This window comes from Bombina bombina, chromosome 4 (genome assembly GCF_027579735.1).
Source record: "Bombina bombina isolate aBomBom1 chromosome 4, aBomBom1.pri, whole genome shotgun sequence".
NCBI lineage: Eukaryota > Metazoa > Chordata > Amphibia > Anura > Bombinatoridae > Bombina > Bombina bombina.
In genome coordinates this window covers 368887052-368959140 of record NC_069502.1, presented here as the reverse complement: position 1 = coordinate 368959140, position 72089 = coordinate 368887052, and the positions used below count along the sequence as shown (strand labels likewise).

The window sequence follows — 72089 nt, the reverse complement described above, 5'->3', positions numbered from 1 at the left end:
CCCTTATTGGCGATTTGCCCAAAAGTGAGACAAATGTGGGGCAAGGCAGAATTCCTATGCTCCCTAATTTTTGAGGTAAAGATCAAAATATCTATAGAAAATATAGTATTTCTAAACAGAGAGCCGGAATGGGGGCCCAAATACAAATTTATTCAATGTGAAATACTGGTGGTTAGATCTATGATCTTTAAGTTTTGGATTAAAAAGACCACCCCCTCAATTAATTTAATAAAAGAACATTTGGCCAGACAAGCCTTGATGGAGGCATGGGACACTAAGATATATAAGCCTATGGGAGTAAAAAAATTATAAAAATTTATAAAAAAAATTGGGGGAATTTGGCTGAGTATTCGGGAGAAGAATTTTTACTGAAAATGTTTAAGGATAGATGGGATAAGTTCTCTAATTTAATCTAGAATATAGGATAGAAAAGAGCTTTAGGGTTGTACATGGCCTTACAGGCTCGGCTAGTTTTAGGGAATCCCATTTTAGGTTAGTACACTTCGATTATATTATTCTTAGAAGAGCACAAAAATGGAATCCCCAGATTGATAATATATGTAAGAAATGCAAAGAATCTGATCCCGATATTATTCACTTATTGGCGATTTGCTCAAAAGTGAGACAAATGTGGGGCAAGGCAGAATTCCTATGCTCCCTAATTTTTGAGGTAAAGATCAAAATATCTATAGAAAATATACTATTTCTAAACAGAGAGCCGGAATGGGGGCCCAAATACAAATTTAATCAATGTGAAATACTGGTGGTTAGATCTATGATCTTTAAGTTTTGGATTAAAAAGACCACCCCCTCAATTAATTTAATAAAAGAACGTTTGGCCAGACAAGCCTTGATGGAGGCGTGGGACACTAAGATATATAAGCCTATGGGAGTAAAAAATTATAAAAATTTATAATAAAAATTGGGAGAATTTGGCTGAGTACTCAGGAGAAGAATTTTTACTGAAAATGAATCAAATCAAAAAAATTTTTTTTTTTGCGAGTGTGTGGAGGTTAGGAATGCTTGAGTGAATGAAAATGAAAAGAACTACTTTCCTTACTATTTCTGTTAAGTTAGTGTAGAGTCTACTCTGTATGGATCATATATAAAATAATTATTTTCAGATCTTTTTTTGGACAAGAAAAGTTGTAAATACCTGCTTAATTTCTTTTTGAGATCTCTTTCTTTGAAGGAATTGCCTCTTATGTTCTTTTTTTTTCCTTTTCTGTACTTACAAACTGGATTGTAATAAGCGTTTGTACTGTGAATTGTTTTTATACAATAAAAAGAAATTTAAAAAAATAATTAATCTAAATATCTCTATAGCCTGCTTTATATTCTAATATTGTACTGGTTGATTGATAGATATAACTGGTCATAGGTGTCAGGGAGCCAGAAATCAGACTGAGACGAGAAGTACAAAAATAATCACACCTTTATTAATAACAAAAAAGAATAAAAAGTCTGCAAGTCAGACGAGCCGAGTCAGGAGCCAAAGCGAGTAGTCAGACGAGCCGGAATCAGGAACAAGGAGAACATCAGAGTCAGGAACAAGCCAGGGATCAGAGTACGATCGGGTTGATTGACACCCCCCTGCTGGCGGCCTATTGGCCGCGAATCTGCAGGGGGCGGCGTTGCACCAGCAGCTCTTGTGAGCTGTTGGTGCAATGCTGAATACGGCGAGCGTATTGCTCGCCGTATTCAGCGAGGTCTGTCGGACCAGATCCGCACTGTCGGATCAGGTCCGACAGACCTTGATAAATTGGGGCCAATGTGTATATAAGGATTTACTGATCAACTGATCAAAATTTAGGGATATTATATACTGAGATTAAATATTCATTTTTAATAATAATTTACAGATATCTCAAATAATGTTTATTTCGGGGTACACTACAGAGATTTAACAGCTTACTGAAGTTTATTGATAAGATTCTGCTATATTAATTGGAGATATCGCTGACAATAATTTTATACTGCTATTATTTATTAATATTCATAATTACAATACGTAACACGTTGGTGGCAATTGCCGCTGATAAATACACCAACATTACTGGAGGACACTCTTGAGACGTATCAACATCTTCAAGTTCTAATATAGAGAAGTTATTTAGATTTTCAAACCAATCAAACACATATTTAACAACTGCTAACCCAAACTGGCTTTTACTGGCAGATAATCTTGAAAGGGAGATTCTAGTTTTTTGATTACGCCATGGAAATTGCCGGATATATCTACAGATAAGCTTAAGATCCTTTTTTAATAATAAAAGTGGCATAGCTTGAAAAACGTATAAAGATGTTGAAAAACAAACCATCTTAAACATTTACCCTTCCAGCCAATTAGATCGGTAACTCCTTCCAGTTTGTTAATTCCTTCTTGAGATTTTGTATTAATAGAGGAAAATTAGAACATCATCTGCATATAATGCTAATTTTGTGTTAGCATTATGAAGCATACACTTTAGAAGCCTAACTCTGCTATATAGCTTGAACAGTGATATATCTTAGTTAAAAATAAATAACATTAAGAACACTAAGGCCTAGATTACGGTGTTTTGCAGTGTTTTGCGGTACAGCTATACCGCTGAAAAATTGGCATTTGTGAGCAGAATGCTGAAAGAGATAAGCACAGCGCATTCCTTCTAAGAGTAAAAGTTTTTATTTGCACATAAAAGCGCTAGTAAAATCACACTTACAGAATAAAAGAAGATTCATGCAAATAATACAATATGTAGCCAACCGCTCTATTCTGCCATCTAACGGATCATCAGCAGGACAGGAACTGGATGGGATAAGCCACAAACGAGACTGGCGCCAGTGAGCACTCGTGGGCACTCCGTCTAGCTGAATGAATCCGGAAGTGTGCGTGGCGTCGAGCGTTGATGACCTCAACGCGTTTCGTCCTATAACGATAGGACTTTCTCAAGAGGGTAGATGTCACTTGTTGCCGGGTAAACTACTAAATAGCAGCGAAGTTGATCTGATTGGTTTAAAGGACAGGTAACCACAAATCATGTAAATAAATAGCATGTGCTATATGCGGTTATGTCAGTTGCTGTTATTTAATTAAAAAGTCTCTTTATTGAAAAATAATTAAAATATGGAGGGTGCATACCCTAAAGAAAGGAAAGATAGTCTAACATGTTTCGGCCTGCTCCGTATTCATAGTCCTAAAACACCAAACACACACTCAAGTTTAAAAACCCACCTCTGGGATTTGATTGGTGGAAATCCTAAACATCAATTAGAGTATTTAAAGAAACAGTGTATAAGTATTTATAACCATTGACAAAGTAGAAATGGATTTTACATATATTCACATTCACAGTTTACAATTTATACTGTGCACATTGGACAATATCTTGGACCAAATATATACCAAAATGTTCAGGAAAATTATTCAAAAACAATCCTTCTTTATATTATTAATTTTGTTACATTAATAGGTCCATTGATTGGTCCAAATCATATTCAAAATCTATGACCGATATTGTTCAACTTAAGTTTCATTTACATAGACTTCCTGGTATTAAAGAATATTATGTAGTATATAAAACTTTTAAAGTTTAAAGTTCCAAATGACTGCCATTAATAAACAAATATATATTCAGTTCTGAGTATATCTATATATATATATATCTCTATATATATATAATTTAGGATGCAGGTTAGTTTAGGAAATGTATGTGTCCCATTTAGTTGAAAATGTCCCATTAACTAACAACAAAATGTATCATCACTTTTATTGAGGGAGCTGTTATACATAACTGTCAAATCTCTCTTTTTTCCATCTAAATATATATTTGTTTATTAATGGCAGTCATTTGGAACTTTAAACTTTAAAAGTTTTATATACTACATAATATTCTTTAATACCAGGAAGTCTATGTATATGAAACTTAAGTTGAACAATATCGGTCATAGATTTTGAATATGATTTGGACCAATCAATGGACATATTAATGTAACAAAATTAATAATATAAAGAAGGATTGTTTTTGAATAATTTTCCTGAACATTTTGGTATATATTTGGTCCAAGATATTGTCCAATGTGCACAGTATAAATTGTAAACTGTGAATGTGAATATATGTAAAATCCATTTCTACTTTGTCAATGGTTATAAATACTTATACACTGTTCCTTTAAATACTCTAATTGATGTTTAGGATTTCCACCAATCAAATCCCAGAGGTGGGTTTTTAAACTTGAGTGTGTGTTTGGTGTTTTAGGACTATGAATACGACGCAGGCCGAAACATGTTAGTCTATCTTTCCTTTCTATAGGGTATGCACCCTCCATATTTTAATTATTTTTCAATAAAGAGACTTTTTAATTAAATAACAGCAACTGACATTTTGTTTTACTTTCTGAGCTGGAATCTTTTGCCCAGGTCAGTTTGCTGTTATAACACCTAAGCTGCACTGCGGTCCGGATTTGCCTAAACCCTCTCCTTGGATAAAGACTTTTTGGCTCCCCAAATACTACTACAACATAACAGCTTCTATAAAACATTTGGAACGCATTGTTGGATATATCGTCACACTATTTCCCATATGTATACGTACAGTGGGATTTGAATGACAGTCAGAAGGAATACGCCGATTGGTCCACGCTCCCTCAGGCTCCACGCCCAGTGTACCTATCGAATACCGCAAACAAGCAGGAGGACCCGGAAGTGACATCACGCTACACGTGGGTGAGATGAAAGACGCTGAATCCGCATGGTGTGGACGGACGAGGGTCCGGAACAGCACACAGACGACTAAGGAGCTCAGGTCAGAGGTACTGGGGCACGGAGGGAGCGGAGGTACGCATAGTGTACATGGGCAACTAAAATTGAACACGGATTACCTGACTTTGTCATATATATATGTGGGACCTTCCTTGAATGCTGTTTTGCTGATTTGGTCATGCTGGGTCATAAGTTGTGAATTGGGGATATGCTGAGCATAGTGACTTAGTTAATGAATAGCGTATCACAGAAGAAAGATAAATATACAAAATATAACGCTTACCTTTAGTCTTTACTTTTTCCATGAGAGAGGGAGGCATAATATTGCAATTGCATTTTTGATTACCACTGGGATCATAAAAAGAATATATATGTCTTTTTTATATCTGGACTTTAAGTTAAAGCAGTAAATAGTTTGTTCTGTTGCGTTGAACCATTTTTCTCTTTTTTTTTTGACTATATGCGGTTATACCTAAGCAACAATGAGATGTGAGTGTACAATTTACATAGCATATATAAACATTTCAAACACATTAATTTCATAGGATAGAGAAACGAGAGCCCAATGGCACAACTGGAAAATATAATAGGGAATATAGTTGTACTTAATAAATAAAAGGGATGAATAAGTAACAGTTTAACCCTTCTAAATAATTTTAAATTTAAATATTGTGGTAGCTAGGTGCTCTGTACGTATTGTATGAACAGCGAGAGGAGGTCTAAGCCTCCAGAGTATTGTACAGCTGAATAGCACTCTATTTCCCTATAACAAATGAGAAGAAGACAGAGTCCTATCTAACGGGATACACTGGGTAAAATAAAATATAACTTTTATTAGGACTTATTAAAATGAATGGTAAGACAATACATTTAAAAACTACAAGAACTGTATTAACTTAATTCCTGGACAGGTGAATCGCTATACCAGATGAGGGTATAAAAGACAGCAGAGGCTGAAAATTGTAGGTTGGTAATAAATATCCAAGTATACACAGAGTGCACTGGTCAGCTGACCTATTTTTACATATTTATCTTAATGGAAATGGAGCCACAAAGTGGGTATCTATACTAAAAAGTAGGTTTATCTCAATCCTATGATACTTCTAATGAATGGTATACCTACAGATAGGATATAGTGTATATATCAATTGTCCATAGACGTTAGAATAAATAAGTATCTTTTAATACTATCTTGGTGTTGAGAGGTGATTTATGATATATTGAGGTATATCATATACTCCTATTAGAATATAAGTATCTTAGTAAGAAATGTTGTGATTCACTTTATCAACAATGTGGCTGTTGATATTAGTGGTATCAAATTATACTCTTACCATGGTATTATCACAATAACTATATCAAAAACTGATTCATTTAAATCACAGTAATAGTTTCTTACTAAATCATGTCATTATCCCACTCGGTATGTAGCGTGAAAATAATGAAATTGTCTATATGTGATTAATACTCAGTTTTGTATAGAGCCTTGGAGTTAGAAATATAGTTGCAATAATAGCTATGTAGCTTAAGATTGCCCTATAGGGAACCTAAGGTTAATACCACTTCCTATATATGATTCTGTGATTCTGTGAAACTAATAAGTTACTAGGATTGACATAGATTGTCATTAAATAACTCCTTAGGGGCAACCAAGTACCAATAAAATTGGATTTAATCCATATTTTAAGTTAAAGACCAGTAGTATTTGCTAGGATAATTATCGTTTTTAGGATAAATCAACTTGATACAATAATTTGCTTATCTAGCTCCACTTGAAAATCGATATCTAGCAGCATTTACTAGAATAGCTGTCTTGGTAGACAGTGGTTAGAGTGGATTGATTAGAAAATACACCTATATCTGAGTCTTTAAACAAATAATTCGACTACCTGTCCTTAGTGAAACAACATACCAGTTAGTTAACCACAGCCATAAAAGCGTGTATCTATATGTGGTACAATACCACTTACTGGATCTAGAGTTAGCTAGTACGTTAAGTATTAAATAATTTTTAAGTTAAGTTCTTGCTACTTTAAAAACCACAAAATTAGGAGCCCATCAACTCCCCACCTCCCCTGACATGTTTCGCCGTTAACACGGCTTTATCAAAGGGTTTAACGGCGAAACATGTCAGGGGACCAATTTGTTAAAGATGCTGATATATTCCCCTTGAGCCCCTACTGGATAAAAGGATGATTTTCTTTTAAAATGTGTTTGAATAATTTTAGGGTTATCATCTTCATGGAGACTCCAATCCAGATCAGGCTCCAAACTGGTGCCTGTATCTAGGGTGGGCAGGCTGAGGGGTAGAGGTGTACTGGTTGGGCTATTACTAGAACCTGTACTTGAAATAAAATTATTAGTTTCTTTCAATTCCATTGGATTGGATGTTATATATTGTGTATTGTTATTGGTGTATGGAGGGTTTTTGATGAAATACCGTTTCAATGTTAACTTCCTTATGTACTGCTGTAGATCAATATATGTTTGAAATTTATTGGGGCCAGCTTTCGGAGCATAGTTCAGCCCTTTAGCCAGAAGATTGGTCTCATTTGTGTCCAATTTTCTATCTGATAGATTGAAAATATTATCTCTATTTATCTTATTTTGTTCCCTTCTAGTTTTAACTAGTTGTACCTTTCTTCCTGCTCTTTTCCCTCGCTTGTTCTTTTTCTCTTTTGGTTGTGGGTTGTGTTTAAAATTTCTAATGAATTTTGGTTGTCTCGTTTCTCCCTCGTTCTTTGGTAGATATGAGGGTCTATGTTGATTGAGGGTTCCCCCTCCCTCCCTAAAAAATATTTATCATTATGATTGCTCTGTGTATGTTGAGTATGATATTGTTCATTTTGATATCGATCAATTGCTCTCGGTCTAGCACCCTGTGTATCCCAATTATAGTCATCTTCCCTATAGTAGTGGGGATGTTCATATCTATTATGGGTATATGTACTCTGTTTGTTAGGTGGTTCAAAATGTTGTCTCCTTAGAGGGATGTCAGGGGCAGTGTGATCAGAATGATGGTTAGGTCTATTGTGTGGAATATATGAATTCTGGTGTATTTGTCCCCTAGGTGTACGATTGTTAACTTGTAACTCTTTTCTATAATATGATATCTTGTTGTTATCACCATTGCTTTTGAAAGGTCTTGATTTATCCTCCATATTTTTGAAATTGGAGGTAATTAGACTTGTATTTTCATAGGAGCCTATAGGTTTCTGGACTTTGTCAAAATTAGGGTTACGATTATTTTGGTTCCTATGATTATTGATTCCTGGGGTATGTGATTTTTGCATGTGGAGTTTGTTGTTATTGTTATTGGTCAGTTTTTTCTTATATGTATACACCCTATCTAAATTATAGTCCTCCATATCTCTACCTAATTTCTTATATTTGTTAATTTCAATCTCCTTATTGAATTTCTCATTTCTCCTTTGAATATTGTCATTTAGAGTTTTCCACTTTTCATCATTACTAAAGGGCTGTAACTTAGGTAGTAAAGTATCTAGTGCTGTACTGACTTTCTTGAGTTTATATTCTCTGCATCTAATCAAAATTTTAATCAGGATCATGGAGTAATCTGATAAGGCTTTGTCCCAATCAGTACTAAATTCAACTTCTTCTAGGTCAAATGCTGGATGTTTAAAAATCCTAAGGCCTCGTGGTACTATATTGTGTAATACATAATTATCTAATAAGATGAGATCTTGCCATTCTTTGGTGTCATTAGTCAGCAATTTCTCTAAATCTTTAAATAGCTCTGTCGGGTCTGTAGATTCTAATAAACATTCAGTAGATGTTGTATTGAGAAGATTATGGGATCTGTTTCTAGAGTGTCTGGAATGGGAGTCCCCGAAAAAGCTGTCAGGGTTATCCATGACTGTGTTGGAAACGGACATTATGTTATCCTAACAAATATTGCAAAAAGTAATAATATACAATATTAAAGTTCAAAAAATAACATACAGTAAAAATATGTATATATAAGCATTGAAACCAGGGATCGCTATGACTTAAAACAGGATAAAGTTATAGACTAAGAGACAAAGGAAATCAGCGCTCCCTACTTCGTGCAGTCTGTCAAGCAATGAACAATGATTGCGGTAAGGATAGTTAAAATGGAAATGGTCAAATGGTAGTTAAAATGAAAAATGTTAATGTTCAGAATGGATGATTTGATATTCAAAAGTAATGGGTGAGGAAATAAGTCAATGAAGATGATAAAAAGGAAGGAAAAAAGCGGAGGGATGAGCACAATGTGGTTGCACAGTACCGTATCTCTAGGAAATCCTATAGAGTCAGTCGATAGTCCTGGTACTCACAACCACAGAATTGTAAGGTCGATGTGAAGATCTTTGAAATCAGGTGAACTTTTCCCTCCTCTCTTTGCTGTGGCACCGTAGTTTCTGGTAATGTGTAGCTCAAATGAGACTCCAAGTACTGTGTCGCACTTAAAGTGTGCCTGTTGATGGAAGCAGCTGTGGCTTGAAGGAAACTTCCTTGTCAGAGTGTCCGAGATGACAGATGCTGAAAGAGATAAGCACAGCGCATTCCTTCTAAGAGTAAAAGTTTTTATTTGCACATAAAAGCGCTAGTAAAATCACACTTACAGAATAAAAGAAGATTCATGCAAATAATACAATATGTAGCCAACCGCTCTATTCCGCCATCTAACGGATCATCAGCAGGACAGGAACTGGATGGGATAAGCCACAAACGAGACTGGCGCCAGTGAGCACTCGTGGGCACTCCGTCTAGCTGAATGAATCCGGAAGCATGCGTGACGTCGAGCGTTGATGACCTCAACGCGTTTCGTCCTATAACGTTAGGACTTTCTCAAGAGGGTAGATGTCTGGATGTAGAAGCTATTAGAGATGTCCTACTTAAAATTGAATTAGTAGTTGAACAAATAGAATTTTTGCTATCTTGCATTAAATTTATTTTAGACCACAACTATTTTGAATTTGAAAGAAATTTCTATTTGCAAACTCAGGGGACCGCGATGGGCACCACCTTTGCACCATCTTATGCAAACATTTACATGGGTAATTTTGAAACCAATTACATCTGGCAAAATAATCCCTTTGCAGGTAATATTATACACTACCATCGCTATATCGATGATATTATCATCATTTGGAAAGGGGAAGCATCCATCATTACCAACTTCGTGGAACATATTAATAACAACATCTTTAATTTAAAATTCACTTTTCATACACATAGGGAACATATAGATTTTTTAGATCTCACACTTTTTAAGGCAACAGACAACAAGGTAGCAGTAAAGAATTTTAGGAAACTGACCGATAAAAACGGATTACTTAATGCTAATAGTGGCCATCTCAGGAGATGGAAACAGAACATACCACTAGGCCAATATCAGCGAATTAAAAGGAATTGCACTCACCAACTAGACTATGAGAAAGAAGTAAACATACTGGATAACAGATTTAAAGAAAAGGGTTATAAAATGGAACTTTTAGAGGAGGTTAAAAAGAAAGTAGAAAAAATGGATAGACAGGAAATGCTTAACCCATTACTTACTAGAGAGAGAAATAAGGTGGATAACATCAGGTTTATTACGACATATAGTCAGGGCAGCAAATATATAGAAAAAATAATGAATACCCATTGGGGCATCTTGAAAGCTGACCCAATTTTAGGAAACTCTCTACCCGACAGACCCACCATTACCTACAAGAAAAACAGGGATCTTAAAAACATTTTGGCTCCATCAAAATTAAGACCAATAAAGCGACCACCCCTGAAAAATACTATATGTGATAACTGGTTAGTTCCCTCTACAGGTACTAAGAGTTGTGGGGTAGCAAGATGTGGAATGTGTTCTCACATCTGCAAACAGGATCATTTTCATGATTCCAAGCAGGAAAAGATATATAACATCAAAAATAGGTTTACATGCAGCTCTACATACGTTGTATACATGTTAAGTTGTAGCTGTAAGCTTATTTATATCGGGCGTACAAAGAGAACCATGAGGAAGAGGTTCAGTGAACACAAGTATAACATCACACATGAACTTGATATACATAGTGTATTGTATCATTTTAAAAATAAACATAAGTCCAATCCTGACTGCCTCAAAGTAAAAATTATTGAAGAGGTACCTCCTAGCAAACATATAAATAGACTTACAACACTCCGCCAAAGAGAGACTTTTTGGCTTCACGAACTAGACACTTTGAATCCCAGGGGTCTCAATATAGATCTTGACCTAAATGCTTTCATGTAAATATCTGATCTTTCCCTTTAAGTTGGCTGCCCTGTTAATTGTTGTTACAGACTGTCCCCAGCCTGTTCTCTGTGTTCATTTGTTTATAGGTCAAATTACTCAATATGGTCCCAATATCTTTTTAAATCATATTTTACTTTATTCTATTTAACACTTAGTTTCCATTGTTTTACGTACATTTTAAAGTATTATGCTATGAAATTAATGTGTTTGAAATGTTTATATATGCTATGTAAATTGTACACTCACATCTCATTGTTGCTTAGGTATAACCGCATATAGCACATGCTATTTATTTACATGATTTGTGGTTACCTGTCCTTTGAACCAATCATATCAACTTCGCTGCTATTTAGTAGTTTACCTGGCAACAAGTGACATCTACCTCTTGAGAAAGTCCTAACGTTATAGGACGAAACGCGTTGAGGTCATCAACGCTCGACGTCACGCACGCTTCCGGATTCATTCAGCTAGACGGAGTGCCCACGAGTGCTCACTGGCGCCAGTCTCGTTTGTGGCTTATCCCATCCAGTTCCTGTCCTGCTGATGATCCGTTAGACGGCGGAATAGAGCGGTTGGCTACATATTGTATTATTTGCATGAATCTTCTTTTATTCTGTAAGTGTGATTTTACTAGCGCTTTTATGTGCAAATAAAAACTTTTACTCTTAGAAGGAATGCGCTGTGCTTATGTGATATCCCTTTAAGACTTTCTGACTATCAGCACTTCCTCCTATTTAAGGAAGTGCTTTTCCATTACTCAGTGCCTGAAAATTAAAGTGGATTCTCTCATCCTGTGCTACTGCTCATTCCAAGCAGTTTACTTTTCCCTTTCAGGTCTTAAGTATTTTTATTTTTTAAGGCTGTTTGTATCTCAAAGTTTGCTGCACTTCTTTCCTGATTCCTTTTGGACTGAGACTTCTAATCATATTCCTAAGCTACCGGAACTCAATCACACGCAGCTGAAGCCGCACTCACACAAGCTGCTACCGGAACGCCGCTCTCTAATATTCTCCGGTTTAGTTCTTACTCTGCTGTTAATTCCGCTCTCCACGCTTCATCATCGCTTCTGGCAAAATCTGATCTATTCACCACGCTGGTATTGGTATCGTATTGTATACAAAGTTTAAGGTTTCCAAATATAACGCTAAGTGTCATTACTTACCTGAGCTGTATTACAATGAATTAACCTCCTCCTTGCTGGTCAATATTGCGTGTGTGTTGGAACATTGTATATATATTTTAGAGTGTTTGTGTGAGTGCGTGAAACTTAAGGAAAGTTACTTGAACATTACTTTATCAAGAATTAATCTTTATCAACTCATTACTTATCCTGAATATAAAGGATTTTTTCTCATTTTTTCTTTGGTCATAATATTAAGGAATCATTGCTTATATATTAGAAGCTTAATAAGTTTCTCACATAAGATTTACTATTCTCATTCATAGAGGTATAATCCATACTTTTCATTTCAATTACTAAAAGTAAATGCTCACCTTGTGCATGCTAGTAGATTAAGTTATATTTACTTGCTGTTTACAAGAAAAGAGCTACATTCCATTTATTTTATTTTTTATTATAAATCTCTGAAGTTTAGTGAGACAAAATTATCACAGAATTTTCAGGCCAAAAATAAAGTTTTTTTTATTTGGAAGATGGATCCTAATGAAATTAAAAATGAATTTTCTAATATTCATCAGAAATTAGAATATCTTGCTAGAGCCTTAACAGAGGTACAAACTGAAAATAAAGCTCTCAAAATCTTAATAAAAGATTATATGTCAGGGAAAGAAGCAGGAATTGCTGAACCTCACATACAATACCCACAACCATTTTCTGGCAAACGCAGCGAATTCAGGGATTTTAAAAGTGCATGTAAACTTCTTTTCTCACTTAGACCTAAAACATACCATAGTGAAAGGATAAAGGTCTGTACCACTATATCCTTCCTACAGGGGGAGCCACGCTCCTGGGCCAATAGATTCTTTGAAAGTGAACATTCAATATTGGATTCGCTTGAAGAATTTTTTCTAGCTATGACTGCCTTGTATGAGGATTCCCACACTCAAATAACAGCTGAAAATAAATTAAGATCTATGAAACAGGGGAAAAGAAACATTGAAGAATATATTACTGAATTTCAAATGTGGATAGATGACTCTCAATGGAACGAAATCAGTTTAAAGAATCAATTCAGATTGGGTCTCTCTGAATCCCTTAAAGATGAATTGTCACGATTAGAGATGCCTGACACACTGAATGGGTTGATGAAATTAAGCACCACTTTGGACCGAAGGTTACGTGAAAGAAAGGCTGAAAAAGCTTCCTATGGAGTTGTGCCCAGACGTTCATATCCCTGTTTTACAACCATAGAAAAAGCTGTTTCAAACCAGGTTCCTATGGAAATTGGAACTATAAGGGGTCCTCTAACCCCAGAGGAAAAAACTAGACGTAGATTAGAAAATCTCTGTCTTTATTGTGGACAAAAAGACCACTCCGTCACAAATTGTCCATCTCTATTGAGACAGAAAAAGGGTAAGGGTAGTTTCAATCACAATATTTTTCACATTTCTCAAAACCCCCATCTCACTCTCACCTTTTCTTTACAGTGGGATCAGAAAAACGTGCGCTCTAACACTTTGATTGATTCTGGGGCGTCAGGAAACTATATAGATATAGCATATGTTAAGCTCAATAAAATTCCAACTGTTGTCAAGACACATCCTGTTTCAGTTAAACTTATTGATGGTTCTATTATACAACAGGGCCCCATTACTCATCAGACAATCCCTTTACTCGTAACAACTGACCAAGGACATTCCGAATATATTACTTTTGACCTCATACCTATCTACATGCATATTATTATTTTAGGTTTTAACTGGTTACAAATACATAATCCTCATATTGACTGGTCATCACCACAAGTAAAATTTGACTCTGATTATTGTATAAAGACTTGTTTTCCCTATCAGGTAATCTCTACTATAGAACATGAGCTACCTCAAATTTATCAGGACCTGGCAGAGGTATTTGACCTCAAGGAGGCAGAAAACCTCCCACCACATAGGGAATTTGACTGTCCCATTGATTTAATACCGGGATCTCAAATACCACATGGTAAGATTTACCCTCTTTCGCAAGAAGAATTGGTATATCTAAGATCATATTTAGATGAAAACTTGCGAAAAGGGTTCATCTCACACTCAACATCCCCTGCTGCTGCAGGATTGTTTTTAGTACGCAACAAAGATGGGACAATAAGACCTATTATTGACTACAGGGCATTGAATGAAATAACAATTAAAAATAGGTATCCTTTACCTCTCATACCAGAGTTACTCGAAAGATTAAATGAGGCCACGATCTACTCGAAATTAGATCTAAAGGGCGCTTATAATCTTATTCGCATAAAGGAAGGGCACGAATGGAAAACCGCTTTCAGAACCCGCTATGGTCTTTTCCAGTATAACGTAATGCCCTTTGGTTTAAGCAATGCTCCCGCAACCTTCCAACATTTTATCAACGAGATTTTTCATGATCTAATGGATATCTGTGTCATCATATATCTAGATGATATTCTGATTTATTCGAAATCTCCCATAGAACATGAAAAACATGTTAGGTGGGTTCTTACTCGTCTCAAGGAGCATAAGTTATATGCAAAGCTAGAAAAATGTGTTTTTCATGTCTCTAAAATAAAATTTTTGGGTTATATAATTACCCCAAACAAAATAGAAATGGATCCTGAAAAAGTAGCCGCAATTAAAGACTGGCCTAAACCCACTACAGTAAAAGCATTACAGCGATTTATTGGTTTCGCAAATTATTACCGTAAATTTATAAAAAACTTCTCCTCAGTGATAAAACCATTAACACAATTAACTAGTATAAAACAGCGCTTTAAGTGGTCTGAACAAGCCCAGAAGACTTTTGATAGTCTTAAGGAAATGTTCACAACAGCTCCAATACTAACACTGCCTAAATTTGATCAACAGTTCCTGTTGGAAGTTGATGCATCTAATACAGGCATAGGGGCTGTTCTTTCCCAACAAAATAAGGAGACAGGTGAAGTTCATCCCATTGCGTTCTATTCAAGAACGTTGACTTGTGCTGAAGCTAACTATAGTGTTGGAGACAAAGAACTCCTTGCTATTAAGTGTTCTCTAGAACAATGGAGACACCTACTAGAAGGATCAGTAATTCCATTCCTTATTTATACTGATCATAAAAATTTAGAATACTTAAAAAAGAATAAGACTTTAACAGCTAGACAAGCAAGGTGGTCACTCTTTTTAGATCGCTTTAACTTTCTAATAACTTATAAACCTGGGAGTCAAAACACAAAGGCAGATGCACTTTCTCGTATTTATGAGTTACTTCCTCATGAACAACCTAACTTCACTATCCCTCCAGAAAAGATAATAGGTACTTTAACACCCTTAGAAGAAGAGATTTACACTGCTCTAAAACATGATTCAATACCATTGCAAAATTGTTCCAAAGATCCTACTACAGGTCTTTTCTATCATGAAGAAAAGTTATACATACCTGAGAAAATAAGGTCTTCCATTCTCACACATACCCATGATGACACCATATCTGGTCACCCAGGGATACAGAAAACCATTGAACTTACCCGTCGTAAGTTTTGGTGGCCAGGGATGAATAAATACATTTATGATTACGTCTCTAGGTGTGAGAATTGTGCTAGAAATAAAATTGAACATAAAAAACCCATAGGGTTACTTAGACCTCTGCCCATTCCAGATAAACCATGGAGTACTATTGCCATGGATTTTATAGTGGAGTTACCTGCATCACAACAATATAACACTATCATGGTAGTAGTTGACCATTTAACAAGACTGGCTCATTTTATTCCACTTAAGGGATTACCAACTGCCATGACTACAGCCAAAGTATTTCTTGATCAGGTTGTAAGACTACACGGTTTACCCTCTAATATTATTACTGATAGGGGTACCCAATTCACCTCTTACTTCTGGAGATCTTTGTGTAAGTTACTGAAAATTGATCATCGCTACACAACTGCTTTTCATCCTCAGACAAATGGGTTGACAGAAAGACTCAACCAGACCATTGAACACTTTTTACGTTGTTATATTTCACATTTACAAGATGACTGGCTAATTTACCTTCCTATGGCTGAATTTACTCATAATAATTCATTCTGTTCCTCAACCAAAACATCCCCCTTCTACGCAACTTATGGGTACCATCCTAATACTATAACCTTGTCCCACAAAACAGTGAATTCCCCTTCAGCTTTAGATTTTTCTTCCAAGCTTCAAGATCGATTGAGAGTATTGAAAAAACATCTAGCCGAAGCTAAGGAATACCAAAAGAAATACTATGATCGGAAACATTCGATTGGACCTGAATATAAAATAGGTGACCTAGTATTACTCTCTACTAAAAACCTCAAACTTCAGGTCCCTAGCAAGAAACTGGCTAACCAATTTCTGGGACCTTACCCTGTGGAGCAGATAATAAATCCCAATGTGGTCAAGCTCACGTTACCCAAGGACTACAAGTTTCATCCCACCTTCCATATTTCATTATTGAAACCTTTTGATTCAATGACACGCACGACAGTTGATCTTCCGCCTCCTATCTCAGTGGATCTTCCAGAGGAATTTGAAGTTGAATCAATACTGGATTCTAGGATTCGACGACAAAGATTAGAATATCTCATCAGATGGAAGGGTTATGGTCCAGAGGATGATTCCTGGCATCTTCATTCAGAAGTTCATGCCCCTCGTCTGGTGAAGTCATTCCATCATCGTTACCCCCTTAAACCTGGTCTGGAATCCCCGGGGGTGATTCCCTGAGAAGGGGGGGATGTGATATCCCTTTAAGACTTTCTGACTATCAGCACTTCCTCCTATTTAAGGAAGTGCTTTTCCATTACTCAGTGCCTGAAAATTAAAGTGGATTCTCTCATCCTGTGCTACTGCTCATTCCAAGCAGTTTACTTTTCCCTTTCAGGTCTTAAGTATTTTTATTTTTTAAGGCTGTTTGTATCTCAAAGTTTGCTGCACTTCTTTCCTGATTCCTTTTGGACTGAGACTTCTAATCATATTCCTACGCTACCGGAACTCAATCACACGCAGCTGAAGCCGCACTCACACAAGCTGCTACCGGAACGCCGCTCTCTAATATTCTCCGGTTTAGTTCTTACTCTGCTGTTAATTCCGCTCTCCACGCTTCATCATCGCTTCTGGCAAAATCTGATCTATTCACCACGCTGGTATTGGTATCGTATTGTATACAAAGTTTAAGGTTTCCAAATATAACGCTAAGTGTCATTACTTACCTGAGCTGTATTACAATGAATTAACCTCCTCCTTGCTGGTCAATATTGCGTGTGTGTTGGAACATTGTATATATATTTTAGAGTGTTTGTGTGAGTGCGTGAAACTTAAGGAAAGTTACTTGAACATTACTTTATCAAGAATTAATCTTTATCAACTCATTACTTATCCTGAATATAAAGGATTTTTTCTCATTTTTTCTTTGGTCATAATATTAAGGAATCATTGCTTATATATTAGAAGCTTAATAAGTTTCTCACATAAGATTTACTATTATCATGCATAGAGGTATAATCCATACTTTTCATTTCAATTACTAAAAGTAAATGCTCACCTTGTGCATGCTAGTAGATTAAGTTATATTTACTTGCTGTTTACAAGAAAAGAGCTACATTCCATTTATTTTATTTTTTATTATAAATCTCTGAAGTTTAGTGAGACAAAATTATCACAGCTTATCTCTTTCAGCATTTCTCATCTCGGACACTGTGACAAGGAAGTTTCCTTCAAGCCACAGCTGCTTCCATCAACAGGCACACTTTAAGAGCGACACAATACTTGGAGTCTCATTTGAGCTACACATTACCAGAAACTACGGTGCCACAGCAAAGAGAGGAGGGAAAAGTTCACCTGATTTCAAAGATCTTCACATCGACCTTACAATTCTGTGGTTGTGAGTACCAGGACTATCGACTGACTCTATAGGATTTCCTAGAGATACGGTACTGTGCAACCACATTGTGCTCATCCCTCCGCTTTTTTCCTTCCTTTTTATCATCTTCATTGACTTATTTCCTCACCCATTACTTTTGAATATCATATCATTCATTCTGAACATTAACATTTTTCATTTTAACTACCATTTGACCATTTCCATTTTAACTATCCTTACTGGAATCATTGCTCATTGCTTGACAGACTGCACGAAGTAGGGAGCGCTGATTTCCTTTGTCTCTTAGTCTATTTGTGAGCGGAATATTCAGCTCACCGGTATTAGAAGTCCTGGCGATACGGCTATACCGCTAGCATTTTAGCCTATACCGCAACTCTCGATTTCACACTCAAAATATGGCCTTTGAGTGTGGAATTTTCAGGTCACCCATATTACAGGTTGTGCGGTCCGGCTATTACACTTTTTATAGCTTATACCTCCACGATCCATTCCACTATCAAAGACCAGTAGTTATGGATTTTGCAAAACAAAAATGTTTCACAAAACTCATAACAAAAATGTCACAAAGTACACTAACACCCATAAACTACCTATTAACCCCTAAACCGCCACATCCGCATCGCAAATACTATAATAAACCTATTAACCTATAATCCGCCATCCACCCACATTGCTAACACTAAATTAAAGTATTAACCCCTATCTACTGCCCCCGCATCGCCAACACTAAATAAACCTAATTACCCCTAAACCGCCAACCCCCCACATTGCTAACACCTAAATAAAACTATTAACCCCCTAATCCACCGCCCGCATCACAAATACTAACCGAAACCTATTAACCCCTAAACCACCAAACACCCACATTGCGACTGCCTAAATAAACCTATTAACCCCTAAACTGCCGGCCCCCCACATTGCGACAAACTAAATTAAACTATTAACCCCTAAACCTAACACACCCTAACTTACAGTATAACTACCTTCAAATAAATAAAAATTTACCTGTGAAATAAAAAAAAAACTAAGCTTAAACTATAAATAAACCTAACATAACTATTAAAAAAAAATATATATAGGGGGGGCGGAGCCATCTACCAAAGCGAGTGGACGTGTTTTGAGAGAGCTCCAGGCTCATAGTCCTAATAGTTGGGGGAAATTGCCTAATTTAAGTCTGGAATTTGCACAATAGTGCTCATGATCCCCAATTTGCCTCTAAACATGCCACAAGAGACAAAAGAAACTTCCTGAGCCTGTGCAAATAGACGAAGCTGCTGGATAATGCCATGTGGTGAGCGTCGCCATTTACGGAACTTCAGTTGCACATGCTGTTTACAAGCCTACACTCACACCTAATACCTTGCTTTGGATAACCGATTGGAAGGACAGGCTGAGGTTGCATACAGCTTCTACTGTAAATTTGCCCGTGAGTGAGTATACGGCAGACAAGATGGAGGATTTCCAAGTAATGCTACAGACCCTGCTAACTGACTTTGTGATGGACATAAGAGGCGACTTGAATAGCCTTATGCAGCGCACTGACGCTAGGAGGCCGCGCAAAGGGCTGAGATTGACAGAAATCCAGGAGGTGAATAGCCTGCTAACGAGTCAGAAATTTCCGTTGCGCTGCACTAATTCGGAGGATAAAACCAAACATGGCTTGCGACCCTTACCTGAGCTATGTGGGAGAGGAGATCCTGAGTCCTTGCAGTTGGATGTTGCTCTGGAGGTTGCGGCTGAAAAGTTGGGGCGCGGCGATGATCGGGAGGTGTGGGGCCTCCTTGGCGACAGCCTTTCTGCTCCGTGCCGCAGGGGTGCTGTGCAGTTCGAAGGGTACAGGATCCGTTTTCTGCAGTGGGATGAAGACAATTTCGCCTCCATTGACTTGGCCTTGTTCCCATCCTTGAAGCGTGGCACCCCAGTTAGATTGATCCGGAGGGATATTTTCATGAACCAGAACCCTAGACTCGGAGACTTTCATTTTTGCGCTGGGATTGTACTTGAGCCTACAGGGACTGACTTAATCTGGCGATCTGGGGTAGGCTGAGGTTGAATATAGGACATTGGCGCAGGCTGCAGAATTTAGGTTTACCGCAGCTCAATATCTTTGTGCTCATTCCTAAAGGTTGCTTTTATCCCGGTTCAGTTCACTTGTTATCCTGTATGTTGTTTTTTTTTTTTTTTTTTTTTATATGTACATGCCTAAAGTTCTAGCTATGTTGCAAGGAATTACCAAGTATGATCTAGTGGTTAATATGGAATATGCTTACCCTGTACTAGACTAAATATATTGTGGGTTGGAATTTTACTTCAATTGTACTTGTATCTATGAATATATATAGCCTAAGATAGTTTACTGGGTAATATTTTAGTTCCTGGTAATTTATTACTGAGATTCAACTCTAGTTTGGAGCACTCTACTATAGTAATCCTTAGATATGTGTTGTACTGTTCTAATTTGTATATAACACTTATAACATAGCTAGTTCAATAGAGGTTGATTAACGATTTAGTTTGACACCTATTATAAATCTCACTTTTTACCACTGGATGGAGGATGGACAAAGATCAGTTGTTATAAATGTTTTTACTCTCTATTCATGAAAATGCTGTCCTGGGACTTTCAGTGCTAAGATAGTTCTGTCATATTTATTTTGCTAATATCTATGTGCCTAATACTGGGGAGTTTATTGTTTCTATATGTCTAATATGATCCCTGACTTACATATCTAGCTATAGTATAGTCTAACATTTCAGTACAAGTACCTCTGGGTACTACAGACCAATGCTAAGTGTTAATGCTTTGCTATGCCCCATGTCTTGTGTCTTATGTTCTCATCAAGAGTATACTGTTTAATTGCTTTGCATTTTCAATGTTTGGGGGGAACTATTTGACATGCCTGTGGGGCTACAATTATATAGGTTTAGGGCTCTTAGTTCGCTTAAAGTATTTGCAACATTTTATGCACCTGTATACTATCATGGCACCAGAAAAGGAGAACTTGCAGGTTTATGTTAGGTCCGGCAGGATTTTGTATACAGTATATTAAGAGAGATCATCTAGGGAATTTGAAGTACTACTGCGTTGTCAGCGGCCGAGATGACGCAGTTTGGGGTCTATTCTGACCTAGTGTTAAGAATCTCTATAAAGTGTAGTCTTCTAACCTGCCTTGGACTATACCACTATATATACTAACCATTAAGCTAATCCTGATAGTCCCGATGGCGAACCGATCATAAGGCCTAATGTGATAGGGTGTACAATTTACATAAATACGTTGGTTGTAATTAGCTGCAGTCCCATGATAGTACTTAATCTGTGGTATCCACTGTCCACCACAGGAGACCAGATATTGGGCAATTTATATGGGGTTATGGAACCTTAGTTCATTCTGTAGCCCACCCTATGTACTTCTCTAGAGGTAAAATCACAGAATTAATCTTTACATATCTCTCTTAGGAGTTTTGTGAAAACCTTTCCACATTAATCCCCATTTAGTCTCATCACTCATTCCCTCCTGCAAAAAAATATTTCATTACTTTTATACTTAAAGATATAGCTTGTACGTATATAGTGTTTGTAGGCTTTATCTGCAAGTCTGATATGTTAAGAATCTATTATTTGAGCCACCAGTACTCAAGGCTAGAAATGTATTATTGTAAACCTGGAAATAGGACAAGGTTCCATATTATACACTGTATTAAGGGTATAGCATATCTACATACGCTACTTTTCCTTCAGGCTACTAGATAAAAGCCCAGGACTTAACCTGTATCTGATGATTGAACAAGAATCCTATATTATACTCTTGTCTTATAGCTATCTTGTAATACTTGTTCCTTCATGCTATTTGATAAAAACCCAAGATTCAATCTGTATATATCAAAATATTACAGCAAGGATGATTTTCAGTTTAGAGGAAGCTGGACAACCCTATTAACACTCCTAGTACTAGCTCATGTCCAATTCTACTATTTTCTGCTTTATGTTTCTAGATTGTTCCTACCTTAATGGGCTCTGCCCCCCCCCCCCCCCCCGTGGGGCTTATGTCTTAAGCTACGGGACACAGATCCCACCTAAAAACCCCTATAAATCATACAAGAGTCCTTTAATATAGTTATGGTTGATAAACCTTTCCCTCATATATGTTTTCAATTATAGTCCTGATGGCCCAAAAATGGCTATATATGTTCTATAGTTAAAAAATCTGAGGCCAGTTTTTATGTCCTTTGACCACATAGGAGTACTTCAATTTCAGAATTATTCTTGACTATTAGTTCTCTAATATGTATTGTTTTTGAAATGTAAGATCTCATTTATGACTTTGATTATGATTTGTCATGCTTCATGTACCGACAGTGATATATATGTTTGATAATTGCCCTTACAGGCTAAGGGCCTATGTTTGTGGTTGCTATGTGCTATACTGTTATATTATTTGCCTCAATAAAAATATTTAAAAAAAAAAAAAATATATATATATATATATATATATATATATATATATATATATATATATATACCAAAAACAAAAAACCTAAATTACTTTTTCTGAGGCGCGGAGCAGTCTTCCGGTGGTGGCAGTCTTCGGCGACATGGAGGTCCTCTTCATGCAATCGTCCGCCGCACACTGAATATTTGAATGAAGATTCAAATCAGCCAATAGGATGAGAACTGCTTAAATCCTATTGGCTTATTTGAACAGTCAATAGGATTTCAGTAGCTCTGATCCTATTGGCTGATTTGAAAATTTCAGCCAATAGGAATGCAAGGTACCCCAATATAAAAGGGGTACCTTGCATTCAATCTTCAGTGTGCGGCCGACGATCACATGAAGAGGACCTCCACGTCGCCGAAGACCGCTCCGCACCTCCGGGAAGAAGATAGAAGCTGGCCCTGCAATGGATGAAGATGGTTCAACCTGGATGAAGACTGTGCTCTGTCTGGAAGAAGATGGATGTCTGGACTTTAGAAACGGTGAGTACATTTTTGGGGGTTATTGTTAGGTTTGTTTTTTGTTTGTTTTTTATTTTTTTAAATTAGGGCTTTTTTTATTTTTTAATGGGACGCAAAAGAGCTGATTGCAATGCCCATACAAATGCCCCTTTGGGGGCAATTGGTAGCTTAGGTTTATTTTAGTTAGGTCTTTTTTATTTTGGGGGTTTGGGTGGGTGGGGGTTGTATTGTTAGGGGGGACTTTGTCATTTTTTTGCAAAAAAAGTGTTGATTGCTTCAGGGCAATGCCCTACAAAAGGCCCTTTAAGGGCTATTGGTAGTTTATTGTTAGATTAGGGGTTTTTTATTTTGGGGTGGGTTTTTTGTTTTTATAGGGGTATTAGATTAGGTTTCATTTTTTTTATTTTGGATAATTTTGTTTATTATTTTTGTAATATTAGATTTTTGTTATTTTTCGTAAAAAAATTTTTTAGTAGTGTTAGGATTTTTTAATTTAGTAATTTAGGTTTTTTATTTTTGGTATATACAGTTGCAAGAAAAAGTATGTGAACCCTTTGGAATGATATGGATTTCTGAACAAATTGGTCATAAAATGTGATCTAATCATCATCTAAGTCACAACAATAGACAATCACAGTCTTCTTAAACTAAAAACACACAAAGAATGAAATGTTGCAATGTTTTTATTGAACACACCATGTAAACATTCACAGTGCAGGTGGAAAAAGTATATGAAACCCTAGACTAATGACATCTCCAAGAGCTAATTGGAGTGAGATGTCAGCCAACTGGAGTCCAATCAATGAGATGAGATTGGAGGTGTTGGTTACAGCTGCAATGCCCTATAAAAAACACACACCAGTTCTGGGTTTGCTTTTCACAAGAAGCATTGCCTGATGTGAATGATGCCTCGCACAAAAGAGCTCTCAGAAGACCTACGATTAAGAATTGTTGACTTGCATAAAGCTGGAAAGGGTTATTAAAGTATCTCCAAAAGCCTTGCTGTTCATCAGTCCACGGTAAGACAAATTGTCTATAGAAAGTTCAGCACTGCTGCTACTCTCCCTAGAAGTGGCCGTCCTGTAAAGTTGACTGCAAGAGCACAGCGCAGACTGCTCAATGAGGTGAAGAAGAATCCTAGAGTGTCAGGTAAAGACTTACAAAAGTCACTGGCAAATGCTAACATCCCTGTTAGCGAATCTACAATACGTAAAACACTAAACAAGAATGGATTTCATGGGAGGATACCACAGAGGAAGCCACTGCTGTCCAAACAAAACATTGCTGCATGTTTACAGTTTGCACAAGAGCACCTGGATGTTCCACAGCAGTACTGGCAAAATATTCTGTGGACAGATGAAACCAAAGTTGAGTTGTTTGAAAGAAACACACAACACTATGTGTGGCGAGAAAGAGGCACAGCACACCAACATCAAAACCTCATCCCAACTGTGAAGTATGGTGGTGGGGGCATCATGGTTTGGGGCTGCTTTGCTGCGTCAGGGCCTGGACGGATTGCTATCATCGAAGGAAAAATGAATTCCCAAGTTTATCAAGACATTTTGCAGGAGAACTTAAGGCCATCTGTCTACCAGCTGAAGCTCAACAGAAGATGGGTGTTGCAACAGGACAATGACCCAAAGCATAGAAGTAAATCAACAACAGAATGGCTTAAACAGAAGAAAATACGCCTTCTGAAGTGGCCAAGTCAGAGTCCTGACCTCAACCCGATTGAGATGCTGGGGCATGACCTCAAGAAACGGATTCACACCAGACATCCAAAGAATATTGCTGAACTGAAACAGTTCTGTAAAGAGGAATGGTCAAGAATTACTCCTGACCGTTGTGCACGTCTGATCTGCAACTACAGGAAACCTTTGGTTGAAGTTATTGCTGCCAAAGGAGGTTCAACCAGTTATTAAATCCAAGGGTTCACATACTTTTTCCACCTGCACTGTGAATGTTTACATGGTGTGTTCAATAAAAACATGGCAACATTTCATTCTTTGTGTGTTATTAGTTTAAGCAGACTGTGATTGTCTATTGTTGTGACTTAGATGATGATCAGATCACATTTTATGACCAATCTGTGCAGAAATCCATATCATTCCAAAGGGTTCACATACTTTTTCTTGCAACTGTATATTTTTTTTAAATAGTTATGTTAGATTTATTTATAGTTTAAGCTTAGTTTTTTTTTATTTCACAGGTTTTTATTTATTTGAAGGTAGTTATATTGTAAGTTTAATTTAAAGTTAGGGGGTGTTAAGTTTAGGGGTTAATAGTTTAATTTAGTTTGTCGCGATGTGGGGGGCCAGCAGTTTAGGGGTTAATAGTTTTATTTAGGTGTTAGCGATGCAGGTGGGCAGCGGATTAGGGGTTAATAGTTTTATTGTAGTGTTGGCGATGCGGGTGGGCGGCAGATTAGGGGTATTTAGACTAGAGGTTTATGTTATGTTTATACAGTGGGGCAAAAAAGTATTTAGTCAGCCACTAATTGTGCAAGTTCTCCCACTTAAGAGGATGAGAGAGGCCTGTAATTTTCATCATAGGTATACCTCAACTATGAGAGACCAAATGTGGAAACAAATCCAGACAATCACATTGTCTGATTTGGAAAGAATTTATTTGCATATTATGGTGGAAAACAAGTATTTGGTCAATATCAAAAGTTCATCTCAATACTTTGTTATATATCCTTTGATAGCAATGACAGAGGTCAAACGTTTTCTGTAAGTCTTCACAAGGTTGTCACACACTGTTGCTGTTATGTTGGCCCATTCCTGCATGCAGATCTCCTCTAGAGCAGTGATGTTTTGGTGCTGTTGCTGGGCAACATGGACTTTCAACTCCCTCCAAAGGTTTTCTATGGGGTTGAGATCTGCAGACTAGGCCACTCCAGGACCTTGAAATGCTTCTTATGAAGCCACTCCTTCATTGCCCGGGCGGTGTGTTTGGGATCATTGTCATGCTGAAAGACCCAACCACGTTTCATCTTCAATGCCCTTGCTGATGGAAGGAGGTTTGCACTCAAAATCTCACGATACATGGCCCCATTCATTCTTTCATGTACACGGATCAGTCGTCCTGTTCCCTTTGCAGAGAAACAGCCCCAAAGTATGATGTTGCCACCCCCATGCTTCACAGTAGGTATGGTGTTCTTTGGTTGCAACTCAGCATTCTCTCTTCTCCAAACATGACGAGTTGTGTTTCTACCAAACAGTTCTACTTTGGTTTCATCTGACCATATGACATTCTCCCAATCCGCTTCTGGATCATCCAAATGCTCTCTAGCATACTTCAGACGGGCCCAGACATGTACTGGCTTAAGCAGGGGGACACGTCTGGCACTGCAGGATCTGAGTCCCTGGCGGCGTAGTGTGTTACTGATGGTAGCCTTTGTTACGTTAGTCCCAGCTCTCTGCAGGTCATTCACTAGGTCCCCCCGTGTGGTTCTGGGATGTTTGCTCACCGTTCTTGTGATCATTTAGACCCCATGGGGTGAGATTTTGCGTGGAGCCCCAGATCGAGGGAGATTATCAGTGGTCTTGTATGTCTTCCATTTTCTAATTATTGTTCCCACAGTTGATTTCTTCACACCAAGCTGCTTGCCTATTGCAGATTCAGTCTTCCCAGCCTGGTGCAGGTCTACAATTTTGTTTCTGGTGTCCTTCGACAGCTCTTTGGTCTTCACCATAGTGGAGTTTGGAGTGTGACAGTTTGAGGTTCTGGACAGGTGTCTTTTATACTGATAACAAGTTCAAACAGGTGCCATTAATACAGGTAATGAGTGGAGGACAGAGGAGCCTCTTAAAGAAGAAGATACATAATATGCAAATAAATTCTTTCCAAATCAGACAATGTGATTGTCTGGATTTGTTTCCACATTTTGTCTCTTATAGTTGAGGTATACCTATGATGAAAATTACAGGCCTCTCTCATCTTCTTAAGTGGGAGAACTTGCACAATCGGTGGCTGACTAAATACTTTTTTGCCCCACTGTACATAACTTTCTTGTCTCCATAGACATCAATGGGGAATGCGTTATAGCGATCGCCATTCTGCAATCGCAGGTGTTAGTTTTTTCTAACACTTTTTCTCTATTGATGTCTATGGGGGAAAACGTGCACGAGCATGGCTTTTGTGCGGTATGGAGCTTATCGCACCATATCGCACAACAAAAGTTTTTTTGTAACTTGTAATGGCAGCGCTATGGAAAGTGCGATACCACTAAATTTTTAGCGTTATTTACGCACCGGGTGTAGCGTAAAACTTGTTATTTAGGTGTAAATTAAGTATATCACTTGACTGCAAAATAATGCAACAGAAAATTACAAAAAAAAATTTTATTAACATTTATTAGATATTAAATAAATAAAATAAATAGTACTTTGAAACCCAAAAAATGTATTTCAAGAATAAGACAGAGCATATGATTTTAAACAACATTCCAATACACTTCTATTACCAAATTTGCATCATTCTCTTGGCATCCTTTGATGAAAAGTATTCATAGGTATGTTCGTGAAGAGCTACAAACTACTGTAGACTGGGACCTCTCCTCCTCCTAGGGTAGGAGAACCATGAATTGTGACTTAATAGTGATGTGCATTTGGATCCTTTATGAGAATCTGAATGCAGAAGTAAGCAGTAGCTCGAGCACTTTGAATATGTTCGTAGCTGGATTGATTCCTGTAAAAGATCCCCACAATAAGAACTATGCAAATCCATATCTTAGAGTAGAGATCTTTTACAAGAATCAATCCGGCTATGAAAACATCCGAAGGGTACAAGCCGTTGCTTTAGGGTTGCCATCCGCCCCGGTTTCACCGGGACAGTCCCGGTCTGAGGCTCTGTGTCCCATTTCCCGGAACTAGCCTCAAATGCCCCGGGCTAAGCGCTCCCCTGGCGCAGCAGTGAGCAGACTTTACAAAATTTTAGCTGGCCAGAGGAGCGCTTAGCCTGGGGTTTCAAAACGGGTGAGTCAGAGTCTGCTGCCTGCAGGAGAGAGACGGAGATTGGTGTGGGAGGGACATTGGGAGGGGGGGAAGAGGGTCGAGGAGAGGAGTCGTCGCATCCGATTCCGGCTGCAGGTGAGAGCGGCAGAGAGAGTTGAGAGATTAGGTATGTTGTTTAATTGTAGTATTACCAAGTGGCATAGACTGCTGAAACGTTATTTACTTATTCCCGTGGGGTTTACCCGTACGACACGGGACACTTCCTTAGCCTAAATATTACAGAGAGATATTAGACCATACTCTGCACGTATAACCCTCCTCACGCCAGGCTTACAGCTTATGTGCTCTTTATATATGCTCGACTCATAAGAGGTTACAGGGCAAGACGTGAGGTCGCATATCCTTGCCAGCCATAATCCCTACTCTCCTTTATTTTTGTGTTAGGTACTGTACTGTGAGACTGAGGCAGGTGTTGTATATATATATATTATATAATATATATATATTATATAATATATATATTATATAATATATATAATATATATATATTATATAATATATATAATATATATATATATTATATATATATATATATGTATTATATATATATTTATATATATATATATATATATATATATAAATAAATAAATAACAATTGATTTCATAATGAATTTGAGGCCGCGAAAAGCAATGCCCCAAGCCACACCCTCTCCACGCCCACTTAAAAAGTGTCCAGGAATTTTCTGGGCAAAAGGTGGCAACCCTACGCTCCTTACTTCCACATGCAGACCCTCATGAAGGATCCAAATGCACATCCCTACTTTAACCTTTTAACGCCGTTATATTCCGTCATATTTACACTGGGCTTTAAAGCCGTTATGACGGAATAGAACGTCATATCAAACGGCTGTCCTGAAGCCTTCTGCGCTTCAAGGACTTGATCGCGGTCTGGAGGGCGTTCCTAGGGTTGTAGGGACGCCCCCCAGATGCGATCCAATAATTGAAATCTCGCGATCGTATGCACGATCGCGTAGTTTCAATTTGTCTACATCGGAACAGGTGTTCCGATGTAGACACTTTTACACTGTCACGAAAGGGTTAAGCTGCATGTGAATAGTGCTGCTGGACAGTACTATTCAGTACACCCTGCAAACCCATCTCATCTTGGTATTTTGTTTAGTCTGTTATATATTTGTATATTATCACAAATATCTGTCATTGTATTATTCTCCTATTTTTGTACCTAGCAATACAGAATTAGTCAGCACTAAAAAATAAGCAATAATACTAGGAGCTAGTTGTTTATTGTTTGCTGCACATATATGCCTTTTGCCATCATCTGATGTATTAAGCTAGGTCCCAGTGGTGCATTGCTGCTCCTGTGTCTTCCTATGTTTACTGTTTTTTTCACTATGCATAATAAGGCATTATATGAGGAATTACATTTTGAGTACAATGTGTTCCTCTTAGTTTAGAAACAACCCACAATATATGTGTTCGGCAAACTTAGAAGAAGGCAATGGCAAGGCATGTGTCATTCCGCGCCGGATCTTCATGTAGTGATCCCACCCCCTCAAGCTGCCTCTCCATGAGCCAGACCTGAACCAACCCACTTCTAAGCCGGAAGCGGAGGGGCTGGTCTTGCTGAAGCCTCCGTTGGCCCCGCCTATCCCGGGCTGCCGCAGTGAAATTGGGCGCGTTTGCGCAGTGACGTTCCTTTTTTTGTTGGAAGGTAAGGAAGGGCTAGCATGGCGCCCGTCTTCTCTTGTATTCCCTGTACATTTTGACAAGCGATCTTCATGCTGTAGTAGGAGAGAGAGAGCTGCAAGCGTGTGGGGTGTGCGGCAGACAGTAAGGCCGGGTAGGGTGGGTACTTGGTGCTTCGATATGGCGGTTGCGGCCTTGCCATGCCGCGTCGCTGGCTATCATGAGGAGGGCTGCCAGTCTGGGCGGAGTGTTATCCTAGATAAACTGCAATTGCTAGTGTTGTGCCATTGGGTCGCGTAACCGAGCTCTGGCAGTTTTCTCAAGGAAGAGCAACGTCTTGCGCCATACCATGGATTTCTGGGCGGGTGAAAAACCTTGTCCCGCCAAGCATGGGTGACGGCTGTCAGGGCCCCGGGTCTAGTGGTTGCAGGGAGCGCGGTTTCTTTTGCTTAGGAGTGGCGGGTCTGAGACACGTGGCTGTCCTGCCAATGCTGCAAATATGCATTTACGTTGTTCTAACTCACCACCGGCAATGTAGTGTATAATAATTTTGTCATGCCTCCTCTTTCAAAGTAGTGGTATCGAAACCATTGCACTAGACTGATGTATCTAACATTTTTGGTAATATATTGATTTCTATGATCTAATTACTGTAGACGAGTCCTTGCCTAATGTTGCATTTTTACCTGATGCTGCATTTTGTTTAAAGCTACCAACACCCTTCTTCATAAAGTCCCTTAGGGTATATTGAAATGCTGTTGAGATGTAGCTATAAAATAGATTTGCATGTAAGGATTGTCTTGTCATTAATAACTTCATTTATGCTATACTTGATATTATAAATTTGTCCATATATTTTTGGGTGGAAACTCCTTACACTTGTGATTCCTGGTTGCAGATTAAACTGTATCAAATATTCATGTACACTTGTTTTGGTTCATAATACTAATATGTAACTTTCTCAGTACTCTTAGACACCCAGCAACATGGCAGATGATATAGATTTCACCACTGGAGATGCTGGGGCATCTGCCACTTTCCCCATGCAGTGCTCTGCCCTGCGCAAGAACGGGTTTGTGGTCCTAAAAGGACGTCCCTGTAAGATTGTTGAAATGTCAACTTCCAAGACTGGAAAGCATGGTCATGCCAAGGTAAATACAAGGAGCCTGTAAATCATTTACTTATTGGTACCAATGTGCGTTTGTGGTTTTTGTCTTTTTTTTTGCCAACTACAGATACTTTGTTTACTGTGAGTAGGTAACTTGCAATGTGCAGAGATGGTTATGTTGGCTAACAATCTGGCAAGCTAAACAATATTCTTCACTATCCTTTTGAGTTTTGTGCAGTTTGCATTTGGTTAACCTTATCGTTTTTACTTAACTTTTTTTTTTTTCTCCTTAGGTTCACATGGTTGGTATTGATATCTTTTCTGGGAAGAAGTATGAAGATATTTGTCCTTCTACCCATAACATGGATGTCCCCAATATTAAAAGAAATGATTATCAAGTAAGTTTGTACACTGAAGCCTGAGTGTATTTTTGATCTTAACCCTTTTGAGTGCCAAGCACTTTCCCACCTGGGTGCTAAGCTGATTTAAGTATTTTTTTTTTTTTTTTTTTAAATTAACTTTTTTTTTTTCTTTCAGATCCCCAAGACTTATACATTGGAAAGGTTAGGAGATTAACTTTCCAACGGTAGGTCTTGGGGGTCTGTAGCTGCTTAGATGCCTGAGGTACAGGCTTCTAAGCAGCATGCTCCCTTTCTCTATACTTATTGTATTTTGTTAAAGTTGAGCAGTGATGTCATTGCGTGTGAAGTCACCACGCAAAACATGAAGCCCCTGTGATGCCTGTCACTATACAGGCCCGATCGCCAGGGTAGGAGCAGCTGGGAGCCCCAGATCTTCCTCAAGGTGGGAGTGCTAGCAACGGCTCTGAGCCTTCGTTAGTACCAGTGTGGGAAACTGCAACGGCTCAGACCCGTCGTTATCACTCAAGGGATTAAAATAACTAAAAAATTAAAATAAATTTCTATCACAATTGCTTTCATGCTTTGTAAAGGGCACTTTTGATGGAACTGCTACATTCTTTAATTTGTTATGTGTAATTAGATCACTAGCAATACTGCAACTGACTAATCCTTGCAAAAAAGGGTTAAACACAGTAAGGAGGGTACCACTTGGGAGTTGATGCTGAACTTATCAGCGGCTGCAGAAATCTCTGCTAGGAAACTACCAAGATAATTAAACTTGTTTGATAATAGAAGTAAATTAGAAAATGCAATTGTAAACTATTTTCAATCAAAATCATGAGTAATTTTCACTTAAGTCCCTTTTACACCCTTAAAATGTTACTAGATGGCCATTGTGGAAGATGTGTTCTGACCTGTTATAGCATATAAATAACACTAGCGACCCTGCAGGGGGTTGAAGACATTGCAGTTTATGGGTGCAAGTTAAAGGGACATTCCTGTCAAAATATAAATGCACATGGATGAATTGCATCTCTGAATAGAAATATATTTGCAATATACATGTATTGGCAAAAATGCTTCTAGCAAAAGTTATCCCGGTTTTAGCATGTGAAGCATAACTAGGTATTCTAAGTGCATCAGCATTTTAAATACTGCAGCTTCTCAGAACATTAGTGGGGCTTGTATCATTTCAGCACATAACAAATTGAGTCATTACTCGATGGTAAAAGCACCTTAGGCTCTCAGCAAGTGCTGTGTTCAAATTGCTGGTGCACAGTGCATACTTAAATACACTTTTGAAACAGTTATAGCTTTTATAAGAAGCATTTTTGGGAATGCATGTATATTACAAAAATGCTTCTATTCAAAACTGAAATGTATCCATGTGGATTCCAAGTTTGGCTGGAATATCCCTTTAAAGGAACATCTCAAAATTAAACTTTCATGATTCAGATAGAAAATGCAATTTAATCAATTTTCCAATTAATGTATCATATTTGCTTCAATGACTTGGTATCCTTTGAAGTAAACAGAGCTAGCTGAACACATCTGGTAAACCAACGACAATAGGCATATATGTGCAGCCAACAATCACCTGCTAATTCCCAGTCTATTCAACAAAGGATGCCAAGAGACCAAATCCTATCAGAGTTCTTTAAAATTGCATGCTCTATTATAATCCAATTTTTATTTTTTCTCATGATAACAGGAGCGTAAGCAACTAACTAAAGTTTAGTTCCACAGTATTAGTTACTTTATGTTAACATTTGCTAGTATAGATTTAATTATGGCTGTTGGATGTTCCTGCATTTTAAATGGATGTTTAAGTGAAACTTTCTAGAATTATGTGCCAAGAAATGTTTATGCTTTTCTTTATCCCAACTATCAAAGCAGTTGAACAGTATCAGTCAGTGAGCTGTTCATTCCTTAAAGGGACATTTTAAGTCAAGATTAAAGTGAAGGTAAACTTTGAATGAGAGCCCGTTTTTAAAAAAGAAATGCTATTACAAACAGGGGCGCTTTCATTCATCAAAGTTTACAAAGCAGCCGTTTTGATTAAACTTACCTTTATCTTTTCACAGCCAGAGCAGCTTCCTCCTCCTGGATTTCCTCTTCACATGTCGGCAATGACTAATCCAGCTTCCTCCAATCACGGCTTTCCCCCCAGGGTAGTCATTGCCTGAGGCCATGCTGTGATTGGAGGAAGCCGGATTAGTCAGACGTGTGAAGAGGATTTCCAGGAGGGGGAGCTGCTCTTGCTGTGCAAAGGAGAGGCAAGTTGTTAATCAAAACGGCTGCTTTGAATGAAAGTGCCTCTGTTTTTAATAGTATTTTTATAAAAAAAACAGGCTTTCATCAGTTTACCTTCACTTTAAGCTTTTATGATTCAGCTAGAGCATGTAACTTTAAACCACTTTCCAATTTGCGTCCATTAACCAAAGGTGCTCCTACTGAGCATGTGCAAGAATTCACAATATACATAAATGCGTTTATTGGCTGAGGGCTATCACATGATATGGGGTAGTGGAAATGCACAAGTTTGAAATTGTCAGAAAAAAATATCATTTGAAGTTGAGACTGTGCTATGGCATTGTCTGTTATGCATTTGATTATGCAAATCTACTTTTATTTACTGGTCCTTTAAAGGGACAGTAAACGCCTTATAATTACATTTCTTGTTACTATAGAACACTGATTTTTCAAACCTGTCCGAAGGCCTCCTCAACAGGCATGGTTTTCCGGATTACCTTGCATGAGAGCAGGTAAAATACCTTGCATGAGAGCAGGTAAAATAACCATATTTACTAACCAGTTGATTATTTCGCCTGTGCTCCAGTTCAGATATCCTCAAAATGCGCCCTGTTAGGGAGGGATAAGGACAGGTTTGAAAACCAGTGCTATAGTATAATGTAAAAGCCAAGTTAAACAAATTAACATAGTTTGTGTGTTTGATTATTTTCAGAGCTGAATTTCATGAAATGGGCAAAATGAGACAATATATTGCAGTTTCATGCATAACTAAATATTTTAGATTTAAATCTCAAGTTTACTGTCCTTTAAAGGCTTTTTTTGTACATCCTGTTAACTTTAAAATCAAAATAATTCTTTGACTCTAAAGAAATGTATTACTTTGATGTGAATAACAGAATTTATCACTAGTCCCTATAAATTATAAAGATGCAAATAACAACCACTTATTTTTTCTACACTTGAATATTCAACAGCTCAAGTAACTTCTCTGGATAGCATCTTGATGGTTGATATTTAGAAAATATTTAATTTTGTGTAATTCTTTGAAATGGATGCTTGTGGGTGTGAACAGTCTCAAAGTTGCTGTATAGCTAAGACCACTTAGTTTCTGCCTGTTTGCTTTTCTTAAAGTGAATAATGTTAAATGGAATGAGTGCCGTTTTTAAAAATACAATTTAAAACAGGGGCGCTTTTATTCATTAAACTTTACATTGCAGCGTTTCTAATTACTCTTTTTCCTTTGGAAACCTATACCAGTGATATGCTGCCTGCAGCTCCTATGTAATTAGCTCAGCAATGACAAATCAGGCTTCCAATCATGGCTTGCACCTCTGAGCATCCATCTTGTGAGGTCCTGCAACGATTGGAAGAAGCCTGTTGCGTCATTGCTGAGGTAAGTACAGAGGAGCTGTGGGTGGAGTATCGCCGGTCTGGGTATCCTAAGCAAAAGGTTAAGTATTTAGATTTTTATTTTTTTAAGTTAAATGAAATTGCTCCAGTTTTTAATTTAATTTTTTAAAAAGTGCATTCATTTAACTTTAAGTTCACTTAAAATTTGTACTAAGATTTCCTAACATGTTGGCACACTTGCCAACAGGAAACCAGTCCTTAGCTGAATACCTTATGAAAGGATGTACAGTAAGTTATTAAAACCCTTTTAAATGAATTAGGACTTGCCTGGTTTGGTTCACATGAATATTAGAAGGGCGACTTTGCGTTGTCTTAAAGTGAATGTAAATTTTGATGCTAAAGTGCCCATTTTTTAAAAAATTGATTAAAAACAGGGGCACTTTAATTCCTCAACTAACATTTCACTCGTGTTGTGAGTAAAATAAAAAACTTACCACCTTAATCTTAAAAGCAGCTCCAGCTTCCTCCACCCGTCGCAAAGCCTCTTCCTGGGTCTAAAATGAGGAATCGGGCTTCCTCCAATCACAGCGTTGAATCAGACACTGATTCCCCCTAGGGGGGAGCCATGATTGGAGGATGACCTTTCCATAATTTCTGACAGAAATAGCTTGCGACAACCGGAGGAAGCTGGAGCTGCTGACGCGTTTAAAGGGTATTTTTTTTTTTTTTATTGTTTTTACGAGTGAAATGTAAATTTTGATTAAAGTTCCCCCTGCTGATCACATTTTTAAAAACCGGGCACTTTAGCATCAAAATTTACGTTCACTTTAACTTCTTGGGTTATGCCTTTAAGATTTGTTGTGGCATTATCATGGTGGCTAATTACTATAGTCATTTGCAGCCAGATTAAAAAAGTTATGCAGTTCAGTTGTCCTTGGTGTATATTGACTGATGTGGGTCTAACTTTAAGATGACTCTTCAACAGTTGATAAAATTGGCATGTTGGTTTTGCCACTTTGTGAGCTGGGAATATGACTACATTAATTTGTAGAAAAGCTAGTTTTTGTTTTAGCACTATCAATTAAGATAAATCAGTGCCCGGTTTTTAATAATCCTATTAAAAACAAGGGCACTTTAATTAAAATTGACATTTCACTCATTTTCTTCAAAAACTTAGCTTTTTAATCCTGATAGCCGCTGCAGTGCTTTCTCTGCCCGTCGCAAGCCCTCTTCACGGGTCTAAAATGACTAATCCGGCTTCCTCCAATCACAGCGTTGCCTCAGGCCATGATTCTCCGTGCCCCCCCCCCCCCCCATGAAGCTGTGATTGGCAGAAGCCGGATTCGTCATTTCTGACGTATGAAGAATCTTCTGACCGCCAGGGGAATCGCTGGAGCAGCTGTCAGGATAAATAGCTAAGGTTTTTTTTTTTTTGACAAGTGAAATGTCAATTTTGATGAATGAAAGTGCCCTTGTTTTTAATAGGATTATAAAAACCAGGCAACGATTCATCTAAATTCACCTTCACTTTAAATTCTATATTTATCTTAACGCTATTGAAAGTTTATTTGCTAACTTTGTTTCTCCTCCCCCCCCCCCCCCAAACAAAACTAGCTAATCGGCATTAATGATAAATACCTGTCCCTTCTGAATGACAATGGAGATGTTCGTGATGATCTCAAGCTGCCAGAGGGTGACCTGGGAAAGGAAATAGAATCTAAATTTGAAGCAGGAGAAGAGATGCTGGTAAGTGATGATAAATAAGTTAAAGGGACACAAGTCAAAAAACTTACGATTCAGATAGAGCATCTAGTTTTAAGACACTTTCAAATTTACTTCAATTTCCAAATGTACTTTTTATTCACTTTTTGGGGAGTAAGATCCTACTGAGTATACAAGCTCACATGGTATACGTATACTAGTCTGTGATTGACTGATGTCTGTCACATGATATGGGGGGGTTAAATTTGTCAGAAAAATGCTGTTTAAAATTCAGATTAAGTGCTATTGCATTGTCTTTATGTATTATGTAATTCTACTGCATTGAGTGGTCCTTTAATAGACATAGAATAGCTTGAGACTGCAAGTGTGAAACGCATGTCAAATGAATTAAATTCAATAGGACAGGTCTGCAAGTTCTCAAATTAGCCTGAATTTAATCTAATGTTGCACACTTTAAAGTGATTTGAAACTCATACTTTTTTCCTTTGATTCAGAGCATGCAATTTTAACACAAGTTCTTATTTACTTCTATTACCACTTTTTTTTTTTTTTCAAAAACTTATGTAAGCTTAAGAGCCTGACCATTTCTGGAGCACTATATATGGCAGCAGTTATGCAAGAATGCTATCCATGTGCAAGAGCACTATAGGGCAGCATTGTTGCCTACCCATGTATCCAACAAATACCATGGGAAGAAAGCAAATTTGATAAAAGAAATGACATTTTTATTTTTTAGATTGTATCCTCTGTCTGAACCACTGACAATTTTGGGTTTCATATCTCTTTAAATATCAATGTTAAATGCTAAAGAGCTGTGATGATCCATTCCCTTTTTGGTTACAATTGTATGATTATGAGCTAAATTTGTGAATTGTTTTTCAGATCTCCGTCTTGCATGCAATGAATGAAGAATGTGCTGTAGCCATCAAGGCCATGACCAAATAAACTGGGATCCCAGGCACGAGCAATCTGCTATGGTCAAGATAAACCACAGATCTTAAATTTGGTTCTGATTGTCACCAAAGCTATGGCCTTCAAAACAACCTCATTTCTTTTTGAATTGTTTGCATATACTGCTGGATTCTAAAGTTGGTTATGCAAATTAACTGGCAATTTTCAAAATCACCTCAGTTTTAAACTAATTAGGAATGCTATAGTAGTTGCCTTTAACATTCCTATAGGTGTCCATTTTGAGGGTCCAATAAAACTGATCAAGCATCTTTAGTGAGTATGTTCTATTGGGTCTGTTTTGCTCATAATGCATACAGATTAAATCAGATTTAGATAAATTAGGTAAAGGCACCTGGAATAAAAGGTAATTTCACTAAGCAGTCTAAACCAACCTTGATATACCTTATGAATACATAGACAAGAGCTTAAACTAATTTAAAATGGCAAGTTTAAAATGTATGCATGTTAGACTCTTAGTACCAAGCCTGTATCTTGGTCAGTAGAGAAACTGGAGTGATTTGTAAATGCCAGTTGATATGCTTTCTTTCCGGTCCCATACCTTAAAGTCCTGGTGGCCATGCAAAACTAAATTGTATTACCTCTGAACTCTCTCCTATGCCAATGTTGGCTTTGCATATTATAACCTTATCAAATGGTGTCAAAGCCTGCCTACAGTCTGGACAGGTACTCAGTATGTTGGGTGATTCTACATAGCAGGCATCTGGCACGAAATGAGGGTTAGAGTTGTTAATGCTACAGATTTTCACTCGAGGCCTTTGTCATCAGACTGAAAAAAAAATAAAAATCGAAAAATACACTTCAGTTGCTTTTTCTTTTATTGTATTTATCTTGAAATATTAAACTGAGTAAAGACCTTCCCAGGAATCGTTTTGCAGTGCTTCCAGTGTGTTTATTTCTTACATTTGGACTGTCCTGTAGCACAAAATCTTAACACATGGAGTATGTTTTAAAAAACAAATGTTGCTTTGGATTTGCTTAAGGTATATTTCCTTAAACCGCCAGGGCTTCTGCGATACAAAATTATATATATATTTTGTGCATGTTAATGCTATGTGCATTATGCTACTTGGGGGGGGGGGGGGGAAATAGTTTAATGGAGGTTAGGGTTAAGTTTTTTTTCTCTCCCTGTGATCTCCTATTCATAGTAAACATTTGAGTTTGTATTTCTAAGGATTTCACATTGAATAACACAGCTGGTGGCTTTCATACCTGTCAGAGCAACCATTTTAAACCTACATGTCATGAATCCTGAGCCTCTCGTCCTGTCATTCAACTGTACAATTTAATGAAACCCTAACTTCATAGAGTTCATTTGAATAAATGCTACTGCTGACACTTCAACTCTTTACAACAGGTTGTATAACGTTATACTTTTTACAACCGTTCAGGTGACAAGATTTTTATTATTTTTACTACAATAGAAACACAATTTAATTTCTTATGCTGTCGCTGGAATGCCTGAACTTGGGAGGTTTTGAAATTGTCCTCTTCATGAGGGTAGACAGTCTTGAGCTAGTTCTAGCTTTAATGCATTTTAACACCATGTCATCTAGTCACAATTAGGATCATTCACTGAGAAGGAATTTCACTTGCTGCTGTTACATACAGCACACTGCTGGTCACAGACTTGTAATCTTCCAACACTTGATATAAAAGCTTCCAGTGCTCTAAAGTTGCAATTTACATCTCTATACTTGGTTGTCTTTTAGCTTCCATGGTATAGAAAGTGATTTCACTTGAGACAAATAGCTTATGGGTCTTTAGGAAGATTTCACGGTGCTCTTATGTCTCCTACTTGTTTTCTCTGTTGCATAAAATACCTTATAGTTGCTCTGCTTTTGGTTGAACATTACAAAAGTCTAGTTAATTGTACAAGAAACAGTGTTTTTTAAGTGTTCTGAATAGGATGCAATTTTGATAATTGCAACATACTTTCACACTCCATGTGTAATCTTAACATGGTCAATTGCAGCCTTGTTTGTAAAGGTGTTCTGTGAATTGTTTGGGTAACATGTATGAACCTTTCAAGCAATAAGTAATTAGGCTGTATGACTTGTTCCTCGGTATGTAAAGTGTTAAAGCCCTAAAGTTTATTCCTATTTACATACAGTATGAATGCAGATTTTTTCCAACCACCTTTTTACAAATGTATTATATTGACTTGCTTTGTCTTGGTGATTTTTTTTTTTAAAAAACAACCCTGTATGCTGGTCTGTGGTTAAAGATGTATAGAATACATTTTAATAGTGGAAAGCAAAAAATGTTTGCACATGATGGCAGCAAGGGCAGTCTAGATGAGGGTTGTTTTGCACATGGCTTTCCCCTTTAAGAGCTGTCTTCTTGCCAGCATGTTTTGACTTCTACAAATTTTTGATGTAAAATGTGGTTATTGCGCATTGAGTAAGGAAGCTTTACAAAAATTCAAATTTGCTGCTATAGATTGCAAATCCTAACACTACACACATTGGCTACAAGACTTTCAATTTTTCAGGAAGGTTTCTAAATGCTACTGTTAAAGCAAAATCTTGCTAGAATACGTGGTTGACTAGGTTTGTATAAAGTTTTGTTTTTCCTTCCCAGTCATTTCAAGTGTATATTTAAAAAAATAAAAAAATAGGCTTGTATATTCCCAACTTGTAAAGATACTTAATCAAAACATGTAAAGTTTTATGATTGTTACTAGGTTTAATTTGTGGATTGAATGTTGAACTATCAATAAAGCATAGGTGATTTCAGATGGTCATCTAGTTTTTATTTACTCTTCCTGTGATTCTTCATCATTTGCTTTGCATATTGTGTAACAAATGAATGTGTTAAAATTTGCAAACGTTTAAAAACACAATTTGCTGCATTTTAAGAGCACTACCATGATTTTGATTTACCAGTTAGCATTACTTTGTTCTGTTCCCTGAATGTCAGATTAACAATCAAATGTCTAAACTGTTTTTATTCCTATTCCAATTAAAGTATTTAAAGGGACACTGAACCCACATTTTTTTTTGTGATAAAGAAATATCATGAAATTTTAAGCCACTTTCTAATTTACTCCTATTAAATTTTCTTCATTCTCTTGGTATCTTTATTTGAAACGTAAGTTTAGAAGCCTGCCCATTTTTGGTAAACAACCTGGGTTGTCCTTGCTGATTGGTTGATACATTCACCCACCAATAAAAGTGCTGTCCAGCAGACTGAACAAAAAGTTGCCTTTTTCAAATAAAGATAGCAAGAGAACAAAGAAATTAGAGTAAATTAGAAAGTTGCTTAAAATTGCATGTTCTAGCTGAATCACAAAAGAAAATTTGGGTTCAGTGTCCCTTTAAACAATGAAGACACTAACTAGAATCTTACTGTGACAGGTCTGCTCTAGCTAGGCAATTTGTGAAATGGCTGATAATGAATACAAGATTTTAAAAGTGCAGTATCTTAAAGGGCCATAATACCCAAATGTTTAAACACTTGAAAGTGATGCAGCATAGCTGTAAAAAGCTAACTAGAAAATATCACCTGAACATCTCTATGTAAAGAGATTTTACCTCAAAAGTTCCTCAGTAGCCACCTCCCATTGTAAAGTATTTCTAAGCAGCATTTTAGTGTTTGTCCTGGGACATCTGCATCGTGCACTCTCATATTATTTCACCAATCGGGTAAAGGAAGCTTACTATGAAATCTCATGAGTTAAGTCAAATCTCATGAGATCACAGTAAGAGTTCATGACCTCAGCACTGCTGATGCTGATTGGCTGCTGTTCATTTCTTTATTTTTATTTTTTTACCTGCAGCTGAGTATAACTTTTTACACAGAACTTACTCTGCTGAGCTGAGGAAATTGTGAGGTAAAATATCTTCCTTTTTTACATAGAGATGCTCAGGTGATATTTTCCTGTCAGCTTTTTACAGTTATACTGCATCAGTTTCAAGTGATTTAGCATGAGTATTATGTCCCTTTAACTTCAATTTGGAACTACGTTAGATGTACATTTTTACTCTCCAGACTGATTTGGTGTAGTACGAAATGGTTTGTTTTCCTATCGTATGCTGCGACATAAGATGCAGGCTTGCCCCTCGCAAGCTTGGCATGTCACAATGTGACCTTCCATTTTAGCTGATCATTAACTTGTGCTGGCTAAAATTGTAGTGTATGTATGTGTGCACACCCCATTTAGCCAAACTTTGGGACTGGAAAAGGTTAGGATTTTGGGATTTGCATATTTAAATGGGGAAAGTTTGGAGAGGGTGAAACAATATAAACATCACACGTGATTTAGGCAATAATTGTTATAATACAGCTTATATATACACCCCTCAGGAAGGTAGTACCAGTATTAAGATCTTTGTTTTAAAGAAATAGATATTGGCATTTTAGAACTCACAAACCCCAATGATAGTCGGTGAAGATTATTCCTTACAGGCAAGGAAAAATAGTAATGTTTTTGATCATTTTTTAAAAAAAGTTTGGATTTGTACCTTTGCATATATAAATATACTTTGCTTGGATAAATTGAGATATCGTGTGAATACATTGTTTACCTGTTCATGTAAATACCATAATATAAAGGTACGGTTTTGCAAATACAGGTACTGGACAAGCTGAAAGCATTGAATAGCTAACCAAAAAGGGTTTGTTTCCCCCTGACTGTAATATACATTCAGTTGCATTAGCAGTATTTCTAAAATGTGCTCGCCCATCCTCCAAATTAAAGTTCCAATATTGTCCCCTTTTAAATATGCTAGTTGCCTAGTATTTATATTTACCCTACTTATTGTCCAAACTAAAGATGGCTGGGTAGTAACTCCATCTTTCTTAGAGCTGATTTGGGATTAAACAGCCAAAGTTAATCCCTCTGAGGGTGTGCACTGTGATTGGAGTTGTACGCACATATACCTCTTGATGAGTCTTTCTCACTATATCCTTATTTGGAGTTGCTGTGGCCTTAAAGGGACAGTCTGGTCCAAAACAAACTGATTATTCAGATAGGCCATGTGATTTTAAACAATTTTCTATCACCAATTTTGCTTTGTTCTCCTGGTATTAGTTGAAAGCTAAATCTAGGAGGTTCATATGCTAATTTGTAGGCCCTTGAAGACCACCTCTTAGCTCTGGGTATTTTGACAATTTTACACTACCAAGGGTGTTCATGTGTGTCATATAGATAACATTAAGCTCACGCATGTGGAGTTCATGGGACCCAGCACTGATTAGCTAAAATGCAAGTCAGTCAAAAGAACTGAAATAAGGGGCAGTTTGCAGAGGCTTAGAGACAAGATAATCGCAGAGATAAAAATGTATTAATATAACGGCTGGTTATGCAAAACTAGGGAAAGGGTAATAAAGGAATTCTTTTAAAACAATAAATATTCTGGTGTAGACTGTCCCTTTTAAAGGGAAAGCAAAGCCAAGATTAAACTCCTGATTCAGAGCAGGGGTTTTCATGCCTCCCTAACAGGCCAGATTTTCAGAGTTTGCTTGGGTGAGAGCATGTTAAATCTGATTTCACCTGTTCTCCAGTTCAGATATCTTGAAAATCTGACTTGTTAGGGAGGCATGAGGACAGGTCGGACAACCTCTGGGATAGATCATGTACTTTTTTTTTAAATTTTAAAAACCCCTCCAATATCTCCTATTTACTTTGCATCTTTTATTGAAAATTATACCTAGATAGGCTCAGGAGCAACAATACACTACTGGGAGCTAGCTGCTGATTGCATATAGGTGCAGCCACCAAAGGATACCAAGAGAATAAAGCAAATAAATCAGAAAGTTGTTTATAATTATATGTGCAAACTGAATCCTGAACGAAAAATTGGGAGATTAAAAATGTTTTTGTAAAGTATTTTTGTTTAAAAATAAAAAGCCTTTGCAAAATAGTTTTATTTTTACACCAGTATGTAATTTGATGGTGTGGGGGGGAGCCATCAGTTTACTTTATCCAGGGCACTACAAACAACCTGCCTAACCCTAGACCAGCTTTTATTGCAGTAAACCACAATACAAATCATGAGAGTATTGCAATGTAATAGAGAAAATGTAATGTCTTTTAAGTAAAAGGTTGTTTGTTTTTTACAAGTAGTATCTCTTGATGTGGGTGTCTTGTTGTAGTAACACTGAATAATTTTGTACTATACAAGTAAAAAAAATAATTGCAGCTTTGAATGTACATTTAAAGTGAAAGTAAATCCTAGCGTTTTACAAACGATTGACTCAGATAAAGGAGCTTTCTACATGAAGTATCTTATACTTCATGAATGTAAGTTCCCCTTTGTTTCAATAGTAAATCCTAGCATTTTACAAACGCTAGGATTTACTGTCACTTTAACCCTTTTGAATAAGCTAAACATATAGTAAAATAATATATTTAATATATATATGAAATAGAGCATATTAATCATTTTAGTGTGAATGAAGAGAAAGCTTGATAAGGATGTGTAGGTCATGAGTTGAGTTAAATAAACATGAAGTCTTTATTTTTTTCTTTCGATGCACCTAAGTTTTTGTCTAGTTTTTAGAGTAACTGCATTTACTTCTGTAGATGATTTCCCTCTCTAGATGTAGAGACCATTAACAATTAATAAGCAAGAATACAGTATTTGCTGCTAAAATTTCAACATTTAATAAAAAAAAAATTTTTTTTTTCATTTACAACAATGAAAAGAGGTGTTTATTTTTTATTACCCAGTTGTTGAAATTATCGGTTATTTGTAGAGCGCCAACAGATTCCACAGCGCTAGTATTTACATTATAAAAAGGGTTATATATGCAATGTTTTAGGATCCCTGCATATTACCACCCTTAGTACAACAGATATACATCAGTTACATCATCATATATTACCAATTACAACGGCATATTTGATATCACCTATAATTAAGCCATGGCAAATTTTCTCAGACTATTGCTTTGTTATATTCAAACCCAGGGGTGATTTTAAGTGTCAATTTTCTAATGTCAGAGCAATTTATTCTCTATTGTAGGACAAGACAAGGATGTCCATTATCCCCGCTTCTTTTTAATCTGGCCCTAGAACCCCTAGCAATATTCTTTATGCAAAAATTGGTAGGGATTAAAGGGACACTGTAACCAAATTTTTTCTTTTGTGATTCAGATAGAGCATGACATTTTAAGCAACTTTCTAATTTACTCCTATTATCAAATTTTCTTCATTCTCTTGGTATCTTTATTTGAACTGCAAGAATGTAAGTTTAGATGCCGGCCCATTTTTGGTGAACAACCTGGGTTGTCCTTGCTGATTGGTGGATAAATTCATCTACCAATAAAAAAGTGCTGTCCAGAGTACTGAAACAAACAAAAAACCTAGATGCCTTCTTTTTCAAATAAAGATAGCAAGAGAACAAAGAAAAATTGCTAATAGGAGTAAATTAGAAAGTTGCTTAAAATTGCATGCTCTATCTGAATCACAAAAGAAAAAATTTGGGTTCAGTGTCCCTTTAATATTGAAGGACATAGAATTATTCAGGCTATCTATGCTGACGATCTTATCTTTGTTCAAAACCTTAATTATAATCTACCTATAATTATGGAGGCCTTAGACTCCTTCCAAGCCTTTACTGGCTTTGCGATTAATAAAGAAAAATCTGAACTCATGTGGCTTACCAAATTGAAAAACTCACCAACAATCCCATTTAAGGAGGCCAAAGCCCATATTACATATCTAGGGATAAAATTCTCATCCAACTCAAAGAGATGGTATAGTTTAAATTTTGTACCAGCTATCATCATTTAAGGAAGACTTAGAGAGGTGGAGGAAACTGCCCTTATCACTCTCAGGCCGAATTCATTTAATCAAAATGGTTTCCCTGCCAAAATGTATCTATATATTCCAGGCTTTACCACTACTATTGTTGAGGAAAGACCAAGAGCTAATTAATAAACAGCCTAGGATAGCGTTCAAGCGATTGTTTGCAAGGAAAGAGGCCGTAGGTATGGCTGTGCCAGATTTTGAACTATATAACATAGCATCTAATCTAAAAAAAATTTGGGGCTGGTTTTCTGATGGGGGTCATTTCACCTTTCCTGAAATAGGAGCCTTAGCAGCCTCTTATGCTCTTAAAGCTTTGACACATATGCCCCGAAATTAATCCCCAGAGAAATAAAAGGGATGTTAATCATAGATCAACCAATACGAGCGTGGCGCAAAATTTGTCTTAGAATAGGGACAAATTATAGAGTGTCACCCTTTTTAACGATCAGAGGTAACCCTGAATTTGAGGAAGGGTACGACTCCGCTAGATTCAATGCATGGTCAGATTTGGGGATAAATTATATCTTGCAGCTTTTTAAAAGAGAAGACAACTCTATTAAAACCTTTGATGATTGTGAATTAGAATTAGTATCTTCCAGGCAGGGAAATTGTCCATATCATACTCATACCAAGCTTTATTAACGATCCAAGAACAAAGTAATGTGAGATACTTGGAACTAAAATGGAATCAATTCTGTAGAAATCAAGTGGAATTAGATCTAATGAAGAATTCAGGGGCCAGGGTGGCAAAAGCGATGAGAGGAGAATACTTTAGGGAACAACAGGTGAAGATTCTTTCCCAATGTTATTACACACCTGCATGGCATGCCCGCTGGGATAAACTTAGTAGGAAGACAGTATGTAATAAATGTAAATATTATGCAGCGGCATGATCCATCTTTTCTGGCTATGCCCAGTTATACAAAGATTTTGGGCCACCAAAATTTTGGAACAATTTTTCCATGTAGATAAATATGCAGTATTTTTCTTGTTGACCCAGGAGGAAGCAGGTCCAAATTATCTATTAATAAACACGGCAGTTTTGATTGGTAGGAAACTCATTAAAATACTGGCAGTCCAGTAAAGAACCTAAGTTCTCTGAATTTAAAAATGGGATAATATATCAAATGTTTTTAGAACAAGCTTCAGTACAGGTACAGATAGATAACAATATTGAGTTTTTTGTTAATAAGTGGGGGACATTCATCAAGACATTAGAACAGGAAACTCAAAAACTGGTCCTTCAACCTTTTAAGAACTCCCTTTTCATACTAGAAGCTAATTTAAGAGGAGAGTGCAATATATTTGAGAGGATATGAGATACGAGTAGGGGGGGGCTTCCTTTTTTTGTTTGTTTGTCTGCATGAATGTTTGTGTGACTTGTACACTGGGTGTACTATTTTCTGAGTTTTGGTCCTGTTTTAGGTTTTATATAGAGGAAATATGCCAAATACAGAACTTGCATTTATTAAAGGGGAAAAGGTGGTTATTTGTATCTTTGAAGTTGGTTATCAGACTTAACAGATTGTGATACCAAAATCTGCATTAATGATGTATTTAATTTGTATGGTATACTGTCTTTTGTATATTTTCAATCACACCTACATACTGCTACTCTGCATTTTCCTTTTCTGTTAAAGCATGTTAATCATTTTTTGGCTAAAATAAAAAATACATACATACACACTAGTGTTCAAAAGTTTGGGGTCACTGGAAATGTACTTGTTTTTTTTTTTTTTTTTAAGAAAAGCATTTTTATTTTATTTTGTCCATTAAATATCAAAATTGATCAGAAATACAGTGTAAACCTTGTTAATGTTGTAAATGACTTGTAGCTGGAAGCAGATGATTTTTTTAAATGGAATATCTACATAGGCGTACAGAGGCTCATCAGCAACCATATGTCCTGTGTTCCAATGGCACGTTGTGTTTGCTAATCCAAGTTTATCATTTAAAAACACTAATTTATCACTTAAAAACCTTTTTGCAATTATGTTAGTACAGCTCAAAACTGTTGTGCTGATTAAAGGGATACTGTACACTAGATTTTTCTTTGCATAAATGTTTTGTAGATATTCAATTTATATAGCCCATCTGGGAGTGCTTTTGTAACTAGGTATAGTTTTGCTGATTTTTTAATAACGTGCTGATTTTCAGACTCCAAACCAAGACACAAGTCTACAGATTCCTGGTTTCATCTTATTGTTCTGTATTTTTATATGCAGGGGAGGGAAGTGTGTCTTTCCTGCTTTCGCTGGGGGTCCCAGCCTATCCTCATCAACAGTGCTAAACTTGGAGCTTCTAAGTAAGTTTTAAAAAAAAGATTTTATACTGGATTTTTAGATAAGTATATGTGCATATTTTTCTTTATAGTAGTAATGTGTGCAATTATATGAAAATTGGTGTACACTGTCCCTTTAAAGAAGCAAACAACTTGGCCTTCATTAGACTAGTTGAGTATCTGGAGCATCAGCAATTGTGGGTTTGATTACAGGCTCAAGAGGGCCAGAAACAAAGAACTTTCTTCTGAAACTTGTCAGTCTATTCTTGTTCTGAGAAATTAAGGCTATGACTTGCGAGAAATTGCCACTAAACTGAAGATCTCGTATGACGACGTGTACTACTTCATTCAAAGAATGGCGCAAACCAGAATAGAAAGAGTGGGAAGCTCCTGTGCACAACTGAGCAAGAGGACAAATACATTAGAGTGTCTTGTTTGAGAAACAGACACCCTTACAGGTCCTCGACTGGCAGCTTTATTAAATAGTACAAGCAAAACACCTGTCTCAACAGTGAAGAGGCTACTCCAGGATGCTGGTCTTCTAGGCAGAGTTGCAAAGAAAAAGCCATATTTCAGAGTGGGCAAAAGAACACAAATACTGGACAGAGAAAGGTTGGAAAGAAAGTGTTATGGACAGGCGACTGAGATTTTTGGATCACAAAGAACATTTGTGAGACGCAGGCCAAATGAAAAGGTGCTGGAGGAGTGCTTGACACCATCTGTTAAGCATGGTGGAGGTAATGTGATGGTCCTGGGGGTGCTTTGTTGGTAGTAAAGTGGGAGATTTATACAGGGTAAAAGGGACCTTGAAGAAGGAAGACTATCAGGCCATTTTGTAATGCCATGCCATACCCTGTGGACAGCGCTTGATTGGAGTTAATTAGCTCCAACAATGACCCAAAGCACAGCTCCAAACTATGCAATAACTACTTAGGGAAGAAGCAGCTGGTATTCTGTCTGAAATGGAGTGGCCAGGTCAGTCACCAGATCTCAATTATTGAGCTGTTGTGGGAGCAGCTTGACCGTATAATACATAAGAAGTGGCCATCAAGTCAATACAACTTGTGGGAGGTGATTCAGGAAGCATGGGGTGAAATCTCTTCACATTACCTCAACAAATTGACAACTGGAATGCCAAAAGTCTGCAAGGCTGTAACTGCTGCACATGGAGGATTCTTTGACGAAAGCAAAGTTGGAAGGACGCAATTATTATTTCACTTAACCCTTTCGATGCACATGAAGAGGCGTTCTTGTAGCTACCTGTAGGTGCATAATGAAGGCCTAAGGCAGGATTCACCGGTAGCTGCTAGGGGGCTGGATGGGGGAGGTTTTTCTAACCCCTCGATCTCGGCACTCATAGCAGTTACAAAGCTCCAAGAACCCTAATTTGAAAGAGAAAAACTTGCTCTTTGAAATGGTCTTGGAGCAGTACTGCAAACCAGCTCATTTAAAATAAAGTAAATGAAACACATAGTGATCTAGTTTGCAATAGTACTGTGTGTGCATCATGAAAAAAAATGTTTATGTCTAGAGACCCCTAATAAAATGTATTTCCCAGTAGACAAGTCCCTCTCTTAAAAAAATATATATTTTCTTTGTATAGTCAGGTGATCACTGTACTACAAGTGCTTTTGTTTCTGTACTACACAACAGGGCCTCTTTAATCTACATTATAACCCCCAAAAGCCTGTATGGTCCCCTATTTCACATGTGGCTACTCTTGATGAAAATTTAGTAAGATGGTCACAGTTACAGCAGTGGTCACTGGGCTATTTTCAATATTATTTAATTAAATCTACCCAAAATGTATTTTTTTTTTACAGTTTTGGTCGCAGCTTTCTCACATGCCATGCATTTTAAATATCAGTATATATATATATATATATATATATATATATATATATATATATACACTTTTTCTTGTAGCAGTATTTAAAGGGGCATTAATCACTAAATAAATGCTAGATAGAATTATTCATTCAAAGAAGAATAGTCTGAAAATAACATGTAGATGTATTTTTTTGGTTTCATTAGTTTTTATTATAACAAATATTGACAAAATAAGTGCAAACTTTTAGGGTCTATAAAGCAATGAGCACTTCCTTATTGTAACTTTCTCTGCTATGACCAATTAGGGAGTAATAAATAGGTCACTACAGTGTGCAGCCAATGGCTATGTAGAATCTACACTTTCATTAAATTTTGAGCAGAATACACTCAAAAGCACAAGTCTGACAGCCCTGTAATTTTGCACTAGTTACAGACAAGTAAGACATTTCAGTGGATGAGTAAAATAATTTGACTTTTTTTTCTATCATTCTAAATTTTCTCTCCTGGTGTGTGTACTATGAACATGTGACATGGTAAAAGAAATTTAGCAACGGATAAATAGTGATCAATAGATAGATCAATATCGACAAAGACTTAAAAACAGTAACATCAGAATTAACGCCTCAACCTTTATATACAAATATATAAAAAAAACTATATCACATTCACAATTACTTTGGCACACGGAGTAACAGCTAAATCACCGCCCTGTCTGACTCAGCAACACGCTGCCCACACTATGGATTCGGAAGTGACATACTGCGGCCTAGTTTACGCCCAGATAACTGCGCCGGTGACGTCGCTACTGATATAAATAAGGGGCGCCCGGCAAGTTGACTTCCTTTTGAAAACTGCAACGCAAGGATTAAACAATGGCGCCTGTGAGTGCTGGGTACAAGCATATGAGCCACATGTGGCATTTGTGTAAAATGCATTTTTGCTAGTTAAGAGTAACGCTTTAAGCAGCAGTTAGTGAGAAAAGAAAATCGTGGTTAGCTGGAAATTAGATTTGCGTATGAATTCGTTATGAAATGGATAAGCGGTGATTGGTTTAATTATTGTAACGTTCTTTTTAGCTAAAAGTCAAGAAGGAGAAGAGATCTAAAAAAGCCGCCTGGCGATTTACCCTGGATCTCACACATCCAGTGGAGGATGGGATATTTGATTCCGTGAATTTCGTAAGTGTTAAATTATTTGTACACTCGAACTGTCACTTAATTACTTACCTGTTTTGTAACTTTAGTTATACCCAAGCAAACTAAATTTTATCTCACGCTTTAGAAAGATAAAGCAAAGTGCTTATTGTAGTTTTAGGCAGTTATACTGTGAGTCTTTACAGCAGCTAGCGAGATAACACCTGGATTGTGCACTATTTTTCAGTGATATGTTTCTAATTTTTTTTGCAACTAGGGTTTCCTTCCCTAGTTTATATCTAGGGTTCTCTTCCCTAGTCTATATCTTTCTGTTTTTTCAAATCAGGAACAGTTCCTAAAGGAAAGAGTGAAGGTAAATGGAAAAACAGGAAATCTTGGGAACATTGTTCACATTGAACGTTTAAAGAACAAAATATCAGTGGTTTCAGAGAAGCAGTTTTCTAAAAGGTAAGGACACTTGGAAGTTTTAAGTTTTATGAAACCTGAAACAAACTTTTCGAGGGTTAAGTCTTTAGACTATTTGCTTTGATTAACCCTTTGGCTGCTAAGCCATTTCCCACCTGGGTGCTAATATTTATTTTTGACATTTTTTGAAAACTTTTTTTAACTTAATTTTTTTTTTTTTTTTTAGACCCCCAAGACTTACACTGTTGGAAAGGTTAAGCGATTACCTTTCCAACAATGGGTCTTGGGGGTATGTAGCTGCTTAGATGCCTGAAATACAGGCTTCTAAGCAGCATGCCCCCTCCTCCTATACTTAACATTATTAAAGGGACAGTCAACACCAGAATTTGTTATTTAAAAAGATAGATAATCCCTTTATTACCCATTCCCCAGTTTTGCAAAACCAACACTGTTATATTAATACACTTTTTACTTCTGTGACTAACTTGTATCTAAGCATCTTCTGCCCGCCCCTAATCACATGACTTTTAGTTATGTATTGACTTGCATTTTAATTTTAGCCAATTAGTGCAGTGTCTGCCACTAGCCACGGGCATGATCACAATGCTATCTATATGGCCTACAAGAGCTAGCTCTCCCTTCTGTGAAAAGTAATAAAATAGAGGCGGCCTTCAAGGGCTTATAAATCATATGTGCTTTCCTAGGTTTGCTTTCAACTAGAATACCAAGAGAACAAAGCAAAATTGTTGATAAAAGTAAATTGGAAAGTTGTTTAAAATGAGTTTTTTTTGGACTTGACTGTCCCTTTAAGTATAAATAAAGTTGCACGGTGACATCACTGCGCATCACGTGAAGCCCCGGCGATGCCTGTCACTCTACAGGCAAGATCGCCGGGGTAGGAGCAGTAAGGAGCCCCCAGATCTCCCTCAAGGTGGGAGAGTGCTCATGATGGCTCTGAGCCGTCATTAGCACCAGAGTGAAACTCTGACGGCTCAGAAGCAGTCATTAGCACTCATTAGCACTCAAAGGGTTAAATAAAACTAAGTTTGGACCGTTATGCTCCCATGCTGCATTAAACTGATTTACACCTACCTGCATTGTGTTCCCAGCACCATGAGCAGTCAAAGGGACCTGAAAAATAAGATTCAGTGTACAATTTTAACTTTCAATTTGTTCTATTAAATGTATTTAGTTCTCGGTTTTCTTTGTTGAAAAGCAGGTAGGAAGGTGTTAGCGTGTGCACTGGGCTGGAGCAATACATGGCAGCCACTTTAGAATGGTTATACATTTGCAAGATCAGTAGATGGCAACTGTTTTCTGCCCTGTCCTCCAGAAATGAGCATAGTACCTATCTAATCAACAAAGAATATCATGGGAACAAGGTCAATTTGCTAGCCTTAAAGGGTCATTAAACCCAAAAAATTTCTTTCATGATTCAGACAGAATACAATTTTGAACAAAATTCTCATTTACTTCAATTATCTGATTTGCTTCATTCTCTTTAGATATCAGTTGCTGAAGAAATAGCAATGCACATGGGTGAGCCAATCGCACGAGGCATCTATGTGGAGCTACTGAGCCTATCTAGATATGCTTTTCAGCAAAGGATATCAAGAGAATGAAGAAAATTAGCTAATAAAAGTAAATTAAAAAGTTAAAAAAATTGCATTCTCTATCTGAATCATGAGAGAAAATTGGGGTTCATTTAATTCTATCAAGCATAAAACTTAAATATTGTAGGTTTCATGATTCTCTAATGAATGCACACAGGTCTTGTGTGTTGGAAAAGCATAACTGAAAGGGCGATTTCACTAGAAACTACCTTGCAAAGTAAGGTGGAATTGCAACTATGCACATTTCAATATCCCTTTAACATATAAAACATGTAGCAGTGAGACCCTAGTTCTGGCAAGTAAACTGCATGTGCCCAAAAAGTAGGGGTTAGTAGCCATCTATTGTATCTTTTAATACTTACCATGATTACTCAGCCTTCATACTAACCTACTTTCCCCGCTATCTGATTGGTTAAAACTGCAGTGGACCGAACTAATCCATTAGTGCTGCTTTAAAAAGGACATGTAAAGCGCCAATATCTTATGAATTTCACTTTTGTGTATATAGTGATGCACTGAAATGAACATCCTGAACCGAAACTGAAAATTCAGGATGCCCTTGGCTGAAAATTCCGGGGGGGGCGGTTAATGTCTATATAAAGTCTACTGTAAACATGTTTTCTTTGGCAACTATTTTTAAAATATATTTAGTGTTTTTGCATGATTAGACTAATGAATTAATCTGAATTGAAAAATGGCAAGCAATTTTTTTTTTTTTTATTGAAAGTAACTCTAAAACTGGACAAAAATATCTTAAAACAGTAATGCTACTCAATTTTACCAAGAAAAAACTAGGCATTAACCGAATAAACATGCTATTTTTCGCCAAAAGTTTCTGGGACCAAAATTTCGGTGCATCCCTACACTATTAAATATCAATGCACTGTGTTTTTTATTTAGTTCTATGTAACAATCAGCTTTAACAGGGTTTTTTTTTTTTTTTTTACCAATTATCCAAATAAAGTATATTCCTAGAAAACTATTGTATGCAAAACATTAAGTCAGATAATGAGCTCTCAAACCACAGCTCTAGGCTAGTATCAAATTTGAAATATGCTACACAATTTTACCGAAAATAAAAGGCATATAACCAAAAATGTAATTTTCGGCCGAAATTTCAGTGTAACCCTAGTTATGTAGCGGGGTACCCGATAACTGCTGGTTAACTTGATAAATGTTAAGTCCTAGTATTAAGCTTTGTAGTTATCTTAAAGGGACACTGAACCCAAAAAAAATTCTTGTGATTCAGATAGAGCATGCAACTTTGTAATTTACTTAATTTTTATTCGTTCTCTTGCTATCTTTATTTGAAAAGAAGGCATCAGCTTGTTTTGGCTCATGACTCTGTACAGCACTTTTTTATTAGTGGATAAATTTATCCACCAATCAGCAAGAACAGCCCAGGTTGTTCAAAAATGGGCCGGTATCTTAACTTACGTTCTTGCATTTCAAATAGTTACCAAGAGAATGAAGAACATTTGATAATAGGACTAAATTAGAAAGTTGCTTAAAATGTCATGCTATTTCTGAATCATGGAAAAAAAATTGGGTTGTGTCCCTTTAACCACATACTTGTGTATAAAGCAGATGTTGAAGCACTGATAATGGCACGAGTGATGTTAGACATTTCCTATAGTGCTAACTATGTTGTATGCTCTTTAAAGTGAGTACTGAAGAAATAACTTGAAACACTTGTAAATATACTGCATTAGTGCTTCTAGTAGTGTGTTTTTTGTCTCTTCCAGGTATCACAATTGTATGGTTCTCTTGTCAATTACAGCATACATAATTTATTCAGCATTTCCTGTCTACTTGGGTTACATATTACTGTGGTCTTTAAAACATGTAACAGCTAGAAATGTACTGACTTAAATTTACTTGTACCTTTATTTTTTTTAGGTACCTGAAATACCTTACAAAGAAGTATCTCAAGAAAAACAACTTGCGTGACTGGCTACGTGTGGTTGCATCTGACAAGGAGACCTATGAGCTCAGATACTTCCAGATCAGTCAAGATGAGGAGTCTGAAACTGAAGAATAAAGTGGATTTTTTTTATCCAATAAACAGTTAATAAATTTACATGCTTGTCTTCTTCTACTTTGTAATTTCTATTTGTTGGTGTTTCACTTTGCTTTTTAAAATCAAGCAAATACTGAGAATTTGTCATGTGAACAATGTCACCTGTCTGGTTTTAGTTCAGTTTGCTATGGAAACTGACTGTATAAAAGGACAGTCTCCAAAAATTGTATTTAAAGGGACAGTAAACCTAAAAAATGTTATATAATTCTGCACATAGTGCACAATTATTTAACCTTATTTTAGTGTTATTGTTATAAACCCTTTTATTGCCTTTGAATTTTTTTAAAATATGCCAGTTTTTCAGACCCGTTCTGAGCGGGTCTGTGTTTTTTAAACAGCGCGTCGGGCCAGCTGTATAGTCACAGCCCGGCCCAACCGCGCCATAACACCTAAGTGCACCTCGCTCCTGCTGTCAGACAGAGCAGGAGCGAGCTGCACTTAGTGTTATGGCGTGGTCGGGCCATGCTGTGACTATACAGCTGGCCCGATGCGATGTTTAATAAAAACAGACCCGCTCAGCAGAGTACAGAGAGCGGGTCTGAAAAACAGGCATATTTTAAAAAAATTCAAAGGCAATAAAAGGGTTTATAACAATAACACTAAAATCTCATAATTCTGCATTAATGCAGAATTATATAACTTTATTTTTTAGGTTTACTGACACTTTAAAAGATGATACAGTTATTACTCATTCCCCAGTTTTACATATTCAACATGGTTATATTAATATACTTTTCACCTCTGATTTCTGCAGACTGCCCCCTTATTTAAAGAGACACAAACACCAAATTTTTCTCTTATGGTATAGATAGAGAATACAATTTTAAATCATTCAAATTTCTATGTTTCATTCTTTAGGTATCCTTTGTTGCAGATATAGCAATGCACATGGACAAGCCAATCACATGAGGCATCTAGGTGCAGCTACTGAGTATATTAGATATTCTTTTCAACAAAGGTTATCAAGAGAATTAATCAAATTAGATAATATAAGTAAATTGGAAGTTTTTAAAAAAAATCATGATTTATAAAGAGAATGCAAAGGAAAAAAGTTTCATGTCACCTTAAGTTTTTCTGACAGACTTGCATTTTAGCCAATCAGTGACTCGTATAACTCCAAGGGAGTGAGCACAATGTTACCTATATGGCACGCATGAACTAGCTGTCTTAATACAGATAAGAGACAGCCTTAAAGGGCTTAGAAATTAGCATATGAGCCTTATGTTTAGCGTTCAACAAAGACCAAAAGAACAGCACATTTGATAATAAAAGTAAATTGGAAAGTTGTTTAAAGTTGCATGCTCTATTTGAAACATGAAAGTTTAATTTTAACTAGACTCCCTTTAAATTATTTAGATGGAAAGGTGAAAATTTGTTCACAGTAATGCTAAGTATTCCAATTTACACCTTTTTAAATAATGAAAGTACACTTCTTTTTTTAAAAGAGCAAATCCGCTACTCAACAAAGCAACCTTTAAAACTGCTGTTTAGAATTACACATTTTAGGGTAAAAAGGCCTTTAAAGGGACAATAACGACTGAAGACGTACCCTGTACGTCGACGGCTAAACTGAGCGCTGGAAGCGATCGAGATCGCTTCCAGACGCTCCAACAGTATTGCAGCGATATCCTGCAATACTGTGCCGGGACCAGATTGATCACTCCCCCCTCAAGTGATCCTTTCTGGTTTTGCTGCATGTGTAGCAGAGCATCGGAAGCGATCGGACAGGCTTCTGATGCTCTACTTGTGTGCTAAGTGCCTCAGTTGGTCGAGGCACTTAGTAACAAAACAAAAAAAAATTAGAAATAAAGTTTTTTTTTATTATAAAATAAAAGCCCCATGAGGCTTCCAAGATGGCGATGCCCAGTGCATCATGGGGCCTGTGGGGGTGTCCCTAGCCTGCCTCATAGGGGCAAGCTAGGGTCACCCAATCTGAGCCTTCCACACACAAAAAAAATTGTATAATATAATATCCCATTTGATCATGTCAATTATTGTAAATATTGACTGATCAGTGTGGATCAACCTCTCTTCACTTGCGATTTTGTTGGAGAGAGACCTGTGTTTAGGAGAGAGGAATTTATTTATTAAAAATTGAGAGACCCAAAGGCTCTTTTCAGAGCCATTAACCTCTATCTTGCCAGTTATCACTATAAATCACTGGCAGTAGCATAGCTGTACTTTTTTGATGTCTGCATTTTTTTAGGGGTTAATTTTGTTGTAATTTTTTGAGAGACCCAAAGGCTCTTTTCAGAGCCATTAACCCCTAGCTTGCCAGTGATCGCTATAAATCACTGGCAGTAGCATAGTTGTACTTCTTTGCTGTCTGTGCATTTTTTAAGGGGTTATTTTTTTGTTGTAATTTTTTGAGACCCAAAGGCTCTTTTCAGAGCCATTTAGTTATTTAATTTAAATTTTTTTAGTAATTTTTTTTTCTGTGACTGATACAATAATTTCACAAAACATATAGTGCTGAGGAGGAGTATGCCGTTCTTGCGTCAGAGTCAGATGCCTCTATGTCTGACTCGGACCCCAATTTTGACCCTGCCATATGCTCAGATACATCATTAGATGCAGTCTCAACTAATAGTGATATATTTGTGGCTACTAGCCCCCCTGCCAGAAGGAGGCGTGTTGCTGCCATTACCACTGAAGAGTGGGTAATGCCTCATCTCCAGAGATATCCCACTCTTCATAGCAAATCCTGGCATAAATATAGATGTTTCAGGTTTTAACCCTGGAGGTGTTTCTGGGTGATGATGTATTGGGGAACATTGTCGCCCAAACTAATTTATATGCCCATCAGTGGAGGCTCCTCTATAGGAGCACTTGAGCATGTGAACCCCCTGACCCTGCTGAACCCCCTGGCCCTGCTGAACAAAAAAAAAATAGTGAGAAATAAAAAAAAAAAATTAAATTTTTAAACCTTTTTGTATGTAATACAATTTTAAACCTGTTTGGCTCAATAAATAAATAAAAATCCTCCAGGCTCCACTGCAGTGCTGTGTACCTAAAAAAACAAAAATTGCCGTTTTTACGTCTATTGCACAGCATGTGCGATACATAGAAGTATAGGCAAAATCCCTTTCCATTGACTGCAGCGCCGCCTACAGCCCATAGGCTTGCTAACCGCACAGCTCTTAGTGTGCAAGTGAGAGCCAGCTGTCACGTGACACTCGCACACTAAGAGTTGTGTGTGTGCTGATGGGTGGAGCTGTGATGACAGCTTTCAAGTCCCGGACTCTGTTGATTGGGGAGAAGAGATCAGTAATGATGTGATTGGATAGGCTGGCTGTCAGTTTCCCGGCTATGTTTCCAGATTGTGCAAGGGAAAATCTGATTCTATATAGTGGCTGGCTGTGCAATAACTGGGAGAAGAGCAAACAAACATATCTGTGTGTGTGTGATGGCATATGTACCCCTCTGGTTGGCTACGAGTCAGACCACCATGTTGGTTGCCTGCCCTACGGACGCAGAAAGTCCTGGCATTTTATAGGTATGTTTGATCTGACATCCTGTCTAAGTATTCCCTGCAATATATGTTGTTAGTTCTTTTGCATATTTGATACCAAATTTTTATGTCCTGTAGAGACTGCCTATGTAACACCATGTGTCTGCTGTTTCCTCTCTGTAAAGTATGTTTCATGAAGATGCCTCACGTGTTAAAAAAATTAATACAGCGAAAAAGTGTTCAGTGACTAAAGTGTCTGCTGTTCACACTTCCTTTTAGTGACATGTTTAAACTGACTTAAATAGAAATGGATGTTCTATTGATAATTGCTTTAAACAAAAAATAATAAATAAATAAAAAAAAAAAAATATATATATATATATATATATAAACCTAGTTCATCCCTTGTGAACCCCCATTTGAATAGCCCACGAGCCGCCACTGATGCCCATCAGTTCCGCGCTGCAAAGCAGCAATGGACCCCCATAAATGTGCCAGAATTTAAAAAATTCTGGGCATTGACTATACTGATGGGCATCATAAAGAAACCCTCCGTTCGCTCCTACTGGAGCAGTAGCCCCATCTGCTCTACCCCCATTTTCTCCCAGAGTATGTCGAGGCAGAGGTATGAAATGATTCTGCATTTCATGCACTTCAGCGACAACAGCCTGTAACCCCCTAGGGAGCATCCCCAATTTGACAGGCTGTATAAAATCCGCCCCCTGATTACCCACTTTTCTGACAAATTTGCAGAGGCTTATACACCTGGAAGGAATATATGTATTGATGAATCCCTGATGAAGTATAAGGGAAGACTGGGATTCAAGCAGTATATTCCTTCTAAGCGCACCAGGTATGAGGTAAAGGTGTATAAGCTCTGTGAGTGCAAGACTGGGTATACTCAGGCCTTCCGGGTGTATGAGGGAAAGGATAGCCACCTTGACCCTCCATGTTGCCTAGAACATATGGGAACCACTGGCAAGATTGTCTGGTACTTGATATTACCCCTAATGAACAAAGGGTACGACTTGTACTTAGACAATTTTTATACAAGTGTCCTTTTGTTCAAGCTACTGTATTGCTTTGATACAGTAGCATGCGGTACAATTAAAAAGAACCGCACAGGTTTCCCAAGACAACTTGCAAGCACCTGGCTACGAAGGGGGGGAGACCTCAGCTCTGCGCCAAGAGGAGCTGTTGGCACTTAAGTACAGAGACAAGAAGGATGTGTACCTTCTTACCACCATCCACACAGAGAGGACGGTGGCGGTCTCTGTACCTGGCAGAGCTGAGATCATAAGGAAGCCAGTGTGCATCAAGTAATATAACTGGCATATGGGTGGAGTTTATCTGGCAGATCAGCTGCTGCACCCCTACCTAATTATGCGCAAGACAAGGGCCTGGTACAAAAAGGTTGCAATTTATCTAATGCAGATTGCAACCCACAACGCTTTTTTGTTGTTCAAAAAAGCAAACCCCGGAATGAAACAGACTTTTTTACAGTTTCAGCTCCAAATAATTTTGGGGATTTTGTACCAAGATGCACCTGCTCCCGGGCGGTGATGGGAGAGAGCAGAGTTGGGGCTACCCATTTTATTTTTTTTAATCCCCCCTACTGCCGCAAAGTAGAGACCACAAAAAAATGCAGGGTTTGTATCAAGAGGGGGCAGAGAAAAAACACCATATATTATTGTCCTGATTGCCCTGGACAGCCTGGACTCTGCATTAGGGACTGCTTCAAGCAGTACCATAAAATGGTCCATTTTTAAAAAATAAATACATTTGCTGTTATTTTTTATTTTTTTTATGTTTACTGTTAGATTTTTTTTTGGTTGTTTTTTTTTACTTTTACTGTGCCAAATTTTAACATTTCAATCCTAAATCATAGTCAAAAAGCAATGTGTGTGGAAAAATGAAAATTGAAAAATTACCACCATACAATTTCTCCAATTTTTTTGGCAAAAACGGTTGCTTCAAAGGCATCAAATCACACCATATAAAATACCTTGGGATGTCAACACTTCAAAAAGATACACTTTCATGGCAATAAATAAAAATGGAGTATGCGATAGGCTCCAAACTAATGATAGGCCTATCAGAAGAAATACTCTCACTTTTAATAACTAAAATTACAAGTCATAAAATTTGTAACATAACCTTCCCAAAATCCTGGTAAACCTATGCATGGGGGGCATAGGTGTACTCTGGGTGCCTTGCAGAAAACAACCTCAAGTATTTTTTTGCAATAACTTACAACAGTCTCTCCTAAATCATAGTCAAAAAGCAATGTGTGTGTAAAAATGAAAATTGAAAAATTACCACCATACATTTTCTCCATTTTTTTTTGGCTAAAACGGTGGCTTCAAAGGCATCAAAGCACACCATATACAATACCTTGGGGTGTCAACATTTCAAAAATATACACTCTCATGGCAATAAATAAAAATGGGGTATGCTATAGGCTCCAAACTAACGATAGGCCTATCAGAAGAAATACTCTCATTATTAATAACTAAAATTACAAGTCATAAAATTGTAACATAACCTTCCCAAAATCCTGGCAAACCTATGCATGGGGGGCATAGGTGTACTCAGGGTCCCTTGCAGAAAACAACATGGAGTGTTTTTGGCAATAACTTAAAACAGTCTCTCCTAAATCATAGTCAAAAAGCAATGTGTGTGTAAAAATAAAAATTGAAAAATTACCACCATACACTTTCTCCAATTTTTTGGGCTAAAACTTGCATCAAAGGCATCAAAGCACACCATATTCAATACCTTGGGGTGTCAACATTTCAAAAATATACACTTTCATGGCAATAAATAAAAATGGGGTATGTGATAGGCCCCAAACTAAAGAACAAACCTATGCATGGGGGACATAGGTGTACTCAGGAGGTCTTGCAGAAAACAACCTGGAGTGTTTTTTTGCAATAACTTACAACAGGCTCTCCTAAATCATAGCTAAAAAGCAATGTGTGTGTAAAAATGAAAAAAATACCCACACACACTTTCTCCATTTTTTTTTTTTGGATAAAACAGTTGCATCAAAGGCATCAAAAAACACCATATACAATACCGTGGGGTCTCAACTTCTGAAATATATGCAGATTCATGGCGAGCAAATAAATTGGGGTATGTAAAAAAGCCCCCCAAAAGAAGATAGTCAAAGAAGATATGAATCTGTTAAAATCTGACAGCGCTCAACCTTGTGTCTGTAGCTCCTAGTATTGTGGGTACCAGCGCCCCCAAAAAGGTGAATGTATTGCTAAAAATAAATACACAGAGTGCCTCCTAAAAGGCTAAGACACTAGTAGTGACAAGATTATTTAAATAAAAAATATATTGAAATTATATAGGGGTATATAAAATATTTTTTAAGCTACTTATAGCTAAAATATAGATACAAAAGTGAATCCACTTAAAATTAACAATAAAATATGCATATATCTATATCTATAAAACAATACAATTGTGGTTAAAAAACACAACAAAATACAATCTTAATCACAAAATAAATTACAATAAAACAGCTGTTAACTGATAAGCTGGTTGATGGTTGGATAAAAAAATATATATAAAAACATGAATTTACTGAGTAGGTGTCCATAAATATGTATATCCCAAACTTTAAATTCTGTCCAGAGAGTGAATGTCCAATATGAAGATTCTATTTTAAAACAATTATCCTTATATATCCCTCAATAAACGGTGAAATGATGAAGTGTGTAAAAAAGAAAAACACAGTGGTTTTCAAATCAAAGAAGATATGTTAAATTTGAAAAAAATCACTAACACATGCCAGAAGTTTGGCATTGCAAACCCCAACAAACCTATGCATAGGTGGTATCAATGTATTCAAGAGATCTTGCTGAACAAATATTTGGGTGTTCTTTGGCAGTAACACATAACAGGAACTGAGAATCCATGCTTAAAGTACAATTTGTGTGAAAAATAACACACAAAAATGACTACCCAAAAGTTTGACAAAGATTGGTGGTTGAATTAAAGCATGAAAAGTGTTAACATACCAGCATTTAAAATACCTTAGGGTGTCTACTTTTCAAAAATATATGGTTTGATGGGGGTAAATTACATTGGCCGGCTTCAGAAATGACCTAAATAGGACATGGGTGCATGATAACAAATGTGAAAATTCCAAGTTGGAAAACTGGAATGCGCCCCCTAAAAATAAGGCCTTTTAGCCCCCTGAGAACCCAGCAAACCTATTCATGGGTGGTATCACTGTACTCAGGAGATGTTGTTGAACACATATTGAGGTGTTTTTTTGCAGTAACACATAACAGGAACTAACAAATCATGCCTAAAGTATAATGTGTGTGAAAAATAACACAAAACTATGACTACCCAAAAGTTTGACAAAGACTGGTGGTTAAATTAGTGCATGGAAAGTGTTAAAATACCAGCATTTGAAATACCCTAGGGTGTCTAATTTTCAAGAATATATGGTTTGATGGGGGTAAATTACATTGGTCAGCTTCAAAAATTACCTAAATAGGACATGGGTGCATGATGACAAATGTAAAAATCCCAAGTTGGAAAACTGAAAGGCGCCCCCTAAAAATAAGGCCTTTTAGCCCCCTAAGAACCCAGCAAACCTATTCATGGGTGGTATCACTGTACTCAGGAGATGTTGTTGAACACATATTGAGGTGTTTTTTTTTGCAGTAACACATAACAGGAACTAAGAATCCATGCCTAAAGTACAACGTGTGTAAAAAAAATAACCACAAAAAAATGACTACCCAAAAGTTTGACAAAGACTGGTGGTTGAATTAAAGCTTGGAAAGAGTTAAAATACCAGCATTTAAAATACCTTAGGTGTCTGCTTTTCAAAAATATATGGTTTGATGGGGGTAAATTACATTGGCCGGCTTCAGAAATTACCTAAATAGGACATGGGTGCATGATGACAAATGTGAAAATTCTAAGTTGGAAAACTGGAATGCGCCCCCTAAAAATAAGGCCTTTTAGCCCCCTGAGAATACAACAAACCTATTCATGGGTGGTATCACTGTACTCAGAAGATGTTGAACACATATTGAGGTGGTTTTTTGCAGTAACACATAACAGGAACTAAGAATACATGCCTAAAGTATAATGTGTGTGAAAAAAAAAACACAAAAAAATGACTACCCAAAAGTTTGACAAAGACTGGTGGTATAATTAGTGCATGAAAAGTGTTAAAATACCAGCATTTGAAATACCTTAGGGTGTCTACTTTCAAGAATATATGGTTTGATGGGGGTAAATTACATTGGTCAGCTTCAGAAATTACCTAAATAGGACATGGGTCCATGATGACAAATGTGAAAATCCCAAGTTGGAAAACTGAAAGGCGCCCCCTAAAAATAAGGCCTTTTAGCCCCCTAAGAACCCAGCAAACCTATTCATTGGTGGTATCACTGTACTCAGGAGATGTTGTTGAACACATATTGTGGTGTTTCTTTGCAGTAACACATAACAGGAACTAAGAAATCATGCCTAAAGTATAATGTGTGTGAAAAATAACACAAAACAATGACTACCCAAAAGTTTGACAAAGACTGGTGGTATAATTAGTGCATGGAAAGTGTTAAACTACCAGCATTTGAACAACCCTAGGGTGTCTACTTTTCAAAAATATATGGTTTGATGAGGGTAAATGACATTGGCCGGCTTCAGAAATGACCTAAATAGGACATGGGTGCATGATGACGAATGTGAAAATTCCAAGTTGGAAAACTGGAATGCACCCCCTAAAAATAAGGCCTTTTAGCCCCCTGAGAACCCAACAAACCTATTCATGGGTGGCATCACTGTACTCAGGAGATGTTGTTGAACACATATTGAGGTGTTTTTTGCAGTAACACATAACAGGAACTAAGAATGCATGCCTAAAGTACAATGTGTGTAAAAAAAATAACACAAAACAATAACTACCCAAAAGTTTGACAAAGACTGGTGGTTAAATTAATGCATGGAAAGTGTTAAAATACCAGCATTTGAAATACCCTAGGGTGTCTACTTTTCAAGAATATATGGTTTGATGGGGGTAAATTACATTGGTCAGCTTCAAAAATTGCCTAAATAGGACATGGGTGCATGATGACAAATGTGAAAATCCCAAGTTGGAAAACTGAAAGGCGCCCCCTAAAAATAAGGCCTTTTAGCCCCCTAAGAACCCAACAAACCTATTCATGGGTGGTATCACTGTACTCAAGAGATGTTGTTGAACACATATTGAGGTGTTTTTTTGCAGTAACACATAACAGGAACTAAGAAATCATGCCTAAAGCATAATGTGTGTGAAAAATAACACAAAAAATGACTACCCAAAAGTTTGACAAAGACTTAGTGCATGGAAAGTGTTAAACTACCAGCATTTGAACAACCCTAGGGTGTCTACTTTTCAAAAATATATGGTTTGATGGGGGTAAATTACATTGGCCGGCTTCAGAAATGACCTAAATAGGACATGGGTGCATGATGACAAATGGGAAAATTCCAAGTTGGAAAACTGGAATACACCCCCTAAAAATAGGGCCTTTTAGCCCCCTGAGAACCCAACAAACCTATTCATGGGTGGTATCACTGTACTCAGGAGATGTTGTTGAACACATATTGAGGTGTTTTTTGCAGTAACACATAACAGGAACTAAGAATGCATGCCTAAAGTACAATGTGTGTAAAAAAAATAACACAAAACAATGACTACCCAAAAGTTTGACAAAGACTGGTGGTTAAATTAGTGCATGGAAAGTGTTAAAATACCAGCATTTGAAATACCCTAGCGTGTCTACTTTTCAAAAATATATGGTTTGATGGGGGTAAATTACATTGGCCGGCTTCAGAAATTATCCAAATAGGACATGGGTGCATGATGACAGATGTAAAAATTCCAAGTTGAAAAACTGGAATGCGCCCCCTAAAAATAAAGCCTTTTAGCCCCTGGAGAACCCAACACACCTATACATATGTGGTATCACTGTGCTCAGAAGATGTTGCTGAACACTCATTGGGGTGTTATTTGGCAGTAACCCTTAACATTGTCACTAAATGTATTCTTAAATTGCTATTTTGTCAAAAAATCACAATTGTTTTTTTTCTTTCACACTTTGGCATAGATTGGTGGTAAAATTGTTGCATTAAAAGAGTAAAAATATGCCAAGTTTAATACCTTAGGTTGTCTTCTTTTTAAAAATATATCCATGTGAAGGGTTATTCAGGGATTCCTGACAAATATCAGTGTTCCAATGTAACTATCACTAATTTTGAAAAAAAATAGTTTTGAAATAACAAAGTGCTACTTGTACTTATTGCCCTATAACTTGCAAAAAAAGCAAAGAACATGTAAACATTGGGTATTTCTAAACTCAGGACAAAATTTAAAACCTATTTAGCATGGGAGTTTTTTGGTAGTTGTAGAAGTGTAACAGATTTTGGGGGTCAAAGTTAGAAAAGTGTGTTTTTTCCATTTTTTCCTCATATTTTATAAAAATTTTTATAGCAAATTATAAGATATGATGAAAATAATGGTATCTGTAGAAAGTCCATTTAATGGCGAGAAAAACTATATATAATATGTGTGGGTACAGTAAATGAGTAAGAAGAAAATTACAGCTAAACACAAACACTGCAGAAATGTAAAAATAGCCTTGGTCCCAAACGGACAGAAAATGAAAAAGTGCTGTGGTCATTAAGGGGTTAAACCATTTTTGCTGTGTTCTCTTTGTATTTTTTTGTTGAAAAGCATACCAAGGTTGACATAGGAGCAGCAATACAACTCTGCTTATTGAATACACATGCTTCTTGTCATTGGGTCACCGGATGTGTATAGGTAGCCACAAGTAATGCTTTGCACTGCCTTAAAGGGATATGAAACACAATTTTCTATGTTCATGATTCCGATAGAGCATGCAATTTTAAGCAACTTCCTAATTTTACATTTAGCCATCAAATCAGCAAGCGCTACCTAGGTACTGAACCAGATATGGGCTGGCTCCTAAGCTTACATTCCTGCTTTTCAAATAAAGATACCAAGAGAACGAATAAAAATTGATAATAGGAGTAAGTTAGAAAGTTGCTTAAAATTACATCTTCTATCTAAATCATGGATGAAAAATGTTTTTTTTTATATCCCTTTAAGCACATGGAAGTATATTGGAAAGTTGTTTAAAATTGAATTTATATCTGGATCATAAAAGGAAAAATGTGTTTCACGTCTCTTTTTTTCACTACCAGTAATTGTAGAAAAAATACTTTTAAAAAAAGCTTTTAGTGGATATCCATTTCAACTAGCTATTTATTCACAGAATTAATAAATAGTTAATTTACTAATAAAGTATATTAAATATAACATTACCTAAAAATCTGTTTGTACATTGGCATCTTCTGATTCAGCTAAGACCACACATATAATTTGTATTATTTTTTATCCTTTTAAGGTTTTTATTTGTAGCTATGTATACAATGTTCTAATTTGGCATAGCAGAACTGCCCAAATTCTCAAAATTGACCACCAATGAGATATATATATATATATATATATATATATATATATATATATATATATATAATTATATATTTTTTTATTAGACAACCAACTGTATTGATTTAGGCCCATTTTGGTATATTTCATGACAAATTTCAGATGTATACAAAATACTATCTTCTAAAAAAAGTTAACTTTTTTTTTTTACAAACTTACGGCTAGATTACGAGTTTTGCGGTAAGGAAAAAAAGCAGCGTTAACAGGTCCTAACGCTGCTTTTTCACTACCGCTGCTATTACGAGTCTTGCAGGTTTAGGGGCCCCCGCACACTTTTTTGGCTTTACCGCAAACCGAAGTACATAAACTTCGTAAACCCTTTTTTCAATGGGACTTGCATAACGCCGGTATTACAAGTCTGTCCTGGGAGGCCAAAAAGTGAGCGGTACAGCCTCTACCTTCAAGATCCGTAACACATTCTAAAGTCAGTAGTACACCGCCGTAGCATAAAACTCATAACTAAAGTGCTAAAAAGTACACTAACACCCATAAACTACCTATTAACCCCTAAACCGAGGACGTCCCGCATCGCAAACACTAAAATAAAATTATTAACCCCTAAACCGCCGCTCCCGCCTCGCAAACACTAGTTAAATAATATTAACCCCTAATCTGCTGCCCCTAACATCGCTGCCACCTACATTATATTTATTAAACCCTAATCTGCCGCCCCCAACATCGCTGCCACTATATTAAATTTAGTAACCCCTAAACCTAAGTCTAACCGTAACCCTAACACCCCCTAATTGAAATATAATTTAAATAAATCTAAATAAAATTACTATCATTAACATTAACATTAACATTATTCCTATTTAAAACTAAATACTTACCTATAAAATAAACCCTAAGCTAGCTACAATATAACTAATAGTTACATTGTAGCTAGCTTAGTGTTTATTTTTATTTTACAGGCCAGTTTGTATTTATTTTAACTAGGTAGAATAGTTATTAAATAGTTATTAACTATTTAATAACTACCTAGCAAAAATAAATACAAATTTACCTGTAAAATAAAACTTAACCTAAGTTACACTAACATCTAACACTAAACTACAATTAAATAAATTACAAAAACTAAATAAAATTAAATAAATTAAATTACACTAAATTACAGAAAATAAAAAACAAATTACAGATCTTTAAACTAATTACACCTAATCTAATAGCCCTATCAAAATAAAAAAGCCCCCCCAAAATAAAAAAAAACCCTAGCCTAAACTAAACTACTAATAGCCCTTAAAAGGGCCTTTTGCGGGGCATTGCCCCAAAGAAATCAGCTCTTTTACCTGAAAAAAAAGTACAAACAACCCTCCCAACAGTAAAACCCCCCACCCACACAGCCAAACCCCCCAAATAAAATACTAACTAAAAAAACCTAAGCTCCCCATTGCCCTGAAAAGGGCATTTGGATGGGCATTGCCCTTAAAAGGGCATTTAGCTTTATTGCAGGCCCAAAGCCCTAACCTAAAAAATAAACCCACCCAATACACCCTTAAAAAAAATCCTAACACTAACCCCCGAAGATTCACTTACCGGGAGAAGTCTTAACCAAGCAGCAAGATTTCCTCAAGGAAGCCGGCAGAAGTTGTCCTCCAGACGGGCAGAAGTGGTCCTCCAGACGGGCAGAAGTCTTTATCCAGACGGCATATTGTATCTTCATCCTTCCGGCGCGGAACGGGTCCATCTTCAAGACATCCGACCCGGAGCATCCTCTTCAAACGACGGCTTCTTCGTAATGAATATCTCTTTAAGTGACGTCATCCAAGATGGCGTCCCTTAGATTCCTCATGGCTGATAGAATTCTATCAGCCAATCGGAATTAAGGTAGAAAACATCCTATTGGCTGATGCAATCAGCCAATAGGATTAAACTTCAATCCTATTGGCTGATCCAATCAGCCAATAAAATCGAGCTTGCATTCTATTGGCTGATTGGAACAGCCAATAGAATGCCAGCTCAATACTATTGGCTGATTGCATCAGCCAATAGGATTTTTTCTACCTTAATTCCAATTGGCTGATAGAATTCTATAACTATTTAACTATTTAATAACTATTTTACCTAGTTAAAATAAATGCAAACTGGCCTGTAAAATAAAAATAAACCCTAAGATAGTTACAATGTAACTATTAGTTATATTGTAGCTAGCTTAGAGTTTATTTTATAGGTAGGTTTTTAGTTTTAAAAAGGAATAATGTAGTTAAAGGGACAGTCTAGTCCAAAAAAAACTTTCATGATTCAGATAGGGCATGTAATTTTAAACAATTTTCCAATTTACTTTTATCACCAATTTTGCTTTGTTCTCTTGGTATTCTTAGTTGAAAGCTTAACCTAGGAGGTTCATATGCTAATTTCTTAGACCTTGAAGGCCGCCTCTTAAGAATGCATTTTAAGATGTTTTTCACCACTAGAGGGTGTTAGTTCATGAATTTCATATAGATAACACTGTGCTCATGCACGTGAAGTTACCTGGGAGCTATCACTGATTAGCTAAACTGCAAGTCTGTCAAAAGAACTGAAAAAAGGGGCAGTTTGCAGAGGCTCAGATACAAGATAATCACAGAGGTAAAAAATATATAAATATAACTGTGTTGGTTATGCAAAACTGGGGAATGGGTAAAAAGGGATTATCTATCTTTCTGGTGTAGACTGTCCCTTTAATGATAGTAATTTTATTTAGATTTATTTGAATTATATTTCAATTAGGGGTGTTAGGGTTAAGGTTAGACTTAGGTTTAGGGGTTAATAAATGTAATATAGTGGCAGCGATGTTGGGGACGGCAGATTAGGGGTTAATAAGTGTAGGTAGGTTGCGGCGACATTGGGGGCAGCAGATTAGGGGTTAATAAATATAATGTTGGGGGCAGCAGATTAGGGGTTAATAAGTATAATGTAGGTGGCGGCGGTGTCCGGAGCGGCAGATTAGGGGTTAATAAGAATAATGTAGGTGTCGGCAATGTCGGGGCGGAAGATTAGGGGTTAATAAGTGTAAGATTAGGGGTGTTTAGAATCGGGGTTCATGTTAGGGTGTTAGGTGTAAACATAAAATGTGTTTCCCCATAGGACTTAATGGGGCTGCGTTATGGAGCTTTACGCTGCTTTTTTGCAGGTGTTAGACTTTTTCTCAGCCGGCTCTCCCCATTGATGTCTATGGGAAAATCGTGCATGAGCACGTATAACCAGCTCACTGCTGACTTAAGCAGCGTTGGTATTGGAGTGCGGTATGGAGCTCAATTTTGCTCTACGCTCACTTCTTGCCTTTTAACGCCGGGTTTGTAAAAACCTGTAATACCAGCGCTGCAGGTAAGTGAGCAGTAAGAAAAAACTGCTCGTTAGCCCCGCACAGCTCCTAACGCAAAACTCGTAATCTCGCCATTAGAGTTTCTCACTGAAATTTACACACAATTTGAGCAATAGTAATAAAAATGCTTTTAAAAATTTTCTCTAGGATCCCCTGTGTTCAGAATTAGCAGACATTTATGGGTTTACCATTGCTTTTGGTGATCAGAAGGCCACTAATTGCATCTGTGCACCACACTTCTGAAAGAAGATTTTTAGACACGTGGGAAAGGGTGCAGGGCCTATTTAGAATGCCATAAAGGCTAATTGTTAACTTTTTCACAAACTGGGCTTCTCACTGAGAATATTTACACACTACTTGTTTAGTAGTAAGACAAATGCTGGAAAAAGCTTCCCTTGGATCCCCTTTGTTCAGATATAACAGCCATGTTTGGACTTGTCTTTGGTTTTGGTAAATAGAAGCCCATTAATTGCAGCTGTGAAACAGTTCTGAAAGGGGATTTTTAGATATCTTCAGGCAAATGGTTATTTGTTATTGCGTAACTGCCCAATTAAACTATTATATATTTTAAGAGTAGACCACCCATGGTATTGTATAATAGAGTGTAAGGAGAAAGAAGCATTATATTGGCACACTTACAGGTTATATCACCATGGAGAATAAGGTGGTGAAGAGCGGTATGTGTACAGGAAATCCAACCATTTATTCATAAAACATAACATTTATTAGTCATATAAATATAAAAACTGTGGACCATGCCACCATTTAAAAAACAAGTGTAAGTGAAATGTGGGAGATTGTGTTTTTAAAAACAAATATCAAATAGTGAGCACTGCTAATCCTCCTAAGTCAAGCAAAATGCCTGGCGGTCAATTGTTTAATATTGGTAGATCATAGGTGGAAAAATACAGACTGTGCTATTTTCCCTGACAAGTATAATACACAACATTTGGGTGCAGAATTGTTCTGACACTTTTTTACTGTAGAGCAATGTTTCTGGGATATAATTTACTTAGCAACCATATTGATAACCAATCCGTATTACCTATTTGTGTCTATATAGACAGTCTGTATTTTTCCACCTATGATATACCAATATTAAACAACTGTCCGCCAGGCATTTTGCTTGACTTAGGAGGATTAGCAGTGCTCACTATTTGATATTTGTTTTTAAAAACACAATCTCACACATTTCACTTACACTTGTTTTTTAAATGGTGGCATGGTCCACAGTTTTTATATTTATATGACTAATAAATGTTATGTTTTATGAATAAATGGTTGGATTTCCTGTACACATACCGCTCTTTACCACCTTATTCTCCATGGTGATATAACCTGTAAGTGTGCCAATATAATGCTTCTTTCTCCTTACACTCTATTATAAATTACTTTAACTTAGGCATTAGGCACTACCTTCTGTTGTACCTAGGAATATACCAGAAGGTCTAGGTTTATATACCCTCCTTCCCACCTTCCCTATAGGAAAATAGGGATTTTTCATACACCCATGGTATTGATCTAGCCTTGGCATCATGACTGAAGCAGACTTTGTAAAGCTTACTTGGTTGTAGGAAAACCGCCTCCAAAAAAGGCTTACTGCTTATTCTACTAGGTCTGCATCTACGACTTGGGCCTTCAAAAATGACGCCTCCATGGAACAGATTTGCAAGGCAACAAATTGCTCTTCTCTTCATACTTTTTCTAAATTTTACTATTTTGATATTTATGCTTCTTCCGAAGCTGCTTTTGGCAGGAAAGTCAAATAGGAAGTTCCATCATTTTATCCCACCTGTCCTTAACATGGACTCTCATCTTGGTTATTGTATCCCACATGATATGGACACCTATAGACTCTCATCATTTTCAAAAAGAAAGCAGAATTTATACTTACTGATAAAAAAAATTCGGGATGATGAGAGTCCATAGGATTTTTGCTGTATGGGAGACAGTTCTTATTTGCACCTCTTAACCTTGCTTTTTGTCTTTCCTATCTATTCTGTCTCCTTTGCTCGGCTATATGTAAAATGAATGGGGAGAGGAGGTGGGAGGGATTAAAGCTCTTGTGAGGGTTCTTGACCTCCTAGTGGCAAAAAAATATCCCACATGTTATGGACACCTATGGACTCTCATTATCATGAAAGAAAGTAATTTAAGGGCCAGTAAACCTAGCAAATAATGTTATATAATTCTGCACATAGTGCAGAATTATATAACATTAGCTTAGCGCCAGGTTTCTAAAGCAAATTGTTAGATAGATATTTAGCAA

General features: G+C 36.9%; 2 protein-coding genes across 2 annotated transcripts; both read left to right on the top strand.

Moving 5' to 3' along the window:
- Nucleotides 1-29525: 29525 nt before the first annotated feature.
- EIF5A2 (eukaryotic translation initiation factor 5A2) lies at nt 29526-40130 on the top strand. The gene is made up of 5 exons (XM_053710133.1): nt 29526-29653; nt 30594-30779; nt 31030-31134; nt 36316-36447; nt 37306-40130. The coding sequence occupies exons 2-5, from the start codon at nt 30615-30617 to the stop codon at nt 37366-37368; spliced, it is 465 nt and encodes a 154-aa protein (XP_053566108.1). The 5' UTR covers nt 29526-29653; nt 30594-30614; the 3' UTR covers nt 37369-40130.
- A 9958-nt stretch (nt 40131-50088) lies between these two features.
- RPL22L1 (ribosomal protein L22 like 1) lies at nt 50089-54514 on the top strand. The gene is made up of 4 exons (XM_053710132.1): nt 50089-50143; nt 50339-50440; nt 50742-50863; nt 54334-54514. Exons 1-4 carry the CDS (start codon nt 50135-50137, stop codon nt 54473-54475), a joined length of 375 nt encoding a protein of 124 aa, XP_053566107.1. The 5' UTR covers nt 50089-50134; the 3' UTR covers nt 54476-54514.
- The last annotated feature ends 17575 nt before the right edge of the window (nt 54515-72089 follow it).

Bases quoted from the DNA above. Each gene is read 5' to 3' on its own strand.
- EIF5A2 (XM_053710133.1), top strand. From the start codon at position 30,615: ATGGCAGATGATATAGATTTCACCACTGGAGATGCTGGGGCATCTGCC. The intron at 30,780-31,029 runs GTAAATACAAGG...TTTTCTCCTTAG, and splicing joins GAAAGCATGGTCATGCCAAG to GTTCACATGGTTGGTATTGA. The intron at 31,135-36,315 runs GTAAGTTTGTAC...AAACAAAACTAG, and splicing joins TTAAAAGAAATGATTATCAA to CTAATCGGCATTAATGATAA.
- RPL22L1 (XM_053710132.1), top strand. The intron at 50,441-50,741 runs GTAAGTGTTAAA...TTTTCAAATCAG, and splicing joins TATTTGATTCCGTGAATTTC to GAACAGTTCCTAAAGGAAAG. The intron at 50,864-54,333 runs GTAAGGACACTT...TATTTTTTTTAG, and splicing joins GAGAAGCAGTTTTCTAAAAG to GTACCTGAAATACCTTACAA.